The 72,089-nt window shown below is 41.6% G+C and overlaps 1 protein-coding gene across 3 annotated transcripts; it reads left to right on the forward strand.

The window, feature by feature from the left end:
* Positions 1-4,292: 4,292 nt before the first annotated feature.
* On the forward strand, positions 4,293-58,612 carry LOC140722864 (uncharacterized). Of its 3 annotated transcripts, none has more exons than XM_073037502.1 (16): positions 4,293-4,458; positions 14,494-14,661; positions 30,944-31,115; positions 37,347-37,583; positions 38,039-38,170; positions 39,608-39,838; positions 41,824-42,054; positions 42,510-42,641; positions 44,051-44,281; positions 44,738-44,869; positions 46,269-46,505; positions 49,373-49,600; positions 53,872-55,534; positions 56,320-56,400; positions 57,362-57,544; positions 57,789-58,612. In XM_073037502.1, the coding sequence occupies exons 1-16, from the start codon at positions 4,444-4,446 to the stop codon at positions 57,856-57,858; spliced, it is 4,143 nt and encodes a 1,380-aa protein (XP_072893603.1). In that variant the 5' UTR covers positions 4,293-4,443; the 3' UTR covers positions 57,859-58,612. The 3 variants fall into 3 exon arrangements, with proteins under 3 accessions (XP_072893603.1, XP_072893604.1, XP_072893605.1); XM_073037503.1 differs by having other exon boundaries at positions 46,275-46,505; XM_073037504.1 differs by lacking the exons at positions 44,738-44,869; positions 46,269-46,505.
* The last annotated feature ends 13,477 nt before the right edge of the window (positions 58,613-72,089 follow it).

Consider the following 72,089-nt stretch of genomic DNA (forward strand, 5'->3'; position numbering starts at 1 on the left):
ATTCTGTCTGGTCATCTTAGAATCGGCTTGCAACGTGATGATGAATTCATTGTATTTGATGCATACTTACTTTGTTTTAAGTATATGATTACCTGGTTATAAATTACAATGCTGAAAACTGCTCCGTATGGATCTTGTATTTGTTTATATTTTTAAAACAACTTCAAGAAATTGAACCCCACAGATTTCTATCATTACAAATAAATCTTTTTTTTTTTTTTTCCGGCGGGACCTCAACTTCTAGGACATCCTGGGTCGGTAACGTGATCAGGCATTGCGTTTTAACATTTTGTTTGGAAAGTACATTCCAAAACTTCCTACTGTCCCAAATGTCTCTGTCAAGTACTGATTTCAAAAGTTGCTGCGAAGCATCGAGTTTTTGGCTATTTCTGGTCAAAGTTCTGATTTCCTGGAAAGCAAAAGATCATACATTTAGAATTCGACTTTTTCTATGGCAATAACAGCATTGAAGCACATGCACATTTTGGTACCTGGCTGATAAACAAGGATCGATTCCAATTGACCTGACATTTTTAAGCCTTAATAATCCAGGCGGACAATGTTGAGCTAATGTTCAGCGACTCCATCTATTTTCTATAATTCATTGAATAGGATTCGTGCTTTATAGACTGGGAGCCCTTGATGATTGTACAAACGAATGTTCATGTCATTTAAATAAATCTGGTATTAAGAGGAGTCGGGTACAAAATAGTCTGGATTTGGAGCTGTGTCCTTTAAAAATGAGGTTGAACTCCAGTATCACATATTCAAAAAAATGATGGAGGGAATAATCTTCGTAGATGTCAAAGTCCAGGACTCCGGACCCAGAAAAACGAATCTATGTCAGCCCACGTTTGTAGACGAAGGTCCAAAGTCTGCATTTCCACATCCACATCCAATGCTGAATTGAAGTCCTCTGGAAGCAGAGAAAAAACACTCTGCCAGAAGTTGGCAAATGGTCTATGTGTCTGGACGTGAGTGGGAAAGGGGGACTTGCTTTACTGTTGTTGCGTGTTGTATTCTGTGTTGTTCTGTTAATCGTTCTGAAAGTCTTATGATGGCACATAAATTTCCGACATCTCCAATGGACCCCACAGCATTGCACATGTTTAATTTACCACTAACCCCCCACCCTCAATCTACCTTTTTAACTCCCTGCTCCACTCGTCCCTCTCCACTGATCTCTTTCCTGGCACTTATACTTGGAAGCGTGACAAATGTTGCACACACACTGATACCTCCTCCCTCACTGGGATTCATACTGCCAGATGCCCTTCCCAATGAGGCGACATTGGAGAAGCTCGATTGTGGCAAAATAATTTAGGAAAATTGGGCAACAGTGTAACAGGGGATGAAGCCGATCTCTGTCCTAATAAGGTGTGTGGACATGACTCGTTTTGTAGGATGGGGTTGGAGGAGAGGGATATGGGTGTAGTTATGGAGTGCTACGCTCCGGTTACAACTTTTAATAATATGCTGCGGGAAACTGATTCGGTTACCATCAAAGGTAAGGGATGCACAGTGATGTTGTGTCATCCAATCAGGATGTTGCAACTAGGAGAAGTCTCTAGAGCATGCTGGGTGAACGGTTTTCGTGACAGGCACTGAGAATGGTTTAGTTCATTTTTTTTTCGGGACTGATGAATACAGAGGAAACTCGAGAGAACGGCGGGAGTGCTCGGTTAAATGGAACCCACGCTCAGGAAGTCTACTCCGAGGGTTGGAGAATTTGAGTTGGTGATTTCAGTGTATTGTGCAAATTGGATTTTGGATGGTTTGAGCTCCAACCTGAACACATTCAACTGTTAATTATAATGGGCCTCTTTGTGTTCAATCCGGATAAGTGTGAGTTGATGCATTTTGGAAGACAAACCAGAAGGCTGAGTACAGTGTTAATGATCTGTGGGTTGAGAGTGTGGATGTACAGGGGGAACTTGGGGTTCAAATCCATGCATCCCTCAAGGTCCCTGCACAGATTGATAGGGTAGTTAGGAAGGCCTATGAGATGCTGGCTTCATTAACGGAGGTTTGAGTTCCAGAGTAGGGAGGTCATGTTGCAACTCTACAAATATCTAGTGAGAACCCACTTAGAGTATTGTGTTCAGTTCTGGTCACGTCATTATAAAAAGGATGTGGAAGCTACGGAAAGGGTGCAGAGGAGATTTACCAGGATGTTGCCTGGATTGAAAAACAGGTCTTATGAAGCAAAGTTAGCAGAGCTGGGACTTTTCTCTTTGGAGCGTAGAAGGATGAGAGTGGACTTGTTAGACGTCTACAAGATTATAAGAGGCATATATAGGGTGCATAGCCAGTGCCTATTTCCAAGGAAACGAATAGCAAACACCGGTGGCCATATGTACAATGTTAAGGGAGGGAAGTTTAGGGAAAACATCAGGGGTGAGTTTTTTACATAGACGGTTGTGGGTGACCGGAATGACTAGCCAAGGATAGAGGTGGAGGCTGAAACATTAGGGGTATTTAAGAGCCTCTTGGACAGGCACATGGGCGAAAGAAAAATAGAGGGATACGGGGTGCTGTGGGTTTAGTAATTTTAATTAAGTAATATATCAGTAGGCACAACATCGAGGGCCGAAGGATCTGTACTGTGCTGTGCTGTTCTAGTATTCTAGTGAGTTTTTTTTCTTTAAATCCTCTTTGGCTAGGTTAACATTCATACATAAATATACTTTCTTCATAATTGTATGCAGCGTACGATCTGTTATTTGCTGCGGACAAGCGATTGCACGGAGCTGTAAATTACACAACCGTGAACCTACTGGCTATGTACACATCAATGTGCAGATGCAAGACTGTTCCCCATCCTTTCTGCTCAACTGACCGGATCATATTCGCTTCCGAAAACAAGTCCAGAGGCATTATCTATTTCGGCAGAGGAACTGTTTCTCCTTCCGGCTGGCTGCAGTAACATGTTTCCTTAATTCAACTGAAATTACTCCCATACGTACTTCGCCTGAAATTACTGCAGTACTGGATAACAGCAGAATGTTTCAAATTGTCTCTTATGGAGATTATATTATGCTGGTAATTGTGCGTGAGATTACAATAATTCACTTTATCTTGCAAATTATAGTTCGATTCGTTTTAAACCTGACAAAACTGCAGGTTTCTGTTACCAAGTCTACAGTTTCCCCCTTTATTTATGGGCTATGTGCTCTTTCAATTTTATCCCGCGTTGCATAACCAGTAGTTTACTAGAGTTCATCATTCGTTGCTATGTCACTCCAGAGAAAACAAATCCAGTCTTATCAATGTGTCCTTTTATGTTTTGTTCAATGGTTCAGTTCAGGGCAGGCATTAAACGATTCACTTGAAGCAATCGAAACCAAAATGCGATAAGCCAACCTGGAGGCGATCTTTGCTCGCTTATATGATTCTTTGCAAGTAATTTGTAATGGATAAATTAGTGGAAAATGCAGAGCTGCAATTTATGAGCAGTTAATCAATTACAGATAAGTGGCAGCGAATGAAATTACTGCGTTTCGATCAGAATAAAGAAACAAGTTATGAATCTTAAAATGAGAGTGAACATAATCATTAACAAAGGTTGTTCAGATAGGAAAGCTCGGTGCGTTTACCTTTGGTCTTTGATCCCAATAGCAGAAGAGAAACATTGTGCATTCGCAATCTATAGCATTTACATGTCAGACAATAAAAGTATTTCAAATGCACCGAGAGGCTACGTTGTTAGTTGCCTCCTGCACTCAATAAAGTGGCCACTGAAATGCTTCTCTATGCAAAGAGTAGAGATAGCCTGCGTGAAAATGCCGAATGGTGTACGGTTTCTTGATACTCAAACCTCTCTGTCAGGTATCAGGAATTAACCCCCATCACAAATGACGTAGATCACAATTCTTTCTCTTTCGCTGATTCGTCTGAACAAAAATTGGACGTCATAACCACCTGTGTATGCCGTTGTGCTTCAGGTGCAACAACATACATGTCCGATTAAATATTTGGATTTAAATGTACAGGTTTACGTAATATAGAGGCGGATGAGTGTAGACAAATGTGGACGGGGCTTGACATTTTCTTTTTGCCTGCTCTTATCTCCTGATAACGTGCATGACTTAGGTAAAAGAAGTCGAATGCAGCACATTTTCTCACTTTTTAATTTTATGCGGGTAGGCAATCTGCTTGAGAAATTAGGAGCTGCAATTCAGCACACCATTAGAGTTCAGTGCTGGATGGGGTGGAGATTATATTTATTGAGGGCTAGCCTCAGCACTCTGAAGTGCGCTGGACTTCGCCCCGGGAGTGCTTGCTAACGCACTGAATGTCGAGAATCTTTGAAAAGTAAATCCAGAGCCAGATTAAGGTTTCGAGAGCTGGACTTCACTGGATGCATTTACATCGGATTATTGATGTGGATCGAGCCTTCCGATACAATTTCAGCAGCCGAGCATAGGCATAGAGAGTGAAAAGATGCCAGTCGATAAGGTAACATTATCACTTATGAGATGACTTCTTGCTGCTTAATTTCATCCGCGTCCTGCCGAAGGTTCTCGACTCGAAACGTAGACTGTACTTTTTTCCATAGATGCCAGCATGTTTTCTGTGTGTCTCATTGAACTGACTGTTTATAACAACGGCATTACTATCAAAGGGTATACACAAACTCTTCTCACATTTTTTTGAATGGCACCGTTCAACCTGATGTTATGAAGATCGATTACTTGAACTTCCGGTAGAGCCCCGACCCTCCGCCATTCCCCATTCCTATTGACGTCTCTCACATTATCCCTTTAATTGCCATTCACCTCCGTCTCGTGCGCCTCGCAATTTTCTTTCTTCCATGGGCTTTTGTCCTCTCTTATCAGATTCCCCGTTCTCCAGCCCTGTATCTCTTTCACCAATTAACTTCTCAGCACTTCATCCACCACACAGCCTGCTAGATAAACCTATCACCCTGTGTTTCTCGCTCTCGTACCCTTACCTCCCGCATCCATTTTTCCAGTCCTGATAAAGGGTCTCTGCCCGAAAGACCGACTGTACTCTTTTCCATGAATGCTGACTAGACAGTTGAGCACCTTCAGCATTTGTGAGTTGTCTTTCAACTTCTACACTCAGTAACATAGCTAATGAAGGCCGGCGTGCTAAAAGCATGTTCTACCACTGTAACTGCCTGTGATGCTATATCGTTTTGATGCAATTTGCTTGAGATCCAGTGTTCCTCTGTTTTATATTATTTATCACTATGCTACAGTTCGCTCAAAGCCTTACATAGCTGAGACATTCTAAAATGACGGAACACACTTACCTGAAATTAGCACCATTTGCCATAGAGACTTAAGAAGTGAATTGACGCTGTAGTGGGAATTTGTGCCGTCAATTATGAAGTAGCTCCATTTGCAAGAAACAATAACAAAAAGTCAGTACAAAAGTGGAGGAACCCTTGGAGATATGACAGAGAAAAATATAAATAATATTAATAATTTATTAAAGCAAGTTTTTAATTAATGTACCTGTAAGGTGATAAAATCATACAGACCCCACACAGGAGGAAAAGACCATCAGGGCCTGAATCTGATTGCTGTGCAGCCCTCATCTCCGCCTCTATACGCTATGTCACCTGTGTAGCGACAGAGGAGCGAAGCTCTGGAGCGGCATTGTCCTCAGATCCGTCGAATGCAGGGTGAGAGCGTCGGCCTTTGTATTCTTGCTACCGGGAGGATAGGTGATGATGAAATCGAACCGTGTCAAGAAGAGAGCCAATCGGGCTTGACAAGAGTTGAGTCTCCCATCATCCTGAATATATGAGAGGTTCTTGTGATTTGTCCATTCCAAGAATAGATGTTCTGCCCCCTCGAGCCTTTGTCATTATTCCTCCTGGACTTCCTTGACGGCAAGCGGCTCCTGGTTCCCAACATCGTAATTCATCTCGGCCAGAGTCAAGCGACGGGAAGGAAAGGCACAAGTCCGCAGACGGCTATCCGTAGATGAGCGCTGGGAGAGGACAGCTCCAGTGCCGACATCGGATGCATCCACCTCGACAATGAATGGCTGAGATGGTTCCGGGTGTTGCATCTGACCGGGGGGGTGGGGGGGGTGTGGGCGGGAATGGTGAACGTGGGGATTGGTCAGTGGTAAAACGTCGCTTTAGCTCTGAAAATGCTTGGTCGGCATGGTCCGTCATATGGAATTCTGCTGAGATTTTCTTGGTGAGTGCATTAAATGGAACCGCGATAGAGCCGAAATTCTGGATGAAGCGGCGGTAAAAGTACGCAAACCCCATGAGGTGCTGTATCTTTTTGACTGTAAACGGTTTGGGCTACACTGCACTGCCTGAACTCTACTAGGTTCCAATTGAACACTAGATGGGGTAAGTATATAGCCCAAAAACGGCACCTTGTCTTTATGGACTTCACATTTTTCAGGTTTGGCGGAGAGGTTACGTTTCATCGGAGTTCTCTCCGGACCTGCTGGACGTACTCCTGTTTAGAGCGGCAATAGATAAGGATATCATCTAAATTCACAAACACAAACTGGTTCAACATGGTCTATGCACATCGTTAACCAAGGCCTGGAATATAGCGGGGGCGTTGGTCAGATCAAAATGTATCACCGGGTACTCATAGTGGCCATTAGAGATGTTGAAAGCCGTTTTCCACTCATTCCCATCTCTTATGCGAATCAGATTTTAAGCAATGCACCGATCAATTTTGGAAAATATGTTGCTCCCTGGAGACTTTCAAACTCAGACGCCAGCAAGGGAAGCGGGTAGTTGTTCTTCACAGTGATGTCGTTGACAACCACTTTTGCCGGGGAGGTTGATATACGGATAAAACCCATGCTCAATGCATCCTTGATGTATTTCTCAATGGCCATCGTTTCAGGAAGAAAGATGGAAACGAGCCGGCTCCGGGTAGGACTACTGCGAGGTAGGAAGTCTGTGGCACAGCCCTATGTCCAGTATGGGGGCAGGGTAATGGCCTTTCTTTTACTGAAACCTTCGAGGTGATCCGCATATTCAGCTGGAATCCCAGACCGTTCCGAATCCTTAGCTTACACAGGAGGATGTTCATGGAACGGAGCTTGAGCTGGACACAGACAGGTAGACAGTGATGCTCGTCTCAACCTTTGGAGTACCTTCAGAGAACAATCGATCCGTAGGTTATGTCCGGATAAACAGAGGAGACCAAGTACCAATGGAAGTGCAGGTGAATTAAACAGATAGAAAGATTATTTTTTGTTTCAAGATGGTTATCGTCGAGCACCAATTCGAGAGGTTGGGTGGAAAGGTGGATCTGGTCTGTTCCCAGAGGTCGACCGTCCAGCGGCTTGACGTGGATCTTTTCTCTTAATTCCTGAATTGCAACTCAACATCTTTGAGCGAGAGAGGTATCCATGTGATTTGCCGCTAACAGAGTCAATAAGCTCCTTAAGTTCATGGGTATGAGACCCCCCACGACAAGGAGGATGAAAGCATTACAGAATTATGGGAGGCTGACTGAGGAGATAACCGATTCTTTAGAATTCCCCTCCCTACTGACGGGTATTCTGTTTTACTGAACGCTTGGAACATGCCGCCAGGGAGTGTCCTGGATCACCACTACAGAGGCAAAATACTATTCTCCGGCGCTGCTCTCGTTCCTCCTAAGACAGTTACATGCGCCCCACTTGCAAAGGCTCCTCTGTGTTCGTGGGCAGGGTGCTGGTTGCTGAGGCAGGGAGAGAGTTCTAGAAATGACGGTGACCAGCCGCGCCTAGGAAGTTTGAAATATTCTTTCTTTGCAGCACTCAGTCACTCGGTCGTTAACTCCAATAGCCAGATTAATCAGGTCATCCTGCCTATCCTGCTTCTCCTAGACGGCGATCTCATGCCGGACCCCTGCGTTCAGTCTACGTTGCAAGGCAGTGATGACAGATCTCTCACTTCAACCCGTCTCTACTGCAAGGGTGCAGAATATAACTGCATGGAATCTCACCGTTCCTCTGCTTTGGCGCAGGTCCAAGAGCAGTTTGGCAGCGTCCTGCCCTCGCTCTGAAAGATGAAAAACCCTCCTTAACTCAACCACGTAATGTCGGAACGACTGGGCTCCGGAGTATTTTTGCTCCCTTAAAGCATCGAACAGTCTGAGTGCAAGTCCTTCAAGAAGATTGATCATGTACGCCAGTTTTCGCGCATTAGAAGAATGGACAAGAAAGAGGCAAATGTTGGAAAATGCATGATCATGCACATGGCAGTACAAATGAATGTGCGTTCTATTTTCCAAACGGGTAGACAATACAGCAATCTGAGATGCATATGGGCTTTGGAGTCCTTGTGCGGAATACCCTGAAGGTTAACTTGCAGGTTGAGTGGTTGGTCAGGAAGGCGTGTGCCATGTTAGCATTCAATTCAAGAGGTCTAGAATGCAAGAGCAAAGATGTAATGCTATGGCTTTATAAGGCACTGTGGTGCCTCGCCTTTCGTATTGTGAACATTATTTGGCGCCTCATCTCAGAAAAGATTTGCTGGCATTGGAGAGGGTCCAGGGATGGTCACAGTATTTATTCCTGGAATTGAAAGGCATATCATACGATGAACGTTTTGATGGATCTGCGTCTGTACTCGCTAGAATTCTGAAGGATGAAGGGGGGATCTCATTGAAACCTTTCGAAGATAGAAAGGCCTAGACAGAGTAGATTTGGAAAGGATGGTTCCCATGATTGGAGAGTCTACGACAAGAGGGCACAGCCTCAGGATAGAGCGGCACCTTTTCAAAACAGAGAAGCGGAGACATTTCTTTAGCCAAGGGGCGGGTGAATTTGTGGAAATTGTTGCATCATGCAGCTGTTGAGGCCAGGTTGTTGGGCTTATTTAACGCAGAGATTGATAGATTCTTGATTGGGCACGGCATCAAGGGTTACAGGGAGAAGGCTGCGATCTGGAGTTAAGGAGGAGATAAAACAGGATCTGCCATGATGGAATGGAGAGGCAGGCTCGGTTGGTCAGACGCCCTAATTCTGCTGTTATGTCTTATGGTCTTATGATCTTATATGCAGTATGAACAATGCCTTCAGACTCCGGATTTCTGAATCAAAAGCAGAAACCGCTAGAAATACTGAGAGGGCAGAGACATGAATAGAATATACATGTCAGCTGTAAATCCTTTCAACAAGACCTGTTCTGATAATCATCAACAGCAGTGGTTGACGTATTGGACGATGTGTTCTGTACAATTACCTTCGACTCAGAGTTAAAATTTCGGGGTCAGGTTTGATGTAACAGCGGGGCCAATGTTGGATAGCAATTAGTCCTAAGTTTGGGTAACATTCTCCTGATAACACCAATAATCCAAATCAACATTAGGCAGATTACATGTATTTTGGCATATAATATTTTACATTGTAACTCCCTGGGAAAGGTTTCCATGCCAACACAATGTTCTTTCTGTGGAAACAGTGCTTCCGTAATGATTGGCGATACCAAATTGGGTGCTTTGGGATTTGAGCTGTGTCCTTTGATCGGCAGGATATGAGAGAAGATGCTGGAGACAACCATACGATTTGACTCAATGAAGTCAGGTCACGCTGACTTGAGGTTCGCTGGTGCACATTTAAGTGTTGAATTTTCATGGGCACTTTGTTTGCTTTTCCTTCTTTTTCTTTATGAACCCTTTAGTTAAGATATTTAAATATAATTCCTTTAAGTGTATGCAATGTTCGTTTTCTTGTACCTTGGCACTGATCAAGAACAGGGAGCAAATTACACAGCATCCACATAAACTGAGATTTGGGGTCGGAGAGCCATCACATTCTGTCAGGTTTGGTGGGACCGAAGTGTATCTTCCCTAGACTTACGATGCCAGGGAGATCAGCGGGGTTTCTTTTGAGGGGGTATCGTCCGGGATAGATTTCGTTCGATGTTCTGTGATTGTCCTGAGCTTTGATCCATTGGGTTGTGTGTTCAAGCCCTGGATACGTGGTTATGGACAGTTGCAGGTGTTGCGCGGTAGTGCAAATCCTCGGGACTACCGGTAACGAATGAGTTTTGTATTTAGTAGGGTAGATATTCGTAGCCCCAAGGAATTGTTAATTCGCACTTCAAAAACCATTAAATCATTACCAACAGTTAAGATTATGGAGTGGAGATTTGACAACATGCCAGGCGAGGACTTTGTCTTAGGTCAGACTAGAGCTGACATAACAACAATGAATCTGACTGGTACTACTGGGACCCCGGGAGGGACGGGCCATGGACTGACCATACTTTCATGGAGGAGGGTAGTGTAGGCGAGCGTGCCGAATCGGAAGCCGAATTTCCCGTAGCTGGGGGCACAGATTTTAAAGACAAGTTGCTCTCCTTTGTGCGGACCGAAGGGAATGGGTGATCTAATGTGGACGGGCCATTGAGGCCTCCAGCCAGGGGTGAGCATTCTGAGTTAGTAGCTGCCTTTAACCTGCTAGCGAATAAATGGCAAAGTACCAAGTTTAAAAGATCCAGCTATCGTAGTCTCTGCATGTTCTTGGGAAAGATGTCGGTCCCTAAATTGGAAGAACCGTATGCTGGAGCAGAGGCAGTGCTCTGATTATTATTATTATTATTATTATTATTATTATTATTATTATTATTATTATTATTATTATTATTATTAACACTACTACTACTACTACTACTACTACTACTACTACTACTACTACTAATAATAATAATAATAATAATAATAATAATAATAATATAATAACGATTGTTAGAAATTTTTGAAGGGACCGGCTGCTGACGTAGTGAGATTCTTGAAGATACTGAGCCCTTTGCGACTGTGGGCTACATGAAAGCGCTAGAAAACGTTTTTTTTCTTGGCGCTACCGGAACCCAATGGAGCTTAAGACTGGGTTTGAGAACAGGCTTCAGGACAAGGGATCAAATTGTTAGAGGAGAGGAATTTCGTTTATTATGCTTTCCCAGGCATCTTCATAGCGATCAGTGACGGGATTTCGAGAGTAGGCTCATACATGTTTCACTGAGCATGCTCGGAGTCGAGAAGTCGAAGACGACGCCTTACCACCCGGAGGCTGATCCCCAGCCCATGAGTTTTAATCGGACATAGTTGGACGTCCTCAGACGCCTAGAGATGAGTAAAAATAACAAGTTGGGTCAACATATTGGGAGCTGGTCCACTACATCAACTTAATACAGCATGAAGCTACCGGTTCTCGCTTTATTATCTGATGTTCGACTGCGAAGCGAGGTTGTCTGTTGACCTCTGTTTTGGTTCTGGGCGGGAAGAGCTATAACAGAAGACTTACCTGAAGTATATTTCCGATCGAGAAGGGAGCTGAACAAAGCCTTTGAAATAGCTGACGTCGCAGCTTCCATGGAGAGTCAATGAAATAAGATGAGGTTAGGTTTTCCCTACTCATGCCGGGAGACGGACTAATTGTAAAGAATTTGCGGCTTCCTGGAAAGCATATGTTAGCTGATCAATGAGTGGCTACGCACCATGTTGTGGAGAGTCAGATGCCAAACACATCAGTTTTCCGGGTGCAACGAAAGGATGGGAATAGATCTGTCAATATCCTCCATCGTAGCCATATTCTGCCTCTGGGACAAGAGGTACGTGTTTCCCACAGCCTGATCAGGACCCTATACCTAGTATGATGATTCTGCGGCGACGTTGGGGGACAGAAGGACCAGCAAGGATATAATTAGACCGATCGATACCCCGAAATATGATTCGGACTCAGAAGAGGATGAAATGGTGGTGTGGTATATGCTGTCCTTCGCAAACTCCCCAATAATTGATGGAGAGATTCCCTACCATTTCACGTTGAGGCAGCAGTTAGAAAGTAACGGGGGGCAGGACTCCAAAATAACTGCGGATGAATTTGAGCTCAGCCAAGGGACGACAGAACCTCAGTTGTCGTGAGGTACGAGTAATGGACAGGCAGGGACATCCCCAGGTAGACAAGAAAGAGCCCGGGTGTATCTGAAGCTGAATAAGTGGCTCATGGGGTAAGGAGATCCCACAGAGTGAGGAGACACCCCAGACAGACTGACGGAAGTTGCACCCGGTTAACAAAATGTGGCACAGAATCTCCTTGATGACCTATGTTTCCACCGTTTAGTAATAAGTTTGACTTTCTGCTATGCATGATGGCGTTATAGATTATCTCAACATCATGAGGACTTTAACGAATTCGTTGTGGGGTGCGGGGAACACCCTGGGAAAGGTTTCACAGCTAACGTAATGCTTTTTCTGTCTAAGCAGTGTTTGGGTCATGGTTAGAGATAATGGATACTTTGGAATGCAAGCTGGGTCCTTTGTTCGCCGGTTGATAAAGAGAGAGGACGCTGGAAAGAATATGTCATTCGATTCGACCCGCTGGGAAGATCTTGACTCAATGGAGCCGGGTGCCGAGATCGACTGAGGATCTATGAATTGAGCTACAAATGGCGCACATTTGACTGTTTAGTTATAATGGGATCTTCTTTGTTTCTTCTGTCTTTTCTTCACTAACCCTTTAGTTAAGACTCATAAATATAATTCCTTTAATCGCATGCAATGTGTTGTGTGCTGTTTCCTATTACAGAGCTGTAACAGGGTGACAAAGTACACAGCATTCACAAAGCAGCAGGTTGAGGTAGGGAAGCCATGTGAGTCTCACAGGTCTGGCGGATCTGGAGTGTGACTTTCCTAGACTTATCAACCAGGGAGAACAGAAAGTTTTCAAGCTTAAATACCTGATCTCCCTGAAGGGCAAAAGGAGAGGAAAATACTTAGGGATTGAAATACACAGCAAGATTTTATGATAGACAGAACGATGTTCTAAAAACATGCAAATCATGCCTAATATTGTTGAATTCTGAAGTTTACATACACATTAGCCAAATACATTTAAACTCTGTTCTTCACAATTCCTGACATTTAATCCTGGAAAACATTCCCTGTCTGATGTCAGTTAGGATCGCTACCTTATTTTAAAAATGTAAAAATTCAGAGTAATAGTAGAGAGAATGATTTTTTTGAGCTTTCATTTCTTTCATAACTTTCCCAGTGGGGCAGAATTTTACATAGACTTTGTTAGTATTTGGTAGCATTGCGTTTAAATTGTTGACTTGGGTCAAACGTTTTGGTAGCCTTCCACAAGCCTTTTACAATACGTTGCTGGAATTTATTCCATTCCTCCAAACAGAACTGGTGTAACTGCGTAAGGATTGTAGGCCCCTGCTCGCAACCGCTTTTTTTTTCAGTTCTACCTACAAATTTTCTAGCGGATTAAGGTCTGGGCTTTGTGATGGCCACTCCAATACCTTGACTTTGTTATCCTTAAGCAATTTTGCCACACCTTTGTCGTCATTGTCCATTTGGAAGACCCATTTGAGACCGAGCTTTAAATTAATGGCTGATGTCTTGAGATGCTGCTTCTATATATCAACATTATTTTCTTTCCTCATGATGTCAACCATTTTGTGAAGTCCTCCAGTCCCTCCTGCATCAAATAACCCCCACAGCATAATGCCGCCACCCTATGTTTCACGGTTGGGATGGTGTTCTTCGGCTTTTAATTCTCACCCTTTTTCCTCCAAACATAAAGTTGATCATTGTGGCCAAACAGTTCATTTTTTGTTTCATTAGACCAGAGGAGATTTCACCAAAAAACAAGATCTTTGTCCCCATGTGCACTTACAAACAATAGTCTGGCTTTTACGTGGCCGTTTTGGAGCAGTGACGGCTTCCTTGATGAGCAGCCGTTCAGGTTATGCCCATATAGGACTCGTTTTAATGTGGACATAGATGCTTTTCTACCTGTTTCCTCCAGCATCTTCACAAGGTCCTTTGCTCTTGTTCTGGGATTGTTTTACACTTTTCGCGCCGAAGTATGGTCATCTCAAGGAGACAGACTGAGTCTCCTTCCTGAGCGATATGACGGTTGCGTGGACCCATGGTGTTTATAGTTGTGTACAGCTTTTCGTACAGATGAACGTGGTACTTTCAGGCTTTTGGAAATTACTCCCAAGCATGAACCAGACTTGACATTATTTTCTGACCTCAATCCGATAAAAGATTTGTGGCAGAACTGGAAACGCGTGTGCGAGCAAGGAGGCCAACAAACCTGACTCAGTTACACCAGTTCTGTCTGGAGGAATGGAACAAAATTCCAGCAACTAACTGAGAGAAGCTTGGGGAAGGCCTACCCAAAACTTTTGATCCCATTTAAACAAGTTAAAGACAATGCTGCCAGATATTAACAAAGTGTATATAAAATTCTGACCCACTGGGAAAGGACAAAAGAAATAAAAGCTGAAATAATTCATTCTGTCTACTATTAATCTGACATTTCAGATTCTTAAAATAAAGTAGTGATCCTAACTGTCCTAAGACAGGGAATGTTTTCTACGATTAAATGTCAGGAATTGTGAAAAACTGAATTTAAGTATAGTTGGCTAAGGTGCATGTAAACTTTTGACATTAACTGTGTCTGATCTTACTCTTGACCTTTGAATCAGATTTCATTTTCTTTTTTACGTTTCTTCTATGAACACTCTAGACTACAAAATCTGAAGAGATGAACTTTGCCGCGCATTTAAAACCCAGTGATCTACGTGAAATCACCAACTCATACCGAGACAGATTGGAAGACTCAGCTGTGGAATACATCCTCGCATTATCAACCGCTTTCCGGCGGGATAATTTAATAAATTCTGAAGAAAATGAGGTAGGTTATAAATGCAAGATATTGTGTTCCAGCATAAGTGTATGAACACATTTACAGGAGCCAACTTTGTTGCACTTGTTATGTTGAATTAGTTTCACAATGACAGAACATGCAATTTCTACCTTTTTCAGCTAAAATACTAATGAATTGTTGAAATTTTACCGGATATTCTTGAACGTTGAGAACAAATATGACTGATATTAGAACTTTAAATCTTAGCAGGAGTTGTGCACCGAAAAAAAATGACGGCGATTTTTCTCTGTCTACATGCTTTTGCAATTTTGAACTTTATCAGGCTATGCAATGCATCTCACTTTCTAAGTTACACCAGCAATAAATTTGCTTTATATGTCTTACAAAATAAGGGGTCGTTATTAAAAGCAAAATATATTTTTATTTTCAGATAGCATTTAAACTGTATTTTCTTAGTAGTGTCTCTATGTATGCAGTGCTTCTTTCATTGTTTACCTTCCATGTTTAAAGGTTCGTCTTAAAGTAAATCTTTTTTTTTCAGTTTGTTTTCATGGTGTATCATTTTGTATTATGACGAGCTTTAAGCTCTCAACGTATTTATTATTTTTACTCTATATGGGGCCACTTAATTGTCTGATTGGTCCTGAATTCCTAATTGCTCCAGAGTCCACTTAAGGGATGCATGCACCCCATTTTTTCTGGGTGGTTGTGGTCCCCATGTTTCACACCGTGTTCTTCTTTATGTTGTGAGTGACATTAAATCTTGAATAATCTGTATATTTTGCCTGATCTCCTATTAGGTTTGCTGTTTATTTTCTGGAATAAATTCTCAGTTTTATTTGCATTGTCAAGACCTCTGTGATCCTGAACGTGAGTTTTCTAGTGGCCATGATAGTGTGATTTGTCCAGAAAAATGAGCTGAACAGATTACGACGTGCAACCTGAGCTGGCATAATAGTGTGCGGAGCTTAATAGGCAGGAGGAATAGCTGTCCAAAAATGGCCAGTATTCTCACTGACATCAAGGAAAAGCTAAAAGCGTCCAATGAAGGTAGTCAGGCTCTCATAGTGGACTGGAGAATGGGGGTGGGGGAGGACGCGGAGTGCTGATAACTCACTAATTGACTACTCTGAAGCACTTCGACAGGAGTCCCGAGTCCTTCCGTCGATTTATAACGCAATATTCTCGGTTGTTGGAAATAACGCCGCACAATTTGCCTGCTGAACTAAGCAAAGTGGCGAACATTAAGTCCCCCCTGTCTGGGAAAGCTGTAGAATAAGCAACGCTGACATGGGAGAGAGCGAACCCCCAATGCTCGTCCATTGACCCAATTACTGGCTCCCTAAGGAGAGTGTTTCATCACGCCATCGGTGGGCAGCAGGCGGCAGAGAGACTTATTGACAGAAAACAGGGTTGGAAGAGGGCGGCATGCTGTTCCATTGGAATTCAGAACTTCAGCTCAAGAGAGGGGGTGGAACGTCGAAGCGGTGGTGGCCATCTTCTACAGAGGGCTCAAAAACAATCTTAATCTTGAACTGGCAGTTTGCGATTCTGCATTGGAACTTAATGGGCTAATCAACGGAGCCATTCCTCTATACTTCCGTCTGTCAGAATCTCGGCGAGAGCAGCGTCAGTCGCTCTCCAGCTGCTGTCTTTCCCTCCCGTTGCTCGGCTGCAAATTTATCATTTCCTCTTACAGATGCTTTGGCGACCGAAGAGACAGGTGTGGAGCAACCAATGCATTTTGGGAAGGGCACGTTGTCTGTTGCGGAACGCAGTGGAGGATTTAAAGAGAGATATTTTTGTGCTGTGAGGCACTGGGACGTTACGTGGCCATGTTCGCAAGTGGTCGGGAAACTCCAGGAAGCTGTCTACTGAGGGAGATTTGTAACGATCTCTGGTGCTTCTTCCATAAATAATTTATCGAGCTTATATATACTACGTCTGTTTCATAAGGAATCAAAAAACATCTCCCATTCGAACATTCGTTGACTCTTGTTCAGAGGGTAACGTTTCAAATTTCGGGATGGCATGACAAATGGGGGTATCTATCTTGAAGCTTGATCATCTCCTTACCGTGTTTACCCTGTAAGATTTATATAGATGATTTATGGTTTTATAAAGATGAGTTTGTTACATCTCCGATCGTTAGGCATTGGGATCGGGCATCGCCATGAGATATTAATGTTACACTTCATTCATTCTGCAGAGATACCTCTTATTATTGGGTACCCATGGCTGTGTCAACACGTTCCAGTAATTGTTTTTTTTATCGGTGTCCAAGAATCGTGAGTATGTGTCTCGGGCATTCAACGTCAATACGACACATCCCTGAACTTGCATTCTAGCTTCCTGCGTTGGAAGCTATTAACGATGTTAAAAGAGTCCCTGCGATCTCCTAGCAGATATGAGCAGGAAAATTGCTATTTCGCTGCGATGCTCTCGTGGTTTTCATTGTACTTCGATTTATTGCCGGTTCCTGTCCTAACAAAGGGAGGCTGTTCTCCATATCTGGTCCTAAGAGAGGAGCTATGGCCAAATATCTCAATGAGGAGCTGCCAGTGGGGCTTACTAGACCCCCGACCTCCCCTGCAGAGGTGGACTTTTCTCTGTCACAATGACGGCACCTTCAGAACCTGCATTGTTTAACGGAATTTTAACAATATTACAATGAAAATTGTAATCCAGTACTACTGGTGAACTCTGCCTTACTGAAAGATGCCATTTTTTTCAGTAAATTGTATCGCAGGCATGCCTACAATTTCATTCGATACTTCAGTGTGATGTATGGAGGACAGCATCCTAGACGGCGACTGGCGAAAGTTATGCACTTTTCTACTTGATAACGCCATAGCAATTATATAGGCATTCATTAACGATGTCTTGAGGGAAATGTTAAACGGGCCTGTCTTTGTACATCTAGGCGGTGATTTGATGTTTATAAGTTCTTATTCGAAACACGAATCCCATTTTTTGTCAGGTCTTCTACTGTTATTTAGACCTTTTCTTAAGATATCAAGGTGGAGATGAGTGAATTTCATATTTCTAAAGTCTTCTTTCAGGATCTGTCATTTTACACGGAGACCTATAAATGCGTACCGATAAAACTCGTGTTGTTCTGGACAGGCCCACTCACTCACTGATCTGGCAAAGTGATTCTGAGATGCCTGCGGTTTGTGGCTTTTAGGAAATTTATCAGGACATTTTGTGTTCTGGCTCATACCTTCATTAATCTGACCAAATAAACGTCGAGTCGTTTCTATTAGACAGCAGAGGCGGAGTCAGTCTTCAACAACCCTAAGAACTCGCCTGTCACTGTTCCCATAATGCGCCTACATAAACCGAATCTGTTCTTCATTTGCTGAGAGGAGAATCTCCAGATATGAGTAGAAGAATTCATTCCCCAGCGCTCCACCACCGAAAGTAGCTGCATCACTGTGCTTACTTTCCGAAACGGTTGTCACCTGCCCAATCGCGTTATTGTATAGGTAATTGTGAGATATTGGCTGCTAGACGAGTGACGATACTGGCTGAAGGGGTTAAGAATCGGTTTATTGTTTAACGGGTTAAGTGCGTGGAATGGGCTGCCGGCGACAGTGGTGGTAGCGGATATGACAGGTTATTTTAAGAGACTCCTGGACAGGGATATGGAGTGCATAAAAATAGAGGGCTATGGGTAACTCTAGGTAGTTTCTCATGGGAGGACAGTTCTTGGGCCGAAGGGCCTGTATTGTGCTGTATGTTTATATGTTTCTATTTTTCTATGGTTTATAAGAATTTAGCTGATTCCCAGAATGCCTGGGGACTTAACAACCGCAAGTCCAATGGTCATTGTTTTTTTAACTGTTTTATTTTGACAATACTTATCATCTGGGTTCCTAAAACGTAAAGCCTGACGCTCTATCTAGGCAAATTGATCTCGCCAATTCGCAGAGACGACAGAGTCGATAATTTTGGAGAATAAATGTTGGTGTTTCCTGTCACTTGGATTGCTGATGACCTAATCAGACAAGCACTTGATGGGAGTCATCCAGTTCTCAGACCTTTACGTCGGCTATCGGTGCCACCACAGCTTAGGTCAGATGTCCTCAAAGAGGGCCATTCATCGAAGAGAACAGACCACCCTGGGATTTCACGCAGCCTCGAATTCGTAAAAAATAGTTATTCGGGCCGAAATGTCGACTGTGCTCTTTTCTTAGATGCTGCGTGGCCTACTGCCCTCCAGCAGAATTTTGCTTGTTTTGCACGGATTTCCAACATCAGGAGATTTCCTATTGTTTATGATAGTTTCGTCAGGTAATTTGCCTAAGTTTGTGCCGTTTGCGACCGTTCCAAAGATTCCATTTCACCCCATGGTTTTCTCCGTCCCCTCCCCTTACCCTCCCACACCCGGTTCCACCTCTTGCTGATTTTATCACTGAACTTCATACTTCTTCACTGACACTTAAGCTGATTTTCCAATACCGGTAAACTTTTTACCTTACTGTGTTACACAGCCCTAGATACTGCAGATTTTTCATTTTAGCAGAGGTGTAGCGTGTACGGCTTTCATTCCGATACACTCTCTGATAGGGGCACACAATGTACGTCCACGTTTTGTAGCGCATTTTTTAAACTTACTGGAACTACCTCTCGCAGTTAGTCCTATTTTCACCCACAAACGAATGGTCAGGCAAAGAGGACTAAGCAAGATATGAAACATCCTCTTCGTTGACATGTTTCTGTAATCAATCCTCTTGGAGTGACCATTTAATTTTGTCAGAAATAGTTTATAACATCGCTCACCATTCGCGGCTTGGCATATGACATTTCGAATGTCATTTTGCGATTGATCGTCTCTTTCCCGAGTAAGATGTGAAAGTCGATGATCCGTTTCCTAATCACTTTGTCAGGCCCTGTAGACAAACCTTTATTGTTCTTTCAACGTGTTGACGGGAGCATGACGGGCTCATTGAATTCGTCCTGCATTGGACGATTCAAAGCAACTCGGCTGATTGGTTCTTTCAGTTCCAATAAAAATGCAATATGCAAGGAGAGTTATAAACCTCTCAATCCTGCACCAACTTTCAAAATTATGATTATTATGACTACTTACCTAACCTGGAATATATGTGCAAGGATTTGCATTACAGCTCTCTAACAGAAATAATGCCAAATATTCAGAACTTTTTCAATCTGCAGTTATATATATTTTTTCTCGCTTCGTTTCCAAAAGGCTACACCTTGTTACGATTATCTCTCGTTTCATATTCCCCAGGTGAGGGTAGTAGCTTCTCGGTATCAGTTCTGTCGAACACCCGACAAAGAGTACATAATTAGATATAATCTCATTCATCTAATTAAATATCAGTAACCTTCATGCATTCTTCATCAAAGAATATTTTCGCCAAAGGATCATTATCCTCCTACAAAATCGAAATTTCCTTCGGCATCAAGATCAGAACTAAACATATTAAATTAAATTTGGTTTCACCATATAATTGACAATACTATTTTGAGATTATAATACACCAGCTTCATTGCAAAGAAAAAAAAACATATTTATTTGCGTTTTCTCTAACTGTCTCTTTTCAATTAGACAACGTTGGCTTCAAGCCAAGGGGGCTTCTGGCCTTGATTCGGTGAGAGAGCAATTTCATGCCAACAAAAGAAGACGAAAAGGCCTTCTTTTTTCCATGGAGCAGCCTCTTTGGCTCCCTCCCTTTTAAAATAGAATCTCGCAGCTTTCTTCTCGCTGAAGAGGGCTTTTCACTGCTGATAAGAAGATCAATACTGTAACTTGCAGATTGCAACTTTCCAGTTCTAAACTTATTTACCCTCCCTTTCACGTAACTAAATTAAATCTCTACACTGTAGTCATTTAGCCCCTACTTCTAGGCCTCCCTTTCCGCCAAGACCATTAACGAAGCCCTTTTTATATGCTGTGCGCAGATTGCTTGTCTCCTGCAAGTTAAAGGGCAATTGTAGTATTTAATCAATTGGCAGGGGTATAGTCCGGAGCAAAGGAGGTGTTCCGAACATGATATCTTATGTTCTGCTCTGATGTCTGATTTTCATCGATATCAAGCCGATCAACGTGAGTCGCCAGGACGCGGCTCGAGAAGGGTTGCGGGCAGATGTTCAGAAACGGAGAAAGCAACACGCACAACACGCTGGAGGAACTGAACAGGTTGGGCAGCATCCGTGGAAAAGAGCGTTCGACCAACCTGCTGAATTCTTCCAGCGTGTTGTGCATGTTGCTTTGACCCCAGCATCTGCAGTGTATTTTGTGCTTAGAAATGCAGAGAAATTTTCTTTTAGTTAGTATGTGGACCGCATTTTCTCAGTGTCATTTCATGAGTATGCAGTGTTTACTGTATTGTTTATCTCCCATGTATAATTGTTTGTCCTTGGACTGATCCTTTTTTCCACTTTGTTTCGTATGTGTCTATTTTGATATTTGGGAGATTTTAAATCGCTCCCTGTATTTAACACTTCTATTAAGTTTAGGATAATATAATTAGTAAGTTAGTTGTAGGTGTTTGATTTGGATATCATTGCATTTTCTAATCAACCCTGCTGTCTAATTGGTGCTCCATTGCTATGAATATTCCCGGGCGTACTCCAGAGACTCATGCCAACCCCTCTTTGCTCAGTCGTGTTGTTTCTTTATCTGGTGAAACTCAAATTGTTCTTCTGGTTCTCTTAAGTGATTTAATTTCTTGAAAATCGTCTTTCGTTTGCTTGAGCTTTTGTTAATCTTGTTAGTAATATTGTTGGAAATGTTAATGTCAATCGGTGTTTTGGAGCGATCGACATTTTTGAAACTTCGTTCGTGAAATTCTGGCATATGCGTTTGAGTTAAACTCCTGAAATGTCAGGAAGGTATGTGCAGTGACCACCTTCCAGCCAGGACACCTTTAAGACACTTCATTTTTTAGGGATTGCTTTGGACAAGGCAGATCTCAGCTATGATCGGCATATTCGTCATTGCTTCGAAGGAATCCTGTTTTCGGAAAAACCTCTCCTTATTGACTCTATAAATCACTTGGTATTTCGAATTAACCATTTTAAGTCTGTGCTTGAATGAGAACACTTTAAGGACTATTTCTAAGTTGGAGTGGTCGTTAGATATAACCGCCTAACTGTTTACTTCCAGTTAAGTTAACTTGTTTTACTTTTCTATGTTTTGTTTGAGCAGAGGTTAATAAAGTTGGTTGTTTGTTTATACATCCAGACTCATTTTGCATATCTGTAGCTACTGGTTCATTCTAATATAGGGGGCTTGTCCGGGATATAAACGACTTTGGGACTTTGTTTATTAACGATATGATTGGAGAAGGAGAAATGCCCTATGCTCTATGTTTTATTGATATTTGTGTGTAATCAGCACCAATGGACATTGTGGACTTTCTGAAATCTGCAACTACTGTGGCATTAGAGAAATTGAAAAAAGGTGAACTGCTGGATATTGACAAGTCACTGAAGCTTGCAGGGATATCTACGACTGTGACAAAGTCAAAGGTATAAAGGAAAATAGCTGAGCGCTATATCGTTGCAAACGTATTTAATGAAGACGTGTTAGATAAGTTTCCAGTAAGTAAACTTGAGATGCAGCTACAAGTGAAACAAACGCGGTTAGTGAGATTTAAAATGCAGGTGACAGAAATAGAAGCAAATAAAAAACGGAATTTGAAGCTACAGGAAGAGAAAAAGAGAGAGAAGCTGCAGAAAAACCAAGAAAATTTGAGCTAGAGATATCGAGGTTCAGGTCCGATACCCATGCTCCTATTCCTAGGAAACCGTCTGTTGCTAGTCAAGAAGTCAAATTGTTTCGGCCATTTAACGCGGCAGAAGTAGAAAAATACTTCCAGAATGCTGAAGCAATTGCTCCAAGTTCAGAGTGGCCGAAAGAGAAATGGCCAGTGTTGTTTGAAAGTGTAATTAAAGGGAAAGCAAAGAAATTTATCAGCATTCTGATACTGTGAAACAGCGCATACTTAAACCTTATGAACTGCTTCCGGAAGCATATAGAGAAAGACTTAGAAATGTGAAGAAATCTGTGAAATAGTCTTAAGTGGAATTTGCCTATGATAAATCTCTGTGTTTTTGAGCGATGGGATACCTCTAAAAATCTGAATGGGAGGTATGACAACTTGAAAGAGTCGGTTTCAATTGAGGAATTTAAAAGATATCCTAAAATAATAGGGACACAGCTAAGTTGCAGGTCTGCTAAATTAGCAGAAAAGTATGATTTAATCCATAACGGTAAACTTCATCCGGGTAAAACTTGTACAAACAGGAACATGGATATTCATTGTAAACCGGAAATTAAATAAGAAATTAGTGAGAAAGGTAAAGATGAAGAATTAAGTCAAGGAAAGAAATGTTGGTCCTATGTTTAATTATTGCAAGAAAACTGGTCATGTAATAGCTAACTTCTCCGAATCAAGGAGAAGGAGAAGAAAGCAGTCCTTGATGCCTGGGTGGAACATATTGAAACACCTCTAAAACTGCAGAGTTCGGGAAGTTCAAAACAAGCTTTGTCAAGGTCTGACTGAGCTACGAAGGGATATTACTATTTTAGGACAAAGCGATTTGTATCCTTGAAATAGGGGTCTGCTCCAGTGCCAATAAAAATTCTTAGAGACACTGGGGCTTCTCAGTCACTAATGTTAGACAGCGTTCTAGAGTTTAGTGTGGAGTCTGACACAAGTGAGGTAAATTATGTTTGAGGTGCTGGGAATGTCCTTATTTCTGAATATCTGCACATTGTAATTTTAAGGTCAGGGTTAGGTTCAGGACCTATTAATGTAGGACTACAGACCAGTTTACCTGTGAGTGATGTTTCTTTACTGTTTGGAAATTACCTATCAGATGGTAAGTTTTTGCTGAAGTGCTGTTGACAAATAATCCCGTCCCTGATGATCCAAAGATGGACTCTAACTTGTATGCCTCCAGTTGAGTAACCCTAGCTAAGGCCAAAATGTCTGTCAAGGAAAGTGTTTCTGTGCAGCATGGGCCTGTTACACATGCCAGCTCAAATCGAAAGTTAGATTTTGATCATTTGACAGGAACTTTCCTATCTTCCCTGTATGACCAAGATTCTAGTAGTCTGACCATGAAGATTTGTCTATGTCTGGGAAGGAGATTATGGCAGAACAGAGTAAAGACCCTGAGATTGTCAAGTTTAAAAAACAAGCTCGCCTAGATAGAGAAACTGAGAAGGTGCCAGTAGGGTTTTGTTTCAGGAAGTGGATAGTTAATGAGAAAGTGGAGACCACCTACGATTCCTGCAAATGAGGATTGGGTAGTTATTCAGCAGGTATTCGTTCCTAAGGCCTATAGGAATGAAAATTTTACTTTGGCTCATAGTATGCCCTTGTGAGGCTATCTAGGAGTAAATAAAACTGAGAATAAAGTTGTTTCTTTTTAATACCTTTACTGGCCTGGTTTAAGAACCGGTGTGGCCACATTTGGCGAACTTGTTACACCTGTCAGGTAATGGGTTAACCTAATCATGATACCCCCCCCCACAGTTGCCCCATTTTCCAAAATTATTTGGAACCGTTCTCCAAAATTATTTTAGATTGTGTAGGCCCATTGCCAGAAACTAAAACTGGCCATGAATATTTACTGATCATCATGTGCACAGCGTCCAGCTTTCCTGAGGCAATACCTCTCAGGAATATAAAGGCTAAAACTGTAATGGATCTTACAAATTTATTTACGTAATTGGGGTTGCCTAAGGAGATCCAGTCTGTGCATGAAGTAATTGTATGACAGAATTATTCCAACAGCTAGTTTATAAACTAGGTGCCAAACAGATTACCTCGTCTGCATACCACCCAGAAATGCAAGGGGCTTTAGAGAGGTTCCATTCTACCCTAAAAACTTTGATTATGAATTATTGAATGGAAAATGAAAAAGGATTGGGATAGGGCGCACAATTTCTTGCATTTACAGTACGGGACTCAGTGAAGATATCCATAGGTTTTAGTCCTTCTGAACTTGTGTTTGGCCATAGAGTTCGAGGACCTTTGTGCTTCGTGAACAGTGGATTAATAAAGTGATACATACTAATTGGCTGCATTATGTTTTAAAATTTAAGGAGAGATTACAAAAAGCTTGTAGCCGAGCAAAGGAAAATTTAAAATCTACTCTGGAGAGAATGAAAACCTGTTATGTCAAGGAAGCTAGAGTGCGGTCATTTAAGCCGGCAGACAATGTGTTGGTTCTTTTCGCGGTGCAATGAAACGCATTACAAGGTAAATTTCATGGACATTTCTGAGTTTATATCTAAAGTTAATGAGGATGTGTGAAAACACCGGATCGAAGAAGGCCAACACAGCTTTAGCACATAAATATGAGAAAACCATATTATGAGAAACAGTCTGCTACAGTGACTGCAATGATCAATAACCATGATTCTGATCCTTCTTGGAACTATATGGTGATCCAGCTGAGGCTTATTTTAAACCGAACATTATTCTGCCAGATTACCAAATTCGACAATTCTGGAAAATATGGTTGGGAAATTAGCTCATTTACAGACAGGGCAGAACCAGCACATGAAGAAGTTCATTTTAAAACACAGGGATTTATTTCCAGACGTTCCTAAAAGATCCACATTAGCTTCTCATCAATAGCTGATGAGAATGTTGGGAATGCCCAACACATAGAGCAACATCCATTTCGGATGAACATGGAAAAATGTTTACTTGCCAAACAGGAAATCAAGTATAGGTTGGAAAATAATATTTTTAGACCTTCTACTTCGAATTCGAGTTCACATTGTGTCATGGTGCCTAAACCAACAGTAGTATTCGGTCCTGTATTGATGACAGGAAAGTGAATGCCATAAAAAATTAGATGCGTATCCAATCACCACGGTAGATAAAGTTGGAGAAGCAAATTTTTTTTGCAGGCTCAGGATCAGGCTTTTCATTCCAGGATGAAGGACATGTCTTCCTTTTTTAAACAAAGGGGCTTCCCTTCGTCCACCATCAACTCTGCTCTCAAACGCATCTCTCCCATTTCCCGCACATCTGCCCACACCCCATCCACCCGCCACCCCACTCGGGATAGGGTTCCTCTTGTCCTTACCTACCACCCCACCAGCCTCCAGGTCCAACGTATAATTCTCCGTATCTTACGCCACCTCCAACGGGATCCCACTACCAAACACATGTTTCCCTCACCCCCGCTGTCTGCTTTTCGCAGGGATCGCTTCCTAAGCGACTCCCTTGTCCACTCGTCGCTCCCATCTCTTCCCACCGATCTCCCTCCCAGCACTTATCCTTGTAAACGGAACAAGTGCAACACCTGCCCTTACACTTCCTCCTCCACCACCATTCAGGGCCCCAGACAGTCCTTCCAGGTGAGGCGACACTTCAACTGTGAGTCGGCTGGTGTGGTATTCTGTGTCCGGTGTTCCCGGTGTGACCTTTTATATATCGGTGAGACCCGACACAGACTGGGAGACCGTTTCGCTGAACACCTACACTCGGTCCGCCAGAAAAAACAGGATCTCCCAGTGGCCACACGTTTTACTTCCACGTCCCATTCCCATTCTGATATGTCTATCCATGGCCTCCTATACTGTCAAAATGAATCCACACTCAGGTTGGAGGAACAACACCTTATGTACCGGCGGGGTAGCCCCCAACCTGATGGCATGAACATTGACTTATCTAAGCTCCGTTAATGCCCCTCATCTCCTTCTTACCCCATCCCTGACATATTTACTTGTTTGCCTCTTCTCCATCTCCCTCTGGTGTTCCACGCCCCCCGCCACTTTCTTTCTCCCGAGGCCTCCCGTCCCATGATACATTCCCTTCTCCAGCTCTGTATCACTTTCGCCAATCACCTTTACAACTCTTAGCTTCATCCCACCCCCTCCGGTCTTCTCCTATCATTTCGCATTTCCCCTTCCACCACTACATTCAAATCTCTTACTATCTTTCCTTTCGGTTAGTCCTGACGAAGTGTCTCGGCCCGAAACGTCGGCAGCGCTTCTCACTGTAAATGCTGCCTGGCCTGCTGTATTCCACCAGCATTTTGTGTGTGTTGTTGTTTCTTGAAAAGATTGATTTGTTAAAAAGGTACTGATGTGTTCCACTGACTGATAGGAGCAGAGATATTTTTGTTTTTCTAAGACCATCTAGGTTAAATGAATAGAATGTTCGACCGTTTGGAATGAAAAATGCATTAGGAACTTTCTGGAGAATGATTAGATCTGCGATTCATGGGTTAAAATATACAGAGGCCTATATTGACGATTTAGTTACAGGGAATGACACTTCGGAAGCACATATCACTGCAGCGGAAAAACCGGTTGAAAGGCTTTCAAAAGCTAACCGAGCTATTAACTTAGCTAAAAGTGAATTTGGTCATGCCACTGTGACCTACCGTGGTTATATTGCGGGTCATGGTAGGTTGGTTCCAGTTCAGACAATATTGCAAACAATTTTGGAGGTACCTACTCCAACTGCTAAGAAGGCTCTCAGAAGATTCTTGGGAATGGTCTGACATTACCGCAAATTCTGTAACAATTTTGCTAACCTTGCCCTTCCATTAACTAAACTCATGAAGAATTGTCAAAAGTTTGTTTGGACAGTGCTTTGTCAGGAGGAATTTGATAAATTGAAAGCTATGCTATGTCGTCAACCTGTGCTCAGGTCACATGATTTGGAAAACCCATTTTCATTAGCTATGGATGCCGGTGATGAGGCTGCAGGAGCAGTATTGCTCCAAAGCGATGATGCTGAGGAGGTTGATCATCCGGTGGCTTACTTTTCGAAGAAATTTAATGAGCATGATAAGAAATCATTCAATCATAGAAAAATAATTATTGTACCATGTTTTGACTCGGCAATATGTTGATGTCTATGTTGATGCAACTCAGAAACCTCTGGTGGTTTACACTGATCATAATCTAGTAGTGTTTTGAGTAAGATGAAAAAGAAATATCGAAGGTTACTGAAATGGAGTTTAATTTTAGAGGAACATGATATTTTAATATGTTACGGATTCAAGCAACAATAAATATATGAGTGAGGCAGGGTTTTGATAACAAACACAACGTTTATTAAAACACTGAAAAATAAGCCCCCAAAAGTAAACAAATCACTAACGTAACCGGAAATCAGCTGCTGTGCGGCAGCTTAAACAGTTCTTAAAGCGGTGTTGCAAAAACAGTTCTTCAAAGTAGTATTGCAAAAGTTCAAAATGCTTACAGTCCATTTAAGGGAGAGACTTTTTAAGACGATTTAAATTCTCTTTCACGTCGTGTCGCCGCTGCTCCAAATCGAACTTTCCCCAAGAAGAATTTAGAAAGATGAAGAATGAAACGGCTTAAAGGCACTGACCTTTCCTTTAAAAAAAACTGTACTCAATCCTTTCTGCTATTCACAGGGATTAACACGAGTACAGTCAACGAAATCCTTCCGAATGAGGATCAAACAAGGTCGAAACCGTTTCACCGTCGAAATAGACTTTCTTCGATCGTTTAACTCCCGAACTCCGATCTACACTCTCCACTGATTCTCAACTCGCTGTATTATTAAAAAACTGCTGGCAATGACCTTTTAAACTTTAGGCATTAAATAAAACTCCATCTTTCAACTAAACTGCGTCATAACATTAAATCACGCAGCGGCATGAAGTCAACATGGCAAATCCAGCCACGAACTGCCCCTCCTCAAAGGGAGGGGTCCTTCTTTTATACCCTGTAAAAAAGAACTGTCACATGACCTCTACAGGCGGGGAAATGACGTCACTCCACCATCACAAGACCATTACCTCAAGTTCAGTATAGCTTCAACACCAGTCACGTGACAAGTACAACACTATCACGTGTCAAGGGTACGTAACACATAACTCACTTTGAAAGCAATGATAATATAATTGCCGATTGCCTGCACCGATGTTGAATTAACAATGTTATTTTTGAGTGGATTTTTTATATTTGTATTCACTCTACGGTACATTCGTTTGTAAGGTGCTGCATAATAATTACATGTATATTGTATATCTTCTGGGTTTTATACATTCTTATTTTATTTGATTTTTTTTAAAAATAGTTGTTAAAAGTTTGCTCCCAATAGACATTTGTTTTTTTCCTTGAGTGGTGGTGTTACATGCCACCGTGAGATCCTGTGAGTGGAATTATGTAATGTTCCTGTGAGTGGGTTGATGTAATGGTCTTCTGAGTGGGATGATGTAATGGTCTTGTGACAGTGGGGGATGTAATGTCACGCGATGATATTCCATAAAAGAAAACCCCGCAACTGTGACGCAGTTCTTAATTGTATTTTACGCTGCAACCCTGTTAATGTCGTTTGGCGGTTTTGTGATAATACGCGACCGGTTTTGTTTGTTGCAAGTATGTGTTTTTTTTTTCTCGTACAGTTAGTAAAGGAGAGTGAAGATATTACCAGCATTATCCATACCCAAAAGATTGGGTAAAGTTAATGTCGTTCGGTGTTCTGGGAGTGATCGTCATTTTTGAACCTTCTTTCCGGAAATTGAGGCATGCACGTTTGAGTTAAAGCCCTGAAAAGTCAGGAAGGTTTGTGCAGTGACCACTCTCCAGACAAAAGTTCAGTTACTTTAAGACACTTTATTTCTTGGGGATTTCTTTGGAAAAGACATATTTCAGCTTTCAACGGCAGAATCGTCATTTCATCGAAGGAATCGTGGTTTCGGAAAACTCTCGCCTTACTGACTGTATAGAACACCTGAACTTTTGAATTTCCTACTTTAATATCTGTGCTTGAATTAGAACTAGTTATGAACTATTTCTAATTGTGACTGTTCGCTACAGATAGCTGCCTAACTTTTTTTTTACTTCTGGTTAAGTTAGTCGCTTTAATTTTGGATGTTTGTTTGAGCAGAGGTTAATAAATTTGGTTGTTTATAAATCCGGACTCATGTTTTGCTGCTGGTTCAGAACAGTGCATTCTTCATTTGGATGTAAGTCAGAAAAAAGTAATTCATTATTCAGAGCTCTAGTTACACGTTTATGTGCAAACCACTGAAAATTAGGCATTCAATAGGAACATGTGCTCTTATTCACTGCCCACCCACCCAACCCTCGCCTTTCTGTCAAATGGTGGACATTGAATAGTTTTGCAAATTGGAAAGTCACTTTGAACCTAAGATTGAATCAGAAGATAAATCGGCTTTACAAAGTAGTCACTTAAGGAAGAGTTAGAAGTTTTCAGAATTTTTCTCCTCCGGTAGTATTATTTCTATTTATTAATCTATAGTCAGGTTGGCATCTGATCATGTACGACCTTACTTACTTATGCACTGTAATTCTCTCCGACCTCACGCATCTGTCATGTCCCCTTAATCTGACAACCTGCTTTTATTAGCACTGTCAAAAAATCCCAAAATAAAATCGAGTAATTCTCATTACATCGGACCTCATAATTTTGCATTTTTTCACGTTCCTGTTTTAAGACGATACCAAATTACAGAAGATGGAAATATAGTCCACTTCTCGGTTGTGTTGTGCAGCAATATGATGCTGCTGCTATTGATAATGACAATGATGAAAATCGTGGTGATGATACAATGATGGTGATGATTACGATGACTATAATAATTACGAATAGAAGCATAGAAAACCTACAGCACAATACACAAAGGTTTACCGAACATACACTTACCTTCGAAATTACCTCGGGTTACCAATAGCTCTCTATTGTTCTGAGCTCCATGTATCTGTCCAGGAATCTGGGGTATCACTGAAAATAACTTCATGATGTACTCAAAACCATATTGTATCCTAATTGGTTATTCCTTCTTTGTTCCCTGGCAGGTTTAGCGGGATTAGTCTTTAATTGATCTGTAAAGATATATTCACTGTCTTCTTTAAATGCAGGCCAATGCCTTAACCCACTTGAGTTCAACTATTTGGTTCTGGATGACTCTGCTGTTTCACAGAATGAGGTGCTGAGTATGTTATATCAAAAACTCAAAGAAGCACAACATAACACCTTAAGAGTTAGACTACATTGTCCTAAGACAGGTAAAATGCATTGGGGTCACCTCGCTGAAGAATGTTTCACTTCCCACGGTAAATCTTCATTTAATCAAGATGCGCTAGGCAGTATAGATACAGTTCAAAAGAAGTCATTTTTATGTTTGCAGATAAAGATCGTCACAGAACAGGAAATTTGTTAATTTAGTAAGATTTGTAAAACACGTTCGTTTATAAACTTTGCTTTTAAATTATTAAGCGGAAGGTCGTTTCTCGCAAATATGTCTGCTCCAGAAGCAAAACCAACTCGATAACTTGTTGATTTTTTTTATTATTCAGCGAGTCATGTATCTCTTCAAAAAGAAACGAAAAAAGGAAGCATGCAAGCTACTTTTCGGGAAAGTTCTCACAAGTGGTGATAATGAAGTTCGAAATTTTTGGGAAATAATGGAGCGACATCAGAAGTTAAATGCAACCTTGAATGCATTAATAAATGAAATTAAAAGAACAGGTATTGATTCGACGATATTTAGTTAAGAAATAGATAGAGAAAGTACGAAAGCTATTCCATCAATCAGACAGCTAAGTGCATACTAAATACCAAAAAATGCATTTCCACTGCTGATAAAAATATGGGGCATATTGTCATGATGGTACTGGCTGAATTGCGTGGTGCATGCTGCATAGGTCTGTGACTATGACGCTAATGCCACCGGATTTTCTAAATTCCTCATTAATTAGGCAATTGACAGAGAAAATATTTTTGTTGGCATATACATAATGGATATTTATATTTAAAATCTCAACGAGCAATATTCCTGATATAAACATATATGCATTCCCCTCCGTAGATTTTATTTTCCTATTTAAATATGATGAGATGCAAACCATATTGTAAGTGTTCATTGTCTGAATTGTCTTGTCGTTTTCCGCTGTGATGTGCAGAATATTACTCCGATACTAGAGTAGGCACTGACTCGTATCTGCAGTTGACATTCGAAGCTATATCAACGGAGCTGTATCAATTTATGCAAGTGCCAACTCCGCGATGTCGTTTCAGAGAATAAATGTTTTCCCCTTCTGCGTAGAACATAGCACTGTGTGTTATCTTCCATACTGTGCCATTCTCAACTACATTACCTCTGCCTGTATGGGAACGACATACCTCTATTCTATGTTGGTGTCTAACTCAAAGGTTATTAATGCAGAATAATAAGGCCTTGAACACGAAGACTGGCAGACCGGTCCAGTCAACTATCACTCACTGCAGTAGAAAACAATCACAACCCATGCACCATTGTAATGTCCTTTAAACATAAATGCGAATCCTCTATTTCTTAACATTGCGACCAACGCAAAATATGTGTTCACTATTATCGGTGCCATACACAGTGATAAATGATACGACATCCTTCTGAATGTATATGATCTACATTTCTTCATTTGCTGCATATTCATTTTAAAGCCTCCTGATCTCCGCTGACGCAAATGTTTCCACTCTGTTCCAGTCACCTCCGACTAACATTGAATTGAACTGTATTAAATTCACTTTATTTCGTACACTATTCGCATGCCCTGGGAGTGAAAAGCTCTAAGTTACGTCTCCGTCTAAATGTACAATGTACAACTTATAGTAATCTGTAATAAATAGCATGTGCAACAGGACAGTCAACGTAGCATAGAAATACAATTGTACCTGCTTGAAATAATCAGTGGAGGATGCTATACTGGAGCCTGTTGGTTCTGGTTTTAATACTGAGGTACCGTTTCCCGATGATAGCAGCTGGAATAGTTTGTGATTGGCGTGATTCGGGTCACTAGTGATCCTTCGCGTCCTTTTCACACACCTGTCTCTGTAAATGCTTTGAATAGTGGGAAGTTCACAACTACAGATGCGTTGAACTGTCAGCACCTCTCTGCAGAATCCTGTGATTGACGGAAGTACACTTCACATACAAGCCAATTAGGATGCTCTCTATTGTGCCCTTGTAGAAAGTCCTTAAAACAGTAAAAAAAAACACTTGACCCATCGAGTTCGTTTTAAAATTAACTCCTCTGACTATAATGCCTACGTTTCTGCAATGCATATTGCTTCGGTGGAAAAAAAAAATTCTGACTGACCACCTTACTCATGGGTCTCCTGTGGGAGTTACGATATATATAGGTAACATCTATGAAAAAAGAGTTCAGTCGTCGTTTCGGACAAAGACCGTTCGGCAGGACTAAAGAAAAAAAGAAGATGAGGGGTAGAGTTAAAAAGAAGGGAGAGTGGATGAAGATAAACAAGGTGACATGTCAAACCGCTAGGCCAGAAGTGAAATAATGAGATGGGATGTTTATTGGTGAAAGCGATACAGGGATGGAGAAAGGGTGATCTAACTGGAGAGGGCCGAACGCCCTGGACGAAATAGAAGGGGAAACGATCAGTCAGGAACAACAGGGATGAGAAGGCATTAAGGTAAGGTGACAGAGGGAAGTGCGTACACTGAATGGTGATGGTAGAGCTGGGGGCATCATCGGAAGTTGCAGAAGTCGTTGTTCATGCCATCAGGTTGGAGGCTACACGGACGGAATAAAAGGAGTTTAACCTCCAATCTGAGTGTGGCAACATCGGTAGTACTCTTTTCCATAGATGCTGCTTGGCTTGCTGAGTTCCTCCAGCATTTTGTGTGTGTTCCTTGGATTTCCATTGTCCCTTAAAACTGCTGGACGGACACGGCAGGCTGCGCTAGGCAAGAACATGTTTGGAGAAGGCCTCCGCGAGAAAAAAGAGGACTTCAGTCGTAAAGCTCCGTAATGATCGATAGACTGAGGAATGTTGAAGATAAACAAATTTAGTAGATTCGAAGAAGGGAATGTTGCAACTTCTCGGCAGATTATCAACTTCGACAGGAAGGGAGACGGAACAATTTTTTTCTGATCGAATAGATCGGGAGTAGAAGATAGAATAAAATAAAATAAAATTAGTTTCATCTGTAAGGAGTGATTTGTGCATGATTAAGACTTTGAATGATAATGCTACAGGGTATTTCATTTCGTAGCTCTCTATAGAAGTAGCGTATCCTGCTGCTAGTTCAGGTTTCAGTCATATTATAGGTCCTGTGATGTTCAACTTAGTAATGTTCTGCCAGCCAATCATGATGGTAACTTCTTTAGAAGTTCTAAAGAATGCAGGAAGGAGAGGAATTGTGACAGATACTTGAGGGCTTCATGGTCTTTTTGGTGGAGCTGGAGAGAGAGGAAGATCGGAATATGGGCGATAGGATTAAAACCAAATGGAATGCACTGTTCGATGGAGTCGAAAATTACATGTTTTACCGCTGAATGGTGACGAGAAATCGGCGCCGCAAGTAACGGACACATCCAGCATTTGGAAGATATGGACTCTAACCTTGTGTACATTTAGACAGCCACAATTATATACATTTTTTTCTGTTCTTTATTTCCCCTTTCATAAGAAAAAAAAAACTTCCTCCAAACGTGCTCCAAACAATATATCAAGGAATGCACCAAAGAACAAAACAAAATTCCTGAAAGATTAGTGATGCCAAGCTATAATGTATTCATATGGGATGAAGGTATTTATGCTGGAGCCATACTAGACCTGTTCTCTTCTTTAGAGATCACTCCACGGCCGGTCCTTGACGCTACTCAATGCCCTTTTAACCTGGGACCTTAGTAATGCCGACTACCCAAATGATGATTACCTGTCGTGGAAGCTGGGGATTTTCTGAAGCAGACAGTATTTGTGGCGCTTGAACGTGCGTTTTGGTCTGCCTGAACACAGTTGAGAAGAACGAAGCTTCCATTCTCTTGGGAAAACATCGTACTAAGGTGAGACCCTTTGTCGGAGCCTGCAAGGAAATTTCATTTCTGAAAACCTTGTCCATGCAACTGCTGTTTAGGGCTGTTTTTGAGAAAGTGCAAGCTCATACAAAGCAGTATGATAGGCAGAAATGTGAAACTGTGTGATACACCCAGCCGAAACTCGTCGTGATCGGCTTGGTGAAGTAGCTACAGCGATGGAAAACACTAAATTCCCCGGTATACCTGATGCCGTCGCACTTCTGCTGGATTCTCTGGAGGATCACGAAGAGGAGTTACACTTAGCTCCCATACTGCTGGTTAGCCCTGAATTGCAGAAACCGTCGGCATGCACGTAAACAGGATGAGAGTGATTGTCGATAATAATTCGGAGAGAAGCATCACACTCAAGCGTGCGATGCTAAGAGCACGTCTTTTCCTGGTGACCATGATGCTCAGTATACCATTGAAAAAAAAACAAACAAAAAAAAACAGGAGAAAAGCTATTTGCTGGATCGGGAAATTTTACAGCAAAGTTATTCAACTTTGTTGACTGCTCCGTACGTGAGAGATAGACAATGAGATTGAAGGAGAAGATGTTAAAGTCCGAATATATCACTTGTACTGACGAGTGTAATCTGGATTGCGACAGGAGCACTGGATACATAATCGGAGTGATAGATAATATTCTTTCGGAGAAAGGTCTCGACGGTTACTACCACTGGAGCTGGACGATGTTCGACAGCATCTGATGAATTGAAGGACGCTTGAATCATCACAGTGTCAAGGAATTTTTGCGTCGCCATAGTGCTGACGAAGAAGAAGAATGAGAAGCTACGAATGACTGTTGATTAACGGACAGAGAACCCACGTTTGTTCCTGATCAATATACTGATTCACGGATCGATGAAGCACTGGTCTACATGAGTGGTTTAGCGTGCGTGATGTAAGGAGTGTGTATTATCTGATGTCCACGGGTGAAGCTAACAAAGAGAAGACGGCATCGGTGGTTTGTGTTGAAGTTATGTTGCGATGATTCAGGTCATTTTCGATTTGACAAGATCAAAGAATTGGTCCGAGATGGGTTGACGCAGCACCGAATAATGCTTGTGGTTGAAGAGTACTGTACGTCGGGTATTCGAATTATTCGTTGACAGGCGCTGTCTACGAGAGTTGCTCTTTTATCTAATTTACAGAGTGTGGGATCACCTGACTTAGGGTAGTTTGCAGAGTTTGATTCCAGTGACGCTTCGAATATATTGGTCATCACTGATCATTACACCCGGTCTGCTCAAGCCTTCTCCATTAAAATCAGACGGCGCCATAATGTCATGGAAGAAATATTTTGTTTATTGTGGCCTCCAAAGAAGGATACACAATTATCATCGAAGGAGTTTTGAGAGGCGGCTTATGCATGCGTTGCTGAGCATGCTGAGAGACTTGGGCCACGCCCTATTATCCTCATGTGAGCCCCAACCTTGAAGGGGCAACCAGGTATTACTCGACATGTCTGGAACCCTGGATATAAGCAAAAAGAGCAAATGGAGTCAGATACTGGGTTTTCGTCCACTTCTACAAAGATAGAAAGAATGAAGCTACTGGAGATACCCCGTATTATTTGATGCTCAGGCCTGTAAATCTCTGTTTTGGTTTTGGCACGTACGACGTGCCTCAGAAAAACGAAATTGATATATGCCTGACAAGTGGAACGGATTGCAAAAGGCTTTTGATCTATCTGCGGTCTCTGATAACAAGCATAATTAAACAAACAAGAGCAGATATGCTCAAAATTATAGGTTTTCCCAAATGATGCCTGGAGACAGAGTTTTAGGAAGAAATTTGGGGCTATCAAATAAGCGTAAGTTTGTTGTCTGCTGGACGTCCGGTGCTACGTTTTGGCGAGCCAAAAACCAAATATGCCAGATTTCCGGGAGAAGCCAAAAGCGGGAAATAGCACTGTCAACATTTTGCATGTGAATTCCTTCCACATGTCGGACAGCAGATATGTGTTGACCCAGAGTCGGAAATGGACCCGTCACCTCCTATGGTAATCCTGCGCAGAAGTGTGAGAAGAGAAAAGCAAAAACCTAAAGAGAAAGTAATAACAAATATAGGCTGGCATATGGTGCTCCGGGAGAACGTAAAAATTGGAAATGCAGCCGAGTAAGAATAGTTATCAGGAATCTGAACAGATGATACAGGAGAAGGACGTGGAATAAAGACAAAAAGTTCAGAATCGAACCTGTGGTACAGGTGTTTTGAAACATCGCCTGACAGAGAAGGAAATAAATCACGTTGCACTAGTTTGCAAAATTTATTGTTATGAAATTAATATCCGTTTACACACGGGGTTACAGGGAAGGCAGATTAAGGGATTTAAAAAAATCTTTGGAAGATAACTGTTTGAACGAGGGGAAATTGAGAGTTCCGGAAAAATGACACAGTAGAGGAGTTCAGTGCAGTTTAGATAGACAATAATTCTCCCTGGGACTACGATGAGTTTGAAGAGGCATATTTCCTAATATTGCTACAATCACCTTCCCTTCTGGTTTGGTATCCTGGCGCCAATTAGATATTTATTCGGTACAGAAAAAGTCAAATTCAAAGTCGAATACTTCGCCAGATGCACAGGTACAGCTAGGGAAAGAAGCAGTACTTGTAAATACAAAACTTATTTCCGGCAGTTTCACAGGCACAATACTTTTGAACAGAAGAATCCACAAAAAAAAGGCAATATTTCGGGCTTGAAACTATTGCATTCGTATCTACCAGCAACAATTTACCACCCTCCGGATCAGATGAAGATTCAACTCTTCTGTCCATACTATATATTATAGATATTAATTTTTTCATTACCGCAAGCACAAGTGTCATTTTCTGTTCACGATATTGGGAACTGTTACCCGAATCTTACTACCTTGTTGTATTTAACATTTAGCTGCAGGGAGATGTGGCGTGATTCGTAATATGGCGGACGATCATGACACAAAATTGAAAGAAAATACAGAGTATGAAGAAGATACTGCAGACAATGAGAAATCAAGAGCTGCTGAAGATAAGCACGGTGCTTGTACCGAAAGAGCGAGGGACGATATTGAAATAACGAATCAAGATCCGGCAACTGACAGACGAGATGAAAAGTCAGGCACATCGCAGGATGGCAGAACCATAGGTGGTGGGTATAATTTAATGCTGTTCTAACTATATTTCCAAATACTTCCCAAATTACGTAGGTGTTTCGTGATCTGAAAGAGAAGTAGTATACTTCTCGCGGGACTCTGAGGGACAGAGAGCATCTGCGGTGACCTGGGAATCTCACTAAGTTCCTGCAGAGTCTCGACGAACAATGTTGACACTCCCACTACGGACGGTAATTTTTCTGTTTATATTATCCTTCATATTTCGGAATAATATCTATTTCTGGGAGTAACCATACGGTAACCAGCATTTGGGACAGAAAAAGCCCGAGCAGCATTATCCGTAGCATTAGCTCGACTTTCTTCGTCCTGTCCCACCGATGGCCCGAATGTGTGCACGTTTACGATGCTGAGCCGCTCAATCGGGCACTTCAGCTCTATCGTCCAGTTAGCCAAACCTTGTAATTCTATTCCATTTCCCGATACGACACAGAAGTAAAAGAACATCATGAAACCGGAAATGATTTAGACAGAAATAAACAACAACATATGGCAGTGAAAGAAGATGGTGTCGACTCCTCGAAAAGCGGAGGTCCCGATGATGTTCACAGTGCTGATAACGAAGGTAAGGATCAGGTTTTGCAAGTAGACATTTTTAACACACTGCAGTATAGCCGACTGGTTGCTGTCACAATATTGCCGTAAATCTCTGAATAGCCGTGATCTACCAAATGTTCCCGGCACGTCCTTACTCCTTAAATTCCTGTGATATGCAGCTCATAAACACAACGGTTGTTCTTTATGTTTTTCTTTCTTTTTTTTTTGCTGCACTTTGTATTAGTTAAGCCAGAACTGCGCAGAAAAGTCGTGCATTGTCTCCTCGGATTTACGTTTGTACCAAATACCTTACCAAATACAAAATGTCCACAAATTGGCGTGGAGGTTCCTGAAACTCCGCACCCTCACGAAGCTCTAGCTGGGGAATTTAACAGTGGACCAGCAGGCTCAAGATTGGACAATGAACCAAAACGGAGATCCTGTATAATTAAGGATGAAGCTGAGATCAGACACGCCATAATGGGTCATGAGTTGCTGGGAGGTACGAAATAATGGACAGTAGGGGCTTCGCCAGTTAGGCAGGAAATTTCCCAAGGCGTGCTTGATACTGAATAATGGGAAGTTGGGGAACAAAGTCCTAAAGAGAAGTTAATTACAAATATAGGCTGGCAAATAGCGCACCGAGAGTACGTATGAATTGAAATGCAGACGAATAAGAATACATATCAGGATCCTGAACAGATGAAAAAGGAGAGGGACATGGAATAAAGACAAGAAGTTCAGAATCTATCCTACGGAACAGGTGATTTGGAACATCGTCCGACTGAAAAGGAAATAAATCTATTTGCACTAGTTTGCAAAATCTTTTGTTATGAAGTTAATATCGGTTTATAACCTGGGCTGGACGGACGGCAGATTAGGAGAAGTAAATAAAGAAAAAATAGTTCTTTGAAAGATAACTTTTTAAGCGAAGGGAAATTGAGAGTTGCGGAAAACAGACACAGTAGTCGATTTGAGACCAGCTTAGATAAGCAATAACTCTCCCTGGGACTGCGATGAGCTTGTAGAGGCGTATTTGCTAATATTACTACAATCGCCATCCCTTCTGGCATGTTATACTGGCGCCAATTAGATGCTTATTCGGTACAGCAAAAGTCAAGTTCAAAGTCGAGTTTTTCGCCAGATGCACAGGTACACCGAGAGAAAGAAACAACACTTGTAAAAACAGAACTTACATTCGGCAGTTTCACCGGCATAGTACTTTTGAACAGCAGAATTCACAAAAAAAGGCAAGATCTCAGCCTTGAAACTACCCTGATCACATCTACCCACAACGATTTATCACCCTCGGGATCAGGTGAAGATTCAACTCTTTTGTCTATATATATATATTATAGATGTTAAGTTTTTCATTACAGCAAGCACAAGTATCATTTTCTGCTCCCGATATTGAAAACTGTAACCCGGATCTTACTCCCTTGTCTTATTTAACATTTACCCGCAGGGAGATGTGGCGTGATTCGTAATATGGCGGGCGATGCTGACACAGAATTAAAAGAAAATACGGAGAATGAAGAAGATACTGTAGACAACGAGAAACCAAGAGCTGCTAAAGCTAAGGACGGTGCTGGTACCGAAAGAGCAAGGGAGGATATTGAAATAACGAATCAAGATCCGGCAAATGACAGACGAGATGAAAAGTCAGGCACATCGCAGGATGGCAGAAACATAGGTGGTGAGTATAATTTAATGCTCTTCTAACTATGTTTCCAAATACTTCCCAAATTACGTAGGTGTTTCGTGATTTGAAGAAGAAGTAGTACACTTCTCGCGGGACTCTGCGGGACAGAGAGCATTTGGGGAGACCTAGGAATCTCATTGTGTTCCTGCAGAGTCTCGACGAACAATGTTGACGCTCCCCTATGGGCGGTAATTTTTCTGATTATATTGTCCTTCATATTTCGGCATTTCTAGTTTTTATTTCTGGGAGTAACCATACGGTAACCGGCATTTGGGACAGAATAAGCCCGTGCAGCCTTATCCGTAGCATTTGCTCATATTTCTTCGTCCTGTCCCTCCGATGGCCCGTAAGTGTGCACGTTTACGATGCTGAGCCGCTCTATTGGGCACTTCAGCTCTATCGTCCAGTTAGTCAAACCTTGTAATTTTATTCCATTCGCCGATACGACACAGAAGTAAAAGAACATCATGAAACCGTAAATGACTTAGACAGAAATAAACTACAACATATGGCAGTGAAAGAAGATGCTGTAGACTTCTCGAAAAACGGAGGTCCCGAAGATGAGAACCGTGCTGATAACGAAAGTAAGGATCAGCTTTTGCAAGCAGACATTTCTAACACACTTCAGTACAGCTGACAGTTTGGTGTCAAGATAGTGCCGTAAATCTCTGAATAGCCGTGATCTACCAAATGTTCCCGGCACGTCATTACTCCTTAAATTCCAGTGATGTGCAGCTCGAAAAGACATCAGTAGTATATATGTTTTTGCACTTTGTATTTATTTTAGCCAGAACTGCACCCAAAAGTCGTGCATTGTTTCCTTGGATTTACTGTTGTACCAATTTACTTTCCAAATGCAAAATGTCCATATATTGGCGAGGAAGATCCTGAAACTGTGCACCCTCACTAAGCTGCAGCTGGGAAAATGAACAGTGGAACAGCAGGCTCATGATTGGACATTGAACCAAAACGGAGATACTGTATAATTAGGGATGAAGCCGAGATCAGACATGCCACACTGGGGCATGAGTTGCCGGAACGTTCGAAGTAATGGACAGTAGGGGCGTCCCGAGTCAGGCGGGAAATTTCCTGAGTAATGAGAAGAAGGGAAACAAAATCCGAAAGAGAAGTTAATTACAAATATAGGCTGGCAAATAGCGCACCGGGTGAACGTACAAAATGGAAATGCAGACGAGTAAGAATACATATCAGGATACTGAACAGATGAAAAAGGAGGGGGACATGGAATAAAGACAAGAAGTTCAGAATCTATCCTGCGGTACATGTGATTTGGAACATCGTCCGACTGAGAAGGAAATAAATCAGTTTGCACTCGTCTGCAAAATTTATTGTTATGAAGTTATTATCAGTTTACACCCTGGGCTGGAAGGACGGCAGGATAGGAGGGGAAAAAAATAGTTCTTTGAAAGATAACTTTTTAAGTGAAGGGGAATTGAGAACTGCGGAAAACAGACACAGCAGTGGATTTGAGACCAGTTTGGATAGACAATAACTCTCCCTGGGACTGCGATGAGCTTGAAGAGGCGTATTTGCTAATATTACTACAATCGCCATCCCATCTGGCTTGGTATCCTGTCACCAATTAGATGCTTATTCGGTACAGCAAAAGTCAAGTTCAAAGTCGAGTTTTTCACCAGATGCACAGGTACACCTACAGAAAGGAACAACACTTGTAAAAACAGAACTTACATTCGGCAGTTTCACCGGCATAGTACTTTTGAACAGCACAATTCACAAAAAAAGGCAAGATCTCAGCCTTGAAACTACCCTGCTTATAAATACCCACAACGATTTACCACCCTCGGGATCAGATGAAGATTCAACTCTTCTGTCCATATTATATATTATTGATGTTAAGTTTGTCATTACAGCAAGCACGAGTGTCTTTTTTCTGTTCCCGATATTGGAAACTGTTGCCCGGATCTTACTCCCTTGTTTTATTTAAAATTTACCCGCAGGGAGATGTGGCGCGATTCGTAAAATGGCGGACGATCCTGACACGGAATTAAAAGAAAATACGGAGAATGAAGAAGATACTGTAGACAACGAGAAACCAAGAGCTGCTGAAGCTAAGGGCGGTGCTGGTACCGAAAGAGCAAGGGAGGATATTGAAATAACGAATCAAGTTCCGGCAACTGAAAGACGAGATGAAAAGTCAGGCACATCGCAGGATAGCAGAACCATAGGTGGTGAGTATAATTTGATGCTGTTCTAACTATATTCCCAAATACTTACCAAATTACGTAGGTGTTTCGTGTTTTGAAGAAGAAGTAGTATACTTCTCGCGGGGCTCTGCGGGAGAGAGAGCATCTGCGGAGACCTAGGAATCTCTTTGTGTTCCTGCAGAGTCTCGACGAACAATGTTGACACTCCCACTACGGACGGTAATTTTTCTGTTTATATTATCCTTCATATTTCGGAATAATTTCTATTTCTGGGAGTAACCATACGGTAACCAGCATTTGGGACTGAATAAGCCCGTGCAGCATTCTCCGTAGCATTAACTCGTCTTTCTTCCCCCTGTCCCTCCGATGGCCCGTAAGTGTGCACGTTTACGATGCTGAGCCGCTCTATCGGGCACTTCACCTCTATCGTCCAGTTAGCCAAACCTTGTAATTCTATTCCATTTCCCGATACGACACAGAAGTAAAAGAACATTATGAAACCGGAAATGATTTAGACAGAACTAAACTACAACATATGGCAGTGAAAGAAGATGGTGCCGACTCCTCGAAAAGCGGAGGTCCCGAAGATGTGCACAGTGCTGATATCGAAGGTAAGGATCAGATTTTGCAAGCAGACATTTCTAACACACTGCAGTATAGCTGACAGTTTGCTGTCAGAATAGTGCCGTAAATATCTGAATAGCCGAGATCCACCAAATGTTCCCGGCACGTCCTTATTCCTTAAATTCCAGTGATGTGCAGTTCATATAGACAGTGGTTGTTCTTTTTTTTCCTGCACTTTGTATTAGTTTAGCCAGAACTGTGCACAAAAGTCGTGCATTCTCTCCTCGGATTTACGTTTGTACAAATACCTTACCAAATACAGAATGTCCAAAAATTGGCGAGGAGGTTCCTGAACCTCCGCAACCAAAAGAAGATGTAGCTGGGGAAATTAACAGTGGACCAACAGGCTCAAGATTGGACAATGAACCAAAACGGAGATCCTGTATAATTAGGAATAAAGCTGAGATCAGACACGCCATAATGGGACATTAATTGAGGGAAGTACGAAATAATGGACAGAAGGGGCGTACCTAGTCATGCAGGAAATTTTCCAAGGAGTGCTTGATACTGAATAAAGGGTATTTGGGGAAGAAAATCCTAAAGAGAAGTTAATTACAAATATAGGCTGGCAAATAGCGCACCGAGAGTACGTACGAATTGAAATGCAGGCGAGTAAGAATACATATCAGGATCCTGAACAGATGAAAAAGGAGAGGGACATGGAATAAAGACAAGAAGTTCAGAATCTATCCTACGGAACAGGTGATTTGGAACATCGTCCGAATGAGAAGGAAATAAATCAGTTTGCACTATTTTGCAAAATTTATCGTTATGAAGTTAATATGACTTTACACCCTCGGCTAGAGGGACGGCAGATTAAGAGATTAAAAAAAATAGTTCTTTCAAAAATAACTGATTAATCGAAGTGAAATTGAGAGTTGCGGAAAACAGACACAGTACTGGAAATGAGACCAGTTTAGATAAAGAATAACTCTCCCTGGGACTGCGATGAGCTTGTAGAGGCGTATTTGCTAATATTACTACAAACGCCATCCCTTCAGGCTTGTTATCCTGGCGCCAGTTAGATGTTTATTCGGTACAGCAAAAGTCAAGTTCAAAGTCGAGTTTTTCGCCAGATGCACAGGTACACCGAGAGAAAGAAACAACACTTGTGAAAACAGAACTTACATTAGGCAGTTTCACCGGCATAGTACTTTTGAACAGCAGAATTCACAAAAAAGGGGCAAGATCTCAGCCTTGAAACTACCCTGCTCATATCTACCCACAACGATTTACCACCCTCGGGATCAGATGCAGATTCAACTCTTTTGTCTATATATATATTATAGATGTTAAGTTTTTCATTACAGCAAGCACATGTATCATTTTCTGTTCCCGATATTGAAAACTGTTAACCGGATCTTACATCCTTGTCTTATTTAACATTTACCCGCAGAGAGATGTGGCGTGATTCGTAATATGGCGGACGATCCTAACACAGAATTAAAAGAAAATACGGAGAATGAAGAAGATACTGTAGACAACGAGAAACCAAGAGCTGCTAAAGCCAAGGACGGTGCTGATACCGAAAGAGCAAGGGAGGATATTGAAATAACGAATCAAGAGTCGGGAACTGACAGACGAGATGAAAAGTCAGGCACATCGCAGGATGGCAGAACCACAGGTGGTGAGTATAATTTAATGCTGTTCTAACTATGTTTCCAAATACTTCCCAAATTACGTAGGTGCTTCGTGATTTGAAGAAGAAGGAGTATACTTCTCGCGGGACTCTGCGGGATAGAGAGCATCTGCGGAGACCTAGGAATCTCTTTGTATTCTTGCAGAGTCCCGACGAACAATGTTGACGCTCCCACTACGGACGGTAATTTTTCTGTTTACATTATCCTTCATATTTCGGCATTTCTAATTTCTATTTCTGGGAGTAACCATAAGGTAAACAGCATTTAGGACTGAATAAGCCCGTGCAGCATTATCCGTAGCATTAGCTCGACTTCTTCGTCCTGTCCCTCCGATGGCCCGTAACTGCACGTTTACGATGCTGAGCCGCTCTATCGGGCACTTCAGCTCGATCGTCCAGTTAGCCAAACCTTGTAATTCTATTCCATTTCCCGATACGACACAGAAGCAAAAGAACATCATGAAACCGGAAATGATTTAGACAGAAATAAACAACAACATATGGCTTTGAAAGAAGATGGTGTCGACTCCTCGAAAAGCGGAGGTCCCGAAGATTTGCACAGTGCTGATAACGAAGGTAAGGATCAGGTTTTGCAAGCAGACATTTTTAACACACTGCAGTATAGCTGACAGGTAGTTGTCAGAATAGTGCTGTAAATGTCTGAATAGCCGAGATCTACCAAATGTTCCCGGCACGTCCTTACTCCTTAAATTCCAGTGATCTGCAGTTCATATAGACAGCGGTTGTTCTTTTTTTCTGCACTTTGTATTAGTTTAGCCAGAACTGTGCTCTAAAGTCGTGCATTGTCTCCTCGGATTTACGTTTGTACCAAATACCTTACCAAATACAAAATGTCCACAAATTGGCGTGGAGGTTCCTGAAACTCCGCACCCTCACGAAGCTCTAGCTGGGGAATTTAACAGTGGACCAGCAGGCTCAAGATTGGACAATGAACCAAAACGGAGATCCTGTATAATTAGGGATAAAGCTGAGATCGGACACGCCGTAATGGGACATGAGTTGCCGGGAGGTCCGAAATAATGGACAGTAGGGGCGTCCAGAGACATGCAGGAAATTTCCCAAGGCGAGCTTGATACTGAATAAAGGGTAGTTGGGGAAGAAATTCCTAAAGAGAAGTTAATTACAAATATAGGCTGGCAAATAGCGCACCGAGAGCACGTACGAATTGAAATGCAGACGAGTAAGAATACATATCAGGATCCTGAACAGATCAAAAAGAAGAGGGACATGGAAGAAAGACAAGACGTTCAGAATATATCCTACGGTACTGGTGATTTGGAAAATCGTCCGAATGAGAAGGAAATACATTAGTTTGTACTAGTTTGCAAAATTTATTGTTATGAAGTTATTATCAGTTTACACACTGGGTTACAGGGAAGGCAGGTTAAGAGATAAAAAATAGTTCTTTCAAAAATAACTGATTAAGCGAAGGGAATTTGAGAGTTGCGGAAAACAGACACAGTAGTGGATATGAGACCAGTTTAGATAAACAATAACTCTCCCTGGGACTGCGATGAGCTTGCAGAGGCGTATTTTCTAATATTACTACAATCGCCATCCCTTCTGGCTTGGTGTCCTGGCGCCAATTAGATATTTATTCAGAACAGCAAAAGTCAAATTCAAAGTCGAATTTTTCGCCAGATGCACAGGTACACCTAGAGAAAGAAACAACACTAGTAAAAACAAAACTTACATCCGGCAGTTTCACAGGCATAGTACTTTTCAACAGCAGAATTCACAAAAAAGGCAAAATCTCAGGCTTGAAACTACCCTGCTCATATCTACCCACAATGCTTTATCACCCTCGGGATCAGATGAAGATTCAACTCTTCTGTCCATATTATATATTATAGCTGTTAAGTTTTTCATTACAGCAAGCACAAGTGTCATTTTCTGTTTCCGATATTGGAAACTGTTACCCGGATCTTACTACCTTGTTGCATTTAACATTTAGCCACAGGGAGATGTGGCGTGATTCGTAATATTGTGGAAGATCATGACACAGAATTGAAAGAAAATACAGAGAATGAAGAAGATACTTTAGACAATGAGAAACCAGGAGCTGCTGAAGATAAGCACAGTGCTGGTACCGAAAGAGCGAGGGAGGATATTGAAATAACGAATCAAGAGTCGGGAACTAACAGACGAGATGAAAAGTCAGGCACATCGCAGGATGGCAGAACCAGAGGTGGTGAGTATAATTTAATGCTGTTCTAACTATGTTTCCAAATACTTCCGAAATTACGTAGGTGTTTCGGGATTTGAAGAAGAAGTAGTATACTTCCCGCGGGACTCTGCGGGACAGAGATCATCTGCGGAGACATAGAAATCTCCTTCTGTTTCTGCAGAGTCTCGACGAACAATGTTGACGCTCCCACTACGGACGGTAATTTTTCTGTTTATATTGTCCTTCATATTTCGGCATTTCTAGTTTCCATTTCTGGCAGTAACCATACGGTAACAGGCATTTAGGACAGAATAAGCCCGTGCAGACTTATCTGTAGCATTTGCTCGTCTTTCTTCGTCCTGTCCCACCGATAGCCGGTAAGCGTGCACGTTAACAATGCTGAGCCGCTCTAACGGGCACTTCACCTCTATCGTCCAGATAGCCAGACCTTGTAATTCTATTCCATTTCCCGATCCGACACAGAAGTAAAAGAACATCATGAAACAGGAGATGATTTAGACAGATATAAACAACAACATATGGCAGTGAAGGAAGATGGTGTCGACTCCTCGAAAAGCGGATGTCTCCTGACTTTTAGGGATGACTATCTCCCTGAAACTCCTGTCCTTTTCTGCCTCTGCTTCACGAATGACCCCAAGTTCCTCCGGCTCCAGCTCTAGTTCCCTAACTCGGTATGTCAGGAGCTGCAGCTGGATGCACCTTTTACAGTTGTAATTATCTTGGACAACTGTGCTGTCTCTGACTTCCCAGATCCTGCATACGGAGCACTCGACTGCCCGAACTGCCTCCATTACCTACTCCTAAGTTAATTAAATTAAGTAAACGAACTTACCCGGCATTACCTCACTTGGAGCAAGCTCGTCCTCAGCTTCTTCTCGCGGAAGCCTGTCGAGCCAAAGCCTCAGACCTCCACTCCTACCCTGAGACACTCACACCAATCGCCGCGCCTCTTTAGTTACCCGTTTATTTGTTTGTCCCTGCCAATTATTGCACGAACCCTTCGCTCCTCCTCTTCCTGTTGCAACGGTTTCACGATCACAATGTCCCGAATACCGGCTGCGCGCGCCTTTTTAAGGCACGTTCGCCTCAGCTGCCTCCGAGCACTCAGCGCTCTCACGAGCCCTTTGCTCCTCCTCTAGCTGCTGCAAAAGTTTCTCTATCATCACATCCTTTCTCAGGTAAGGGGCAAAAACCTGCGAAAAATGCTGCTAGGAGGTGTCTCACAAGTCCCATATAAAGTTTCAAACTTACATACTTTCTTCTATATTCTGGTCTTCATTTAATGAATCCCAGCATGGTATACACCATCCTCAACATCGACTCAATCTGCAAATTAATCTTTAAGGAATCCTGCACAATGTCTCCAAAGTCACATAGCACCACGCCTTTCTGAGATTTTTTTTTGATTTTCTGTCCATTTAGAAAATAGTCAACCCGTTCAATTATTTTACCAAAGTGCATGACCATCAATTTCCCAACATTATAATCGAGCTGCAATTTTTTGTCCATTCTCTTAATCTGTCCATTTCTTTCTGTACCCTATCTACTTTCTCAAAGCTACCTCGCCTTCCACCTATCATCATAACATTTGTAACCTTTGCAGTGAAGCCATGAATCCTGTTATCAAAATCATTGATATATATTGAAAAAAAATGTGTCCCTACACTGACACCTATGGAACACTTCTAGTCAGCGGCATCCTTCCCGTAAAACCTCCCTTCATTCCCTCTCTTTCCCTCCTGCCAATCATTCACTATTTTCTGACATGCCAGAACCTTTGCTGCAATGCCTTAGCTGGTAGTTTTTAAGCAGCTCCATGTCCGGAAGCTGGCAGCAACCTTCTGAAAACCCAAGCATACGATATCAAACATTTATCCGTTATCTACACGCGTTGCTATTTATTTATTTAATTCCAAATGATCAGTCAGGCATATTTGTCCCTGAAGTGAACCATGCTGAATATGGCCTATGTTATCACGTGCCCTGAGAACTCATCATTAATAATTGACTTCAAGATCTTCCCTACTACTGAGGCCAGACTAATTGGCCAAGAATTTGCTTTTTGGCCTCTCTCCCTTCCTGAAGAGTGGGGTGACATTTGCAGTTTTCCAGTGATTCTTGAAAGGTCATTACAGATGACTCCACAATTTCTGTAGCCAATCCTTTCAGTACTCTGAAATGTACACAATCTCGTCCAGGGGACGGATCTACCTTCATACCTTTCAGATTCCCAAGAACCCTGTGTGTCCTTATGGCAACTACACACACTCCATGACGCCTGATAGGTGGAACCGCGATCATACTGCTGGTGCCTTCCACAGTGACGGCTTTTGTAAAACACCTGTGCATTTCGTCTGCCATTTGTAGTCCAAAACGTAGTTCTACAGCATTGTTTTCCAGCGATCCGATAAAGAATCTCGCCTCTCATTTCCTCTTTACGTACCTGAAATAAATGTTGATATTTTCTTTAATATTATTAGCTTACTTTCGTATTCCATCTTTACCTTCTTAAGGATTTTTACTTGTCTTGTGTTGGTTTTAAACGCTTCCCAATCCTCTAAATTCCCGTGACTTTTTGCTCTTTTATAGACACTCGTTTTCGATTTAATGTTGGCTTTGTCATCTCTTGTTGACCTCCTTTGTTCTCATCTTTCCTTTAGAATGTATCCCGTGTCTTAAGCATGATATATACAGTGCGTGTTATATTGCCGTAATGGTTACATATTTTAGGTGCCTGATTTGCAGTCATTTATATTAAATTGTCTTATTTCATGTGGCAAATCAGGCACCCGTTTTTACTCTATTATTCGTATGACATGTTTATCGTTTTACTGCCATAAATGTAAGAACGTCACACGAACTACCCGCAGATACACCCAAGGAAGTGGAGGAACTCCGGAGCAATTGTAACGATTCGGACAACAATGCAAAGCTAGAACAGGATGTTGATAAGGACAACGTGGAGTCTCAGTCACTGACTGTTGAACAAAATGATACCGACCGTAAAAATGTCATCGCTAATAAAAGAGATGATATACCCACAAAGGCCTTAACAGAAACATGGATGCAAATCCTTCAGGAGCGCCAAAGAGTGAATGGTGAGTTCATGTTGTTACAATATGCTGTAACCTTCGATTGTAATGATACACAGCTTGTTTTCTATCCATTCTATCCATGACTTCCAGCGCTAGCAAAGTCGCAAAAACTACAATAGATAAAACATATTGATCTATTAATCCCACTGCAGCTTCCAACTCCACACATTAAGGTATTAGAGCTACAACTCCGTGAAATCCGGATGATTGGGAGCCTGGAGGTCGACAGAGCATCCCGTCTTTCAGGGAACGCGGTACATGTTTAGAAGAGATTGCTTGTATCTAAACTGGAGGGTGACGAATAACTCACAGGGAAGGTTTACGAGCCCTTCACAAGGAATGGGCGGAGTTCAAACCAGAGTTGCAGAACGTTGGAGAACAGTGCTTCAACAGAGAGTGGAGAGGATGTGCAGACAATCGTTGTTAAGACAAAGTCAGAAAATTGTCGCCATTAGTGTGATTTTATTGCGGGACGAGAAGGATCAGAAGCTGAATATTGCGCGTTTCCATTGCTTTAGAGGTGACAGAGTGGGAGAGCTAAAAGCAGTAACCATATAATCATATAACAATTACAGCTCGGAAACAGGCCATCTCGGCCCTTCTAGTCCGTGCCGAAGCGCTTACTCTCAGCTAGTCCCACTGACCCGCAGTCAGCCCATAAACCTCCATCATTTTCCTGTCCATATACCCATCCAATTTTACATTAAGTGACAATATCGAACCTGCCTCTGCTCCTTCTGCTCGAAGCTCGTTCCACACAGCTACCAGTCTCTAAGTAAAGAAATTCCCCCTCGTGTTACCCTTAAACTTTTGTCCCCTAACTTTCAACTCATATCCTGTTGTTTGATTCTCCCCTACTCTCAATGGAAAAAAGCCTATCCACATCAACTCTATCTAGCCCCCTCATAATTTTGAATACCTCCATCAAGTCCCCCCTCAAACTTCTACGCTCCAAAGAATAAAGACCTAACTTGTTCAATCTTTTCCTGCAACTTAGGTCCTGAAACCCAGGTAACATTCTAGTAAATCTTCTCTGTACTGTCTCTATTTTGTTGGCAGATTTCCTATCATTTGGTGACCAGAACTGTACACAATACTGCAAATCCGGCCTTACCAATGCCTTGTACACTTTTAACATTACATCCCAACCCCTATACTCAATGCAAAAGTGAAGTCTATTTTCTAAAGGGAGAGAAAATCGAAACATCTGAGATGCAAATGTGAACTTGGAGGTTGTGTCCGTCGTGAGGAATACTTTGATCGCATTCCTTTCAAAAGCTCTTGAATACAAGAACAGGAATGTTATACTGAAGCTTAAAAGGCACTGGGGTGTCTTGGGCTCCGCATATGAGAGTAAAATATGCTTCTACTGGAGCAGCTGGGAGTGGTTTAAACTAAAGTGGCAGGGCGGTGGGAATCAATAGGATAAAGCTGAGGTTGAATCAGTCGGTTTACAAGTAGTTGATGGATGTAACATGAATGCATGGAATGACAAGCCAATGATTAGATACAAATCTCTGAAGAGGAAACTAAAATCTATAATACCAATAAAGCGGTATTTATAGTTCATTGTACTTTCAGAAGCCTATCGACAAGGTAAACCATAGGATTTGATAATCAAGTGTCAGAATGTTGAGTTTTGAGATTAAGGTGTGCGAACGGCTGCAGAACTGGCGCAAAACACAGAACAACGAGTTTTGATGAGAGGGTGGTTTTTACTCGTAGAACATATTTCAAGTGCGGATTCGCAGGGTTCTGTTTTGGGGCCGCTGCTGCTTTTAATGTAAGTTAATGGTTTAGATAAGCACAAAACAAATAAACGCGTCAAGTCTGCAGAAGTCTCAGACGTAGGAGGATGGGCTGATCACATTCAGGCTGCAGAATAAGTGCAGATAGACAAACAGAATCGGGATCTGAGAAGATAAATGGCAGAGGAAATTTAGTGTAAGTAAATGTGAGAATTACATATGGGAAGTGGGAATAATATTTCTATATAAACAATGGAGGTGTCTGCAATTAGAAGGTGCAATGTATGAGAAAGATTTGCGCGTTCTGGTAGACTCATCACTATCAACATTTGCACAACGCACAGATGAGATTCGGAAGGGTAGTAAATTTTTGCGTTATGTAATGCACTCAGTAGAGTTCAAGTCCACAGATATCCTCCTGAAGCGGTATAATACGCTTGTGAGGCCACGCCTTGTGTACTGTGCACAAATTGGTCGTCATATTTTTTGGGGTTCTGAAGGTACTGGATAGTTCAAACAGGGTGACGAAACTCATTCCAGGTCTGCAGGGTTTGAGCAGTGAAATAATTAAATAATTAAATCGTTCTGGCTTAGAGTAAGAGGAGATATGATAGACGTCTTCAAATTCATTCAGTGTATAAGTAAACTGGATGTCAGCTGTTAATTAAAAAATAATCGATCAACGGGAAACAGGGCTACAGGTGAAGATTGCTTAAGGAGGCATTTCAAACGAACATCAGGGAGCGTTTCATTGCACAGCCGTTAGTAGACACATGGAATAATCTACCTCGTTGTGTACTGGAGAGTAGTACCTTAGAGACTATGAATCGAAAATCCACAGATATTTCAACACGTTATGTGAATACAAATTTGGCAAGCTTTTGCACTGATTGATTTTGTCTTAACCAGTATATTAAATGGAATGTTTTTTTTTTGTTTTGTTTTTCTTTGCCAATCAAACAGTGCAGTTATTATGTGCCTTGGTTGCTTCGAAGCTTTGCTTCCTGGCAGTGGAACCAGAGTACGTTTGTGTGAGTTGTGTGAGTGTATATCGATATGTATATACCGTATAGGTCCGTGCATTATGGAAACTCTATTAGATGTGTTTGAGTCTGTGTATATATTGATGTGTAAATATTGTGCTTGTGTGTGTGCGTGCGTGTTTGTGTGTGTGTGCGCGCGCGCGTGTGTGTGTGTGTGTGTGGGGGGGGTGTGTTTGTGTGTGTACTGCATATACTGTACTTCATATACTGCTAATGAGTGTGTATGACTAACTTTATGTACATATATTGAATGCGTACTGTGTGTATGTGTGTGTTTAGTCATTCCAATATTTTGTGACCGGTAGCAGGAAGAACAAAAATTGAAAGTAGAAAAAGCAGTGAACAGGCAATGGCTTGGGAAATGTAATTCTCATGCCCGAGAAGCTTCTCAGCAGTAACGACCAAAATGCCCTCAGTATGGCTGTACGCAGAAAAAAGATTGAAGATTATGCCTGTGCGCCAAAGGATAAAACGTAATTGCTGTACCGGTAATTATTGCATAGGCCTCCCGCTCTCTTTTATTGTCTCCAGATATTAGTGGTAAACCGATGCAGAATGTGTGGTGCTGCCCGCAAAACACTTATGCTGCAAATAATATTGAACAGGGAGAAACATGAACAAAATATCTGCTAATAAAGAGAAACTTTTTCCTGAATATTATTAGTAAATGGAGAAATGCTAATGGCATAAGAATTGCATCAAAGAACCAAGGGGTAATTGAATGTGTATTGTACGTCATAGAGGGGATAAGATCAGAATTCAGAACAGGTTACCCTTTACAGAAAATATCCAGTAATAAAAAACAAACGTCCGACTGACAAATTAGAGAAATTAGCCAGTGGATGACGAAACAACAAATGGATTAAGATAAGGAAAAGAAAAGAAGATAGAGAGAGCCTGTGGTATGACGAGTTACCCAATGAGCAAGTAATCCTTGGGGTACTGTAAATCTGTGTCTTTATTGATGCTTCGCCACTCGTTTCAGTGCACGGCGAGGGCTGCCGATGCTTTTTCTGCTGGTAGGTGAGAGGGGATCGTTGTTCTGATACTGTTTTTGCGTGGGGGTGCAGCTAGGGTGCTTTGGGATCCTAATATTTAACTATCATTCATTATTTGGAACACTCCTCTGTTTTACTGGATGTTTGCAAAGAAAAAAATAATTTCAGCATGTATCATGTATGCATTTCTCTGGCATTAAATGTGCATTTGAAAACTTTGAAACCTTTGACTATACCACCTCGACGGAAAACAGGATTATGTTGTTGAATTTAAAGTTTTCGTACAACCCGTTTATCAATTTTAATTTTACTTTTAAATTGGAGAGATATGGTATGAAGAACGACTTAAGCGCTTTTAATTGATAGTGATACCGCACATACAGAATGAGGGACGATTATTATTATTGTTGTCAGTCTGTAATCACCCTTTATTTATACTATGGACAAAGCATAGAAAGACTGTTCATGTTTATTCGTTATTCCAGATGTGAAACGTCTACATAGATACAATCTCGAAAGACAGAGCAGGAAAGTGAACTTGCCCAAGCCATGTTTAATTTCTGACATCTATATTGAGCCAACGATTACAATGATAGAAAGTGAACATGCAAATTTAACAGGAGGAACTCATACCCATATTACCGAAGTTGAGTACCAAGAATTATTCAAACTAAGCAAGAGTGATTCTGAGAAGACCACCATCAGCGTCATATATGGAGCTGCAGGAACGGGGAAATCAACCCTAATACAAAAGATAATCAATGACTGGGCAAGGGAAGTGGACTTTCAGGAATTCTGTTTTGTCCTTCCTTTCAAAATCCAGAACTTAAATGCAATAAAATCTCCATTAACATTAAGTCGGTTGATCCTTGACTCATATCCTCACTTCGAAGACTATCTGGATCATCTGTGGAATGAACCCAAAAGGTTATTGTTCATATTTGATGATCTGGACCAATTGTATCGACTGTTCGCTCTCTCTGATACTGGTAGAAACAACAATTCACGATACAGTTTTACGGACACAGAAATTACGAACACTGAGTCTAAATATTTAGTATGTGATATCGTACGCTGTCTCCTACAGGGAAAATTTCTGAGAGGTTGCTCAGTGCTGATCACAACCCGAGAATGGAAGCTTGAACTTCTGAATCACGTAACAGCAGATTCAACTTTCGAATTTATGGGATTCACATCTGAGAAAGCAAAAACATATTTTCGCCGTTATCTCGGCAATGGACAGAATACAAATGAAATTGTGGACTTCATTAAGCAAAGTGACATTTTGTGGAATATGTGTAGTGACCCTTTGTTTTGCGTCACCCTCGCCTCGTCACTGGAATCTTTCCAGGCACAAGGAGAAAGAAACCTCATCATAAACCATACCATGGTGCTCTTTGACTACGTCACACATCTTTTCACAAAATGTGGTTACGATGGTAGCACAAATCGGAAGTATTTAACTGCAGTTGGCGAACTGGCAGAGAAGGGCATTAAAGAAAACACACTTTCATTTGAAGGAGACGCATTCAGGGATCTGGATTCGTGTACTTCCATGTTTATCTCTGCGTTTATGTACCAGGGTCCAGACAAACAGTGTGGCGGTGCTATTTACAAATTTAGGCACTCTGTTTTACGAGACTTCCTTGCTGCACTTGCCAATGTACTAAATGCTCCAATATCTCGACTGAAACAGATATTGGATGAAAGATCTACAGACATTACAGGAAGATTCAGTACCTTCTTAATTTTTCTTGTCGGCCTGTCTTCTCGGAAGTCAACGGATCGCCTAGAGTTGGAACTGCAGACATTCCCGACTGAAGTTACTTCCTGTATCTCCGAATGGCTCAGAAAAATTGTCACCAGACGCTTGAAGGATTTGGATACGAACCATACTCAAAGAATGTTTTTATGCATACTGTACTGTTTACTTGAATTTCGAGACGATGAAATAATGAAGGAAGTACTGATTCCCATTACAACTATTAAATTAAATCACCTTCGACTCAAATCTCCCGACTGCATTATTTTATCCAGAACCTTAATCTACCCTGAAGTGATTCAAGAGCTGGACCTCAGTTCGTGCTTTGCACAACCAGAGGATATTCGGAAACTGGAACAAGTCCTGCCCAGATGTGTAAATCTCAGGTAATGTATCAAATACGGTAAATATATAAAAAAAAGTATACAAATATCAGCATAAAGTGGCCATGCTGTGGATTGTCGATATCACTGTGGGTCTAAATAAACATTTTTCTCAATGACTTAGGTTTATCGGATGTTCTAATTTGATAAGATCTCGTATGTTTTAGATTACTATTGAAGTATTTTCCCGTTAAAAATGATATATGCATGGTACAAGAAAACACCCTTTCATATTTTATTTCAAATGGCACTTGCATCGTCTGAGGGATTATCTCTAAGGAGTTTTATGTTAAAGGGCAAACATTTTGGGTTGTAACGGATTACTACACGCACTAGCACAATATCAAGGAGGAAGGTTAATTCATGCTACTTGAACTATTGCGGCGTGGATTTGTAGTGTGGGTTAGTTCTTTACCGAGGACGTGTTTGTCAGAGAGCGTTTTTCTCTTCTTGAAACGGGAATTCAGCCACTGAATGGTGGTCCAGTGCTGATGTCTTCATTTACTGAGATTCAATAATATTTTAACCTGAATGTATTGCAATCATTCACGTCTATCTGTGTCTATAAATTGGTACCCTGCCTAAATTCTTCATGGACAGTAGAGCGAATTTCAAGTTCAGCAGTTAGTCTCAAAAGGAACATTGACTTAATAAAAATAGTAGTATAATTGATATTGAATTTTCTTTACTGTGTCATGTGGTAAATAAGCTGAATGACTTATTGGAATATAGTTCCGAGTTTCTCTATCCGGATCAATTAATTATTCGTGTTTATATTGAATACTCAGATTGAACCAGAATAACCTACAAGATTCTGGAGTGAAGCGTCTCTTCGATGTTCTGAAAAAGAGTAAAATAAAAACACTGGCGTGAGTAATTGTTTATGATGTCCAGCGTCAAGACGAAGAGGTGACATTCAATTACGTCTCTCTATAGCGTATCAGCTCCTATAAAATAGTCTAACTGATTCATCAGCACACCAGCGACTGCAGAAGCTATTATGCACAATCAAGCTTCTAAAGGTCAGATGTTCAGACAGGGAACATGCAGGGAAAGATGTTGGTAGAGACGATGCGTGAAGATTTAGTATGTTGACAGATGATCGACGGGAAAAAATGGAGTGAGCGGCACGACAGGGCTAATATATTATCGCTGGACTTATGTATCATTAACCATAAAGCGTAGATAGTACTATTTACAAGAGGAAGATGTTTAGAGTTAGGAGACTGTTGAAAACTGGATGAGAAGTGTAACCATAGAAGGAGTAAAGGAAAAGGGGCAGATGACGTCAATGGAGTTGAGGGGATAGTTAAGGGAGGCGTAGATCTGAAATCTGCTGCGTAGACACAGAAGTCTGACAAATGCTGGAATATCTGAGAAAAATGTGATCAATCAATCGTGTTAAGGGATGGACGATGTGCAGATAAAACCAAACAGAAGAAGTTAAAGGAGTTATTGCCTACCTTCTACGCTTTCACTGCGGATCTATTTGTCTCAGCCCGATATCTCAAACTTCTCTTTCCCTAGATAAGTGCTGCCTGCCTTGTGAGGAGATCAACCCAAGTTTGCTAGTTGCTCCTGTGTTTGTCCATATTTAGACAAAAAAGAAGCTGATTAACAGTAGATTTGAAGAATCCATATCCATATGAGAGCCCATATTTGAAGAAATTCAAATGGCAGCCGTATGTTCATAACTATAACGAAACGCAGCAAGGCATGAATGCGTGTGCACATGGTTTGTGGGTACATCTGTGTGTGCGTGTGCGCGTGTGAGTGTGTTTGTGTGTGTTCACTTTTTAATTCTCGGCTTCTCGTTTGCTTTCAATTCAGGCTGAAATCTAACCATCTTACGGACAATTGTCTGGAGAGTGTCTTCTTTGCGCTCACTACAAATCCTTCGCTGATGCAGCTCAACCTAAGCAATTCCAGTCAGGATGGGAAAGAGGACAATAAATTTACTGATGAAAAACTGCAGTACTATTATGAGAGATCCGCTCAGCAGAAAGAAATCAAGTGAGTTCATCTTTGTTAGATATATTGATTATAATTCATTCGTCAAAGCAAAACAAAAAATCACGACATTGATCTCAGTCAAAGAGAAAAATGTTAATTGTTTTAAACAGTGATTAAAATAACATAATCCTTAGGACATGATACAACAATAAGATAGTCATTGAACTACATATTGCTTATATGTATCTAAAGAACATCACTACCTATTACCATTTGACCTCTAATTAGCTTTATTTTTCAACAGATGGCAACGCATTAAACACATCGTACAGTCTGTCACTGAATCAAACTGTTTAACACTGATAACAGAATGAACGTCTATAAAGCTTTACACTTGATATGGAACAGAATTTGATATGGATCGTTTAGTTCTTCGCAGCATGGCGATATGGAACAGAATCTGAGGTGGACCGTTTAGTTCATTTCACTTTGGTGATAATGCCACGACCTTTGCCACAGTAGAGAACTGAAAACTAAGTGAAGTTGTCAACTAACTCGCAGTGTTGCTCTTTGAATTAACAACACAGCCGCGTTGGTAAAATGGTGGAGTACGTATATCATTCTAGCAATTAATAATAAAGTGAGGTTTCCATAAATAGTGAAACGTATCCAAAGATAGCAGAGATATGCAATGTTTCTAACATCTTTCGCCTTGTTTTACCCATTTTATAGTAAATTGTATGTTCTAATCTGGTATCAGGGTCTTAGATCAAGTTACTTCCCGGTGCTTGGATAATTTAAACGCCAGCCCTGGCAGCCCGAATTTCAGGATCAGAGGCAAGGATCGGGGTGACTTCGCTCGCACTCCCGTTAATGATCATCTCTCTGTTCGGTGACTGTCAGCTCTGCGAATTTTGCGGCGTTTTATTTTTTCGCCTAAATGTTGTCAACTGATCAGTCGACATGGGCCTGCACCGGCTGCTACTTGGAGGCGATCTTCGGAATCAATATGGTTCGAAATGTTGTCGTTTACATCATGTTTGCGGCTTTTCCATTCTTTTATGTATGTTTTTTTTTTAATTTGCTTCTTCGCTTTTCTTGTTTCTGAATGTCTGTAAGTAAACTAATCATAAGGCGTATAATTTATATATTTTTGATAATAAATGTGTTTGAATCTTATATCACGACGTCATCCTTTGTATCAAAGCTATGTGCAGGAAGTAATTAACAATCAGGAGAAAATCCGCAGATGCTGGGAATTCAATCAACATATACAAAATATTGGAGGAGCTCAACAGGCCAGGCAGCATCAATGGAAAAGAAGAAGCGGGCGACGTTTCGGGTCGAGACTATTCAGCAGGACTGCAGAAAAAAAATGAGGAGTTATGGTTAAAAGGTGCAGGGATGGGAGGAAGGAACACAATTTGAAAAGCGAACCTGGAAGTGTAGATGTGCATAGTAAAGAGCTGACAAGTTGATTGGTGAATGAGATACCGAGCTGCATATGGGGGAATCTAATAGGAGAGCACAGAAGGCCTTGGAAAACAAAATTTAAAAAAATGAGGAACACCAGCACAAGAAGGAAGCAATAGGCAGGCAAGGACATAAGGCGAGATTGGGAAAAGGATGAGGAATGGAAAAGTGACGGGGTTGGCAATTGTCATGAATGGGTTCCAGAAACTGACGTTCATAACGTCAGATTGGTGGCTACCCAGACAGAATATAAGACGTTGCTTCTACATCCTTCGATCCAATCATTCCTCCTCGCTGATCTCCGTCCTGACACTCATTCTAATAAACAAATATTGCTGTAATGTTTTAATTTTGTTGAAAGATTGACAGAAGGTGGTCCGGGTAAAATTGTGCAAACATTGGATAGAATCACCGATCTCCAGCTGCACAGTGCTACGTCAAACCACCATTAGCGACTGGAATCGGTAATTAAAGCTGTCGTGGAGAACATTAGGGAGTCACAGTCATGTAAGGGACAGATGAGGGAAGTAAACCTTGAGGTGTGGATAATGTCTTTAGCCGTCCTATATTAAGGCAGATATAAGGCATATTGGGAAGTCTGCGTAAGCTTTGCCAATGAGCAATGAAGCCATTATTATTAATCGTTAGAATTACTTTTAAAATTAAATTGTGATCCTTGTTTTGAAGCTGAAACTTCAAGGGATCATCTGTTGTGCATTCACTGTTTACAGGTCGGAGGTGGACAGGCAGGAGATCAGAACTGTAGGTAGTACCGTTGGTAGTGTAGCAATTGCCGGCTGCTCGTTCCATAAGACCATAATATATAGGTGCAGAAGTAGGACATTCGGTTCATCGAGTCTTCTCCGCCATTCAATCATAAACTAATGCAAATCTTCCAGTCATCCCAGTCCACTGCCTTCTCCCCATACCGTTTGAAGCCCTGGCTAATCAAGAACCTACCTATCTATGCCTTAAATGCACCCAATGATTTGGACTCCGCCGCCGCTCTTGGCAAAAATTCTGGAGATTTATACCCTCGGAATAAATTAATTTCTCCGCATCTCTTTTCTAAATGGACTTCATTCAACCCTAAAGTCGGGCCCTCTTGTCATAGACTCCCCTACCATGAGAAGTAAATTTGCTATCTACATTCTGTTCAGGCATTATAACATTCGGAACGTTTCATGAGATGCCACTCATTCTCCTGAACTTCAGGGAATGCTGCCCAGGAGCTGCTAGATGGTCCTCATATGCTAACCCTTTCATTCAGGAAACATTTTCTTGAATCTTCTCTGAACCCTTTCTAACATCAGTATATCCTTTCTACAAGAAGGAACCCAGAACCGCACAGAATACTTCAAGTGTGGTCTCACGAGTACGTTATAGAGCCTCAACATCACATCCCTGCTCTTATATTCAATACATCTGGAGATGAATGCCAACATTGCATTCGCTTTCTTCACCACTCACTTATCTGTAGGTTAACCCTTAGGGAATCCTACACAAGTATTCCAAAGTCCCTTTGCACCCCCGCATTTTGAATTATCTCCCCATTTAAATAATATTCTTCCGGTTTATTTATTTCCACCAGAGTGGATGATCATACATTTTCCAGCATTGCATTTCATTTGCTACTACTTTGCTCATTCCCCTAAACTAACTAAGTTTCTCTGCAGCCCTTCCTTTCCTCAGCACTACCCTCTCCTCCACCTATGTTTGTATCATCGGAAGTTTTGCTCACAAATCCATTAATCCCATAACCCACATCATTGACATACATCGAAAAAAGCAGCGGTCCCAACACCGACCGCTGTGGAACTCCACTGGTAACCGGCAGACAGCCAGGAAAGTTTTCCTTTATATCCACTTTCTGCTTTCTGTCGATCAGCCAATGCTCCACGTATGCTGGGTCACTTCTTTGTTATTCCATGGGCTCTTTTCTTGCTAAGCAGCCTCACGTACGGCACCTTGTCAAACATCCTCTGAAAATCCAAAGACACCACGTGTACTGCATCTCCTTTGTCTTCCCTGTTTGCAATTTGAAAAAAAAACAAAAAAAAAAACTGAAGTAGGTTATTCAGGCAGTATTTTCCTTGCAGGAAACCGTGCTGGCATTGGCCGGTCTTGTCATGTGCCTCCAGATATTCTGTAATCTCATACCTAACAATCGATTCCAACAACTTCCCAAACACTGATTTCAGGCCAAAGGTTTTACAGTTTCCTTACTACCACCTCCCACCCTTCTTAACTGGTGGAGTAACATTTGCAATTTTCCAGTCATCCTATACAATGTCAGAATAAATCTATTCTAGAAAGATGATTGGTAATGCCTCCGCAATCTCTCCAGCTAAATCCTTTGCAACCCGAGGGTGGATTCCATCAGATCCAGGAAATGTATACATCCTCAGAGCATTAACCTTCGTGAGCACCTTCTCAGTCGCAATTTTCAATGCACATTCTTCACTTCCCTGACACACTTTAATATCCGGTATACTGAAGATGACTTCCATTGTGTACACTGATGCAAAATACGCATTCAGTTACCCGATCATCTCTTCATCACTCATTACAATATCTCTAGCGTCATTTTAAATGGTCCTATATATACACCATCAATCTGTTTTACTCTTTACTCTTTAAAAAGCTTTTGGTATCTTCTTTGATATCAGTCGTTAGCTTCCTTTCATATATCCTCTTTTCCTTTCTAATGACCTTCTTAGTTTTCTTCTGCAAGTGCTTAAAAGCTTCCCAATCCTGCATCTTCCCATGAGCTTTTGCTTGTTCGCATGCCCAATCTTTTGCTTTTACGTTGGCTCTGACTTCACTTGCAAGCCATGGTAGTGTCTTTTTTCCATTCGAAAGGTTCTTCTTATTTCGAATATATCTGTCTTGCACTTTTCTGATTGTTCGCAAAACCTCCAGCTATTGCTGCTCTGCTGTCCTTCCTGCTACGGTCCCTGTGCTGTCAACCTTGGCCAGCTCCCCTGTCATGCCATTGTAATTTCTTTTATTCCATTGAAATACCGACACATTTGAATTTAGTTACTCCTTCTCATATTCCAAGTGGAAATCAATCATATTGTGATCACTCCCTAAGGGTTCCTTAACCATAAGCTCTCTTACCATTTTCTGATCATTGCACAACACCCACTCCAGCACAGCTGATCCACGAGAGGGCTCAGCAACAAGCTGTTCTAAAAAAAACGATCTCCTGGACTTTCTGCAAATTCTCTCTCTTGAGTTTCAGTACTCTCCACGTTTTCACAATCCTCTTTCATGTTAAATTCCTCAGCGATCAGCATGACATTGCCCTTACTGACAAGCATTTTCTACCTCCTGCTGTAAATTTGAGATCCTCTACCATCTTTGCATCTCTCATTACGATATCTCCAGCGTGATTTTCTATTGGTCATATATATGCCATCAATCTCTTTCACTCTTTATATACTTTAAAAAAAATATCCTCTTTGATATTAGTCGCCAGCTACCTTTCATAATTCCTGTTTTCATTTCTAATGACCTGTTTAGTTTCCTTGTGCAAATGTTTAGAAGCTTCCCAATCCTTTATCTTCCCTCTAGCTTTTGCATCCTCGTAAGACAAACCTTTTGATTTTACTTTGTCTCTGAATTCTCTTGCAAGCCACGGTAGTGTCCTTTTTTCCATTTGAATTTGTCTTTTTATTTCAAATATACCTGTTTTATATTTTTCTCATTGTTCACTAAACCTCCAGCCATCGCTGCTCTGCTGCCCTTCCTGCAACGGTCCCTGTCCTGTCAACTTTGGCCAGCTCCCCTGTCATGCCATTGTAATTCTCTTTATTCCATTGAAATACCGACACATTGGAATTTAGTTTCTCCTTTTGATATTTCAAATGGAAATCAATCATATTGCTTTCACGGTCCCGAAGGGTTCCTTAACCTTCAGCTCTCTTATCACTTTCCCATCATTGCACAACACCCAGTCCAGCACAGCCGATCCACCAGTGGGCTCAACAACAAGCTGTTCTAAAAAACGATGCCTCTGTCGTTCTGTAAATTATCTCTCTTGAGGTCCAGTACAAGCCCCGTTGTCGCAATACTCTTTCATGTTAGATTCTTCAGCGATTATCACGAATTTGTAAATCTGACACACCTTTTCTATATTGTGCTGTTTGGAAGCCTGTGTACAGCTGTCATTAGGGTCGTTTTACCCTTGCTTTTCCTTAACTCACCACATAAAGGCTCTTCACCTTTCGATACAATGACATCCCTTTCTAATGATTTAATATTATGTCTTATACACAGAGCTCCACTAACACGCACCCCCCACCCCGCCTATTAAACCACCTTTCCAATAAACCGTCTATCCTTGGTCCCAATGACAGCCATCCTTTAGCCAAGTTTCAGAAATGACCACAACGTCATTCTTGGCAACCTGTCGTTGAATTTCTAATGCTGCTTGTATTCAAATATAACACTTGCAGTCCAGTAATTTTTGTTTTCTGTTTTGTTTTCACCACACCTTCGTTGTTCTGGAATTCATCTCACTGACTGTAATTATGCCATCTCTCCTGACTGTACTTTTCATCAACTCTTTTGCACACGATCTTTGATTTATTTCTCTTTTCCCCTTCCACAGCCCTATCACTCCGGTACCCATCCCACCTGCCAAATTCATTTAAAATCTCTGTTAAACCTGTCTACTATGATATCCGATCCCTTTTGGTTCAGGTGTAACCCCTCATTTTTATACACGTTTTTCCTTCCCAGAAGAGGCCAGGAACCCAAAGCCCCACCCTTCACACAGGTCTCTCAGCAGCGCATAATTATGCCAGATACCGGGCCGCGAAGCATGCAGGGGTGCAGCGGTAACAGGGATGTACCCAGCACATCTTGAAGAAAAAAGCCGATGTATACTAGATAATTAATTACGTGCAGGGCAGTCCTTAATTAACTAGCTTGTTTATTTCTGCTTTTTTCTTAAATATGTGTTGTATGCGTCCCGGCTACCACCAAATCACTACTAAATCACTACCGCAGCCCGGAGGTTAGGGACCACTACTTTAAACGGTCTCTCAGGAGCTGCAACTCGCTGCACCTGGCGCAGATGTGGCCATCTGGGAGACTGGAAGACTCCCACCTCTGACAAGCAGATCAAAATACTAACCCGACATTCCTCAACAAATCCAGGGAAGAAACGCAGTCACTTACCTCGCTGAATTCCGAATGAACCAAAGCCCGACCACTCTGACTCAGACTTCCGTCGATGACTTCTCCGCTAGGCAGTGTCTCCCTTCTATGCCTGAAACTTCCCTGCTCCCGAACATACGATTAGGGCTCCGGTTATAGCCGAAACACGGCGAAGGATTCCTCTTCTGAACTTCGCTGCCGCATCTGTGTCCCGCCTCCTCTCTCGTAGCTCTCCAACGGACGTTTGGTATGCAGTTCCCCTAGTGGTGCAGGTGTTATGCTGATGATAATTGGCCAGATATTTCTTCAAACCAGCCTGATTGTAGTCCATGGTAGCGGTGTGAAGGGCGTCACGGCTGGCTGTTACATTTACGCTAATCACAGCAGAGAATATGTCGAATGCATACTTGACATATGCCGCCAGTAGTATGCAAAACTTGGAGAGGAACTCGGTCAGCAGAATGGTCGACACTAATTAGTTGATGATCCACGTTGTGAGAACGAGTGTAACACAAGAGAATTACGTCCAAGCATCGCAATGAGTTTGCAAAGACTGCTCCGGTTTGTTGAATTTGTAGTCCGGTCCTTCCAGTGAATTGTGAAGCTCCCTGGCTGAAGCATCATGTCCAATGTGCCCGAGATGAGCCATGTCTTAGTGAAACAGCGAACGCATCAAACACTCACTTCCTTCTGTTACGACAATCTAGACTGTAGAATGTAGAAGCTAGACTGGACTGCCAACACAGATGCCTTGTGCAGGAAGGCACAGAGTCGCCTGTACTTCCTTAGAAGGTTGGCGTCATTCAATGTCTGTAGTGAGATGCTGAAGATGTTCTATAGGTCAGTTGTGGAGAGCGCCCTCTTCTTTGTGGTGGCGTGTTGGGGAGGAAGCATTAAGAAGAGGGACGCCTCACGTCTTAATAAGCTGGTAAGGAAGGCGGGCTCTGTCGTGGGCAAAGTACTGGAGAGTTTAACATCGGTAGCTGAGCGAAGGGCGCTGAGTAGGCTACGGTCAATTATGGATAACTCTGAACATCCTCTACATAGCACCATCCAGAGACAGAGAAGCAGTTTCAGCGACAGGTTACTTTCGATGCAATGCTCCTCAGACAGGATGAAGAGGTCAATACTCCCCAATGCCATTAGGCTTTACAATTCAACCGCCAGGACTTAAGAACTTTTTAAAGGCTATTATTAATGCTTTTTGAGATAGTGATTTAGATGCATATCATATTTTTTACTGAGTTAAGTATTGTATGTAATTAGTTTTGCTACAACAAGTGTATGGGACATTGGAAAAAAAGTTTAATTTCCCCATGGGGATGAAAAAAGTATCTATCTATCTATCTATCTATCTATCTATCTATCTATCTATCTATCTATCTATCTATCTATCTATCTATCTATCTATCTATCTATCTATCTATCTTGTCTTTAGATAGTCTATCTTTTTTTCTCTAGTGACTGAACATCGGCTAACAAAATGACAGAGAAAGGTAATTACATACAGCGATGCTTTATTGTGACTTGTACGTCGCCTCAGCGCCCTCTCGCATGGCGCTGGGCGACCTTTTAAAGGTGCTGTACCTGCATTTCTGAAAGCCATGTTCACCGAGCTATTCGTAAAGTCGCTAGTGCGTTCTGGTTCAAATGTACATTTCTTATACGGAAATAGCTTAAGTCAATTACATTTCTGTTGTTTACACAATATATTTTATGCATGGTGGGCGATTTATTGTCTTTATAATGAGTTGTACACGGTTCTTTGTTTTGTTGCTGCCTGTGAGCAGATGAATCTCACGATTGTTCACAATATACATACTTTGATAATAATTGATTTGGAACTTTAAGAACTTGGAAAGCGGGGTCATTTCTTGCCACGCTGAGTTTCCCCTGCTGATTAACTTGGAGGGCATTCAGATCGGCTTGCTGAATGCTCTCTAAATCAAAGTGAAGCATAAAGTCTTCAGGAGAAGTATGCGTGTCTTCACTCGCTCATCAACAATTCTACGTTTCAACGTATTGTAGTTATTGAAGTAACTCTTGATGTGTTTTACAGAGAAGCTCACAGTACATGATGAGTGAGCTGCCATAGTTGCCATATCTCGCTCAGTCTGTTTTCTTTCTGCCGCGTCATAATACGAAAATGCGCCGGATATTCCGTCTGCTCATTTTTACTGTCGGGAAGCAAGTGCAGTAGATTGATGGCAAACATACGGTGATTCAGTATCAGTAGCTTCCGCTCTGCCATACGGTTGTTAAACAGAATTCAATAAACACAACTTCACATTTTTAAAATTAGACGAGAAATGGCGGCGTTACGAACTGTTACGATTTAGAACCGAATCAGCAGCAGTAGATTACTCATGGAGTCTGGTTTTAATGTTCAAACCCTAAACCTTTATTCGTATCTACTTGTAATATAGTAACTCAACCAAGATAGACTAAAGTTATTAGTGTTATGTGTATATGTGTGTGTAAATATAACTATTGAGCTTGCGGGGATACTTGAGATGGTAAAGTAGGAAAGTGCAGTAATCCACGAAATAAATGATGGGAGAGAGATATTTGTTATCCAAGCGGAAAGGTAGAAAAAATGTTAAGCACAAATTATTCCACAGATTCCACGCTGGGAAAAGGAGATTACAGTCGCTGTAGGTCTTATCCGACGTATCGTTTCAAATCCACATACGAAATATCACCGAAAGTGACCTCTCACAGGAATATCGTTTTCCAATGGTTACCACACAACATACCCAGGCAAGGGTTACAAAAGTAGTCCCACAAGATACCCCAAATTCCACTCCAATGGATTATCCGAAGTGAGAGTCACACATTCGTTGCGCACCATGTGCCGATTTTTAAAAAGCCCACTCTTGTGGGCATAGGAGAATTCCAAGCCTCAGCTGCGACAAGCTGAAGGTACCGGCTCCCCCCCCCCTCTCTCTCTCTCTCTCTCTCTCTCGCCTTCGACTGAAGGTCGGTCTCTGTATATGAGTTTAAGTTCGTAGCAGCATCTGTCTGACGGCATAGTTCTGCCTCACTCAGGCGCTTAAAGCGGCAGTCCATTGTTACGAAACCTGTGGGGATCGGTTGGAGGGGTGGGGTGGCAGGGTAAAGGAGCTTTGGGTTTCTAAAACTTTCTGTCATTCACTCTTTTTTTATGCTTTGAGTATGTCAGCGAATACACAGAATTTGAATTTGTATGCGGTATACACAGACAGAAAATTAACACCAATTAGGGGTAATTTAGTAACATGGATGATGTTGGCATTGCAGTAATATCAAATAAGTTTTAATGAAATATTTACTTCAACTTTTGGGTTTTCTTAAACTATACCGTTGCCAATTACTTCGCTGATCACCTGAGCAATTTATAACAGTAGTTTCGAAATGTCAAATGCCCTATTTTATTTTCAAGGACTCTAAACTAACCACTTTGCTTTCTGAGACATGGGTTATGCATTTCTCTGTTCGAGCACAGAAGTTCGTATGTTAAGAAAAAAATAACTGGAATTTGAAACCTGAGAGGAACATTAGAAGGACGTCATTACAGGGACCAGATACAAATTTATTTTATAGCGTGTATATCAAGATTCGCAGCTAGCAACCACCAAAAGTAAGGATATGAGAGCTTGTAAGTGTTGACACATACTCTGACGTGAAAATAAAATGGTGACGACGTTCGCCAGAATAACACAGATCGGCTAAAGATGCAAGTGGTTGCAGTGCCTTCTGAGTTACTCCGTGCATCTTCGAATAGCTCACGGAAAGTATCAAAAGATGCCTGACTAACATGGACGGGAACTATACACAAAGCATGTTTTCACACACTGTAGAGCTTACTTGAAGTTGGAGACAATATAATCATGAAGGAAGTACTGGCGCCCATTACAACAATTAAATTAAATGAGCTCCCTCTCATATCTCCCGACCGCATAGTTTTATCCATAACTTCAATCTACTCTGAAATGATTGAAGAGCTGGATTTCAGTTCATGCTTGTTGTAGCCGGAGGAAATTCATTAACTGGAACCGGCGTTGCAGAGATGTGCAATTCTCAAGTAATTTATCAAACATGTGTATGGTCTAATTTGATAGAACGTTGAAATTACTTTACACTTAAAATTTGTTCACGTTCATGATTCAAGACAAAACCTTTATAATATGTTTTTCCAATGACATTTCCATCATCATGGCGAATTCAGCAGCTGTGTTATATGTTCAGGCTCAAATGTTTTGTCATGGACCTGGTTATTATGCACTTTTGCACAATAGCAGACAATGAGATCCATTTGATTATTTTATGAAGCGACGAAGTCTTGCGAAGTGGATGCGTATTGTGGGTCAATTCGCTGTTGTTTGAAATGGGAAGTTCGTATTAGCTTGAAATAGGAATCCGGAAAATAAATGGCAGTATGATGCTAATACCAACGTCATGAACTCGAACGGGCTGCTGTAAGTGGTTTACATATATGGCAGGTGGACTTCAGCCTGGTTCTCGATAAGAACGGATGCGTCCAATTGACATAGGGATAAGTCTACACAAACATATGAAAATTGGATGGCGTGTAAATAGTCATGAAGTAAAGGAAAAGGGGCTGATGATGCCAGTTTTGCTGAAGAGAGGTTGAAGACGGAAGGAGTTTTCATAGTTGAGGTGGAGTCACAGAGGCAGAAAAATGCTGGAACTGATCAGAGAGGAACGTGATTTTGAAAACAATAGGTAAGGATGATGTGCAGATGCAAACGAAAATAATTGGACAAGCGAGATGTTATCTTCACTCTCCTCTCACGGTCCTGAACTGGTGCATCTGTCTAAAATATCGATTTTTGCTTTCCTAGTTAAATACTTCTGGGTTCGCAGAGATCCTCAGAACTTTGCTAATTGCTCCTGCATTTATGTGTATTTAGCCAAAAAAAATGACGCTGATAAACTAAAGATTTGAAGTGTAGCTGTTATGAAAGGATACATTTGAAGATATTCTGAAGCCATCTGCATTCAAGGCATAAATGCGCACGTATGTGGGTTTGTGTGCAAGTCGATGTGTTTGCGTGTGTGTATGCATATGTGTGTGCGCGCGCGCCCAGATTTTAATTCTCGTTGTCTTTCAATACAGACTGCAATCCAACCATCGTAAACATAATTGACTGCATATTCTCTTCTCCGCTCTCAATGCAAACCGTTCGCTAACGCTGCTGAACCTAAGCAATTCCAGTCAGGAAGGCAAACATGCAGATTAATCCACTGATGAAATTCTGCGAAATTTTGTGGATAGATGCGCTCAACAGTAAGTAATTAAGAGAATTTGACTTGGCTTTATGTGCAATATATCAACGTATTTGAGAAGGAAAATTTAAAAACAAGGACATGTCTTCATTTAAAATAAGATGTTAATCAGTTTAAAATACATCAAAAATAAAATTATTCTTGAGACTAGATATAATTATTTATTTGTTATTGAACAATATATTGAATATTTATAGCGAAACAACAGCCAGCAGCTAGTATCCTTTGACTTCTACTTATCGTTTTTTTTTTAACAGTTGGCTACTCAATAAGCACATTTGAAGAGACATCGCAACGTCTGGCACTTAAGCAACCCTTTTAACGTTGGTAACAGAATAAACAAAAAAGTATACATTACCAGCATTTACATGAACACAGTGCGTGCCGTCGTACACCCGACGAAATCCCATGTAAACGACAGGTTGTTGAGGGTAATTCCGGGGTGTTACACGTCAGAAAACTCTTGGTGTATGTTTTCCAGCAAGCGTCAATTAAATGAGCTTCCATAAATCATAAAACGTATCCACGATAGTGGAGCACCACACTCAAAATGCTGGAGGAACACGGCAGGGCAGCCAGCATCTATGATAAAGTGTACAGTTAATGTTTCGAGCCACGACCCTTCTGCATGACGAGGGGAAATTTCCCACATCTGCTAATTTTATCTTGTTTGTCTATAACATTGGATCCTGTTTCCAACTGTGCACTCGTATGTGGCCGGGAGTAGGCGTGCAGGTGATAACCACAAGTTGATAGATTAAAGCTGAAGAGGAGGAATGAAGTTTAGAGCTGGGAAGTTGATTAGTGAAAGAGATGCAGGGCAGGAGAAGTTCAGTCAGAATTAAGAGGGAAGAAGTCCATGGAAGGAAGTAAATAGGGGGAACAGCACCGGAGGGAGCAAAGGGCGGACGAGAAGATAAGGTGAAGAAAAGGGAATGGAAAATGCTGAGACAGGGGAAGCGGGCATTACCGGAAGTTCGAAAAATCGGTGAGTGCGTTGCCTTAAGGCATTTGTTTAGCTTTATTACAATTTCGCTTTAGTAATTCGTTTGTAATTAATGTTTAGCTAATGTTAAGGCTGTTAAAAGTAAATTCGTTTTCTGTGATGTATCGCGGCAAGCGATGACGTCACACCCGGTTTCGCTGCGTCTTGTGGGAAAATACCGGTTTGGAGAAACGGGAAGGAGGGGGCTTGTGTGTGCAGGATCAGCGGGAGAAAAGTTTATTTCTACGCACTAAGAAACTTCACAGAAGCAACGCCGTAAATTCATAAGATAATTGATATGCTGAAGTAAAAATGTTAACGCTGATTCTGCTAAACGTAATGACCGTTGATAAAGTTTATGTTCTTTGTTATTTCAAGAGTTGCGGAAAGTTTGTGTTGAAGTATTTAAAGCCAGTCGATGGCGTAGGTAGATTCTGACTGTATGTCGTATTTTAATGTAATATAGTGTGTGGTTTTATTTTTGCAAGTATTTATGATGTAAATGTGATGCCAAGAAGGAAACAAATACTGTATATATTTTGTATTGTTTTATCAACAGTTTTCACCATACGTGAATGTGGAAGAGTGAACAGTAAACGGTTAAATCTTACTGGGATCGCGCCTCATTGACTCGGGTTTATACTGCTTGTTTAGTTCAGAGTTTTTACACCTGTGCGAGAACACTACGGTGAAAAGGCGGCATTACCAGGTGTTTCAAATGCTACGATGGCGTCGCGGTCCAGCGTCAAGTCGTTGCCATGTAGCGCCAGGAGCAGTGGGGCATCAACAAATAAGATTGCCCACGCAAGAGCTAAAGAAGAATCCGTTAAGGTGCGAGCGTCATACGCTGAACAGGAAGCAACATTGAAAATGGAAGCGTCTGCTAGAGAAGCCAGAAACCGAATGGAAAAGGTAAGAATAGAAGCAGAGTTAGAAGTGCTGACGCTACACCGGGAAGCCGAAGCTGCCAGGGTGGAAGCAGAGATAATAGAAAATACTGAAGAAATGTATGTTCTGGATGACGTAAAATCTAATTCAGATGGGACCAGATTGGAACGCACTAGCGACTACTTCCAACCTCAACTGGACTTGAAGATTTGTTCTTCCTCTCCATACTTATATGCTAACGTCCCACCTCATGAGGAGTCTCAGAGAGGCCCAATTGCATCACATCCATCTGAGGAAGATAATTTTCCCTTGCAACTTCGCGACGAATTCATGAAAGAAAGGGCTGATGACCAATACTTCGCGACACCAAACTTACCAGATTTGGCGAGAGAAGAGACAAAGGCTGAATTCAGAACAGCAAATCCCATAACAAATGTACACCCTCAGTCATATATCCGCGTCCAATTGACATAGGGATAAGTCTTCACAAACATATGAAAATTGGATGGCGTGTAAATAGTCATGAAGTAAAGGAAAAGGGGCTGATGATGCCAGTTTTGCTGAAGAGAGGTTGAAGACGGAAGGAGTTTTCATAGTTGAGGTGGAGTCACAGAGGCAGAAAAATGCTGGATCTGATCAGAGAGGAACGTGATGTTGAAAACAATACATAAGAATGATGTGCAGATGCAACTGCAAATAATTGGACAAGCGAGTTGTTATCTTCACTCTCCTGCCATGGTCCTGAAATAGTGCATCTGTCTAAAATATCGATACAATGTTCTTGCTGCGGCAACACTCAGC

The sequence above is a fragment of the Hemitrygon akajei genome, unplaced genomic scaffold (genome assembly GCF_048418815.1).
Source record: "Hemitrygon akajei unplaced genomic scaffold, sHemAka1.3 Scf000091, whole genome shotgun sequence".
NCBI classification, from domain to species: Eukaryota; Metazoa; Chordata; class Chondrichthyes; order Myliobatiformes; family Dasyatidae; genus Hemitrygon; species Hemitrygon akajei.

Coding starts and splice junctions, on each gene's coding strand:
- LOC140722864 (XM_073037502.1), top strand. Junction 31,116..37,346: donor AAATGAAATTAAAAGAACAG/GTATTGATTCGA, acceptor TTTAACATTTAG/CTGCAGGGAGATGTGGCGTG. Junction 46,506..49,372: donor GGATGGCAGAACCAGAGGTG/GTGAGTATAATT, acceptor AACTACCCGCAG/ATACACCCAAGGAAGTGGAG.